This window comes from Sinohyriopsis cumingii, chromosome 6 (assembly GCF_028554795.1).
Source record: "Sinohyriopsis cumingii isolate HCF-2022 chromosome 6, ASM2855479v2, whole genome shotgun sequence".
Classification (NCBI taxonomy): domain Eukaryota; kingdom Metazoa; phylum Mollusca; class Bivalvia; order Unionida; family Unionidae; genus Sinohyriopsis; species Sinohyriopsis cumingii.
Genome location: NC_142966.1, coordinates 147,305,735 through 147,377,823, shown reverse-complemented (window position 1 = coordinate 147,377,823; position 72,089 = coordinate 147,305,735). Strand labels below are relative to the sequence as shown.

At 35.4% G+C, this 72,089-nt stretch overlaps 2 protein-coding genes across 6 annotated transcripts; both read left to right on the top strand.

Annotated features, from left to right (window-relative positions):
* Positions 1 to 6,292: 6,292 nt before the first annotated feature.
* On the top strand, positions 6,293 to 24,564 carry LOC149798222 (ankyrin repeat and SOCS box protein 6-like). 4 transcript variants are annotated; one of them, XM_089963333.1, is made up of 2 exons: positions 6,293 to 6,686; positions 16,273 to 24,564. In XM_089963333.1, the coding sequence occupies exons 1-2, from the start codon at positions 6,667 to 6,669 to the stop codon at positions 17,570 to 17,572; spliced, it is 1,320 nt and encodes a 439-aa protein (XP_089819459.1). In that variant the 5' UTR covers positions 6,293 to 6,666; the 3' UTR covers positions 17,573 to 24,564. The 4 variants fall into 4 exon arrangements, with proteins under 4 accessions (XP_089819459.1, XP_089819458.1, XP_089819460.1 ...); XM_089963332.1 differs by lacking the exon at positions 6,293 to 6,686 and adding an exon at positions 6,747 to 6,885; XM_089963334.1 differs by lacking the exon at positions 6,293 to 6,686 and adding an exon at positions 9,522 to 9,636.
* A 13,122-nt stretch (positions 24,565 to 37,686) lies between these two features.
* Positions 37,687 to 63,727, top strand: LOC149798221 (NEDD4 family-interacting protein 1-like). 2 transcript variants are annotated; one of them, XR_016421986.1, is made up of 8 exons: positions 37,687 to 37,856; positions 41,110 to 41,236; positions 48,162 to 48,283; positions 50,404 to 50,473; positions 53,214 to 53,338; positions 58,389 to 58,455; positions 59,863 to 61,703; positions 61,784 to 63,727. XR_016421986.1 is itself a non-coding variant. In XM_089963328.1 (7 exons), the coding sequence occupies exons 1-7, from the start codon at positions 37,824 to 37,826 to the stop codon at positions 59,958 to 59,960; spliced, it is 642 nt and encodes a 213-aa protein (XP_089819454.1). In that variant the 5' UTR covers positions 37,687 to 37,823; the 3' UTR covers positions 59,961 to 63,727. The 2 variants fall into 2 exon arrangements, 1 of the variants encoding a protein (XP_089819454.1); XM_089963328.1 differs by having other exon boundaries at positions 59,863 to 63,727.
* Positions 63,728 to 72,089: the final 8,362 nt, after the last annotated feature.

Below are 72,089 nucleotides of genomic sequence, written 5' to 3'. Positions count from 1 at the left end.
TTTCGGAGAATAATCCAAGATGTTTTTGCGTTTAACAGCCTTATTAGCGAGCCAGGGTGGACCACAAATAATCGACGATATCACCACAGCAAATCAATTAGTCGAGCTCATGTGGATACCGTCGCACATTGGAATCTCTGGCAACGAAACAGCATACAAAGTTGCACAAACCAAACTAGGAGATCAAAACTCTATCAAGCTTAACTATAGCTCTACAGAAGCACTAAGCTTCGCACAAACATATATAGACCAAACATGGCAAGATTTTTGGAACTCCTCCACAAAAGGTAAAAAGCACCATGAAACCTAAAAACAAAAAACGTACATAGGAACATACAGCTACCTAAGGGTACCTATTTACAACAGAAAACCATAATCAGGATAGTAACTGGAAAAACTAAACTAGCAAGCAGTTTTGGAAGGTTTATAGGACCCAAACCAGCAACCATCAACTGCTTTAACTGCCACACCACTGAAGATCTACACCACTTATTCAATATATGCCCAAACTATCAACCCGCTCGGAAAATATTTATCAAAAACCAAATAGAGATTGGATCACCACACACATACCCAGAGTTACTTATGGACTCTAATAAAAATAAACAATCAGCATATAAAAATATAAATAAATTCATAGACTCAGCAGGACTTAGAAACAAAATATAATTACTATCCCCACAAAACCAAACGACCCAGTAACTAGCTAAATAAATTTAGAAGCCACCACATAAAAACCCATAACATATCATTCAATTTTATAAAAGTATTAATAAATAATTCACTTACGGAGCACCTATAAAAAAAAAATAGGAAACCGCAAAACTGGATGTCCTAGATGTCCTTAACGAACCTAGAAATCAGCTAGGACTCCGGTCCTAGATGTCCTTAACGAACCGTGTAATCGGCTAGGACTCCGGTCTCTTGCTAAATAAAGTATAAATTACATTAAATCTCTAAAAACATTAATAAATAAATAACTTAGAGGCAATATCTAAAAACTTATAAATAACATAACGTAGGAAGCACACCCTAAACACCTCGACTAGTAATACCATAATAACCTTGAAAATCTCTTTTCATACATGATTTCTACTAAGAACCTCTATAAACAGCATAGAACATTCCCCCCTTTTTAGAACATTTTTAAGAAGAAAAAAAATCGAACAAAATCGCAAGAAACACCAGGCAAATGCAACAAGAAACCAGCGATGTAAAGCAAGCAGGACCATTCCCAAGCTCTCCTTCCCACTAATGACAGCCAACCATTCAACTGTAAGGGACCTTTATGGACCCACAAATTGAGGCCAAACTATCAGGGTTCCTTGAATCCATAAAAGCCTGGGGGAGGTGCCACCATTCCCTTTCCCAGGAACAACTAGCAGGCTGCGGTGCAGTCAGAAAAAAGTGGCGCCACTATAATTAAACTAAAAAAAAGAAGAAAAAAAAAGGATCAAATGATGATTTAAGATAGACTACGCAGAACACGGCACTGAGCGTTTATACTGTTGATTCTCAGCAATTTATACTTGATCCTGTAGTAACTACAAACAAAATACTTGTATTTCCAGATTTATGTTGCCAAAGCTGGAAGTTTTTACCCAGCTTTGCCGATGTTTCAGATATATACACTCGATGACCTAGTATAGGTCTGGCTTGCTAGCACGCTGTGATTTAATGTGATTTTAATCTATAATGTTTGTTGATCCTCCATCGATCAGAATCGCAAAAGTTTTATAATTTTATACTAAACCTGAAAACGGAGATCGAAATAGCTGATGTTGATTCGCTAGAGCGAGAACGTATTGAGGAGGCAAAAGCGATAAATATAATTGCTCGATTGAAAAAAATTAACTTTAGAATCACATTGTTTCAATGAAAACAGCGACAACATTAAGTTTCAGGAATGAGAGGCCCTGAACTGAGTTACGCGACCAGAGACTTTGATATAATTAGCAAATACTGTCCTGTAAGTGACTGCGAGGAAAGACGATCTAAAGTTGAAAATTATTTGATAAATACATTGCTCGAGCTAAATAAAGAAAATGTTTTGACGATCGACAGATCTAAACTTGTAAAAACAAAATTTCATGGTGATAAAAAGTCAGAGCAAGAACAAATAAAAAAAGATTCAAGACGAGCTTGACAAAAATAGCTGAAACAAGAAAATACAAGTTTCTTAAAAATCGTCGGCTCAAAGACACATTTGCTGAACGTCGAGTTTTTCGCGCACTCGGCATGGATAATTGATGATAATAATAATAATTAATAAAATGATGCTGTTAGAAATAGTAGATAGTAGTATTGACACTAACCAGCTAACAACAGCATATCTAGTTCACCGGTGATAAAAAAAGGTATTACGTACATCACATTAATGCTGCACTAAACATGGTGTAAGAAATTGAGTCTAGAATAGAGTTTCATGATGATATCGAACGATTTATATTTTATCAAGAGTTTCACGAAACCACAATTGTAAAACCTAGCATTGATAAAGATTATAAAATAATTAATAGTTCTAAAACAATTGCGATGAAAAACTATAAAAAAGAAGGTGGAAAGTTACTTACAGAAGCAAAATCCAAAAATATCAAAGAGCTGATTGCTGGATACCTAAACCTGCTCTCCACAAATACAGAGCAAGCAGATATTCGCGGTCGTTTAAGTTTTGCAACAGCATATGCAATTTTCAGGCAGCATCTAGTACTTGAAAATTTTAAGCTGGGACAGTTATCTTTTTTTATTAGTTATATCGACGAAACAGAAGACATTTATCGTCATAAAGTCAATGATATTACTGAAATACCAACAAACTTTGATCCACCATTTTCTTCCTCAGTTTTAACAGATATCAGATATGATGATATCTCATGTGAAGTGTAGTTTAAGTACTGAGAGTTTCTTGCCGATCCTGTCAATACTAAAGTTGATGCTCTGATCGATAAGGCTGCCGCCGAAAATACTTTAACTACGGCAATTGAAATAATGACTGAAACAGTGTCATAATGACCAAAATAGAAATAATCGACTTCAACTACGTGTCATCTGGTCTCCAATATAACGAAAGAGACGAGCTGATCAAATACTATAAATATTACTATAAATGTTTTTGTTTTTTTTAATGTGTCAGACGTGTCAGGAAATATTACCGTAAAATAATAAGCGCGCTAAACTACATTCCAATAATATTTACGAGTTGAATTATTTCAGTAGGAGGGACATTAAAAACATTATTGTTGATAGTGTAGTGTCTGGGCAGGTATTGTATTATCATCAATAAATAAAAGAATCGAGCCATAACACAAGAACAAAAATATTTATCTGCGTGGTGAGAAGTTAATGTTCGATCTGATACAGGAACTGCGAGTCAAATACGGTTTGCTTGTAGATATGATACCGAACAGAGTTGCGAAATATGAAGATAGATACTCAGTAAATATTTTATGAAATATGAAAAAACGGAAGATTCTACAGTGGAAGATACCACGTTAAAGATGAAAAGAATTCTTTTCCGAGGTAAGCATATGACGATTATGCTTGACAACGAAAAGTACAGCACGTATTTCAAAAACAGAAATAAGATAAAATTGTCTCTGGTTGGCACATAAAATTCACATTATTTTAGTAAGCTTACCTGGGTTATAAACTCACTTTCTAATGCTGTTGATAATCTTCACAATCCAATATCACAGGATAAAATATACAAAGATCACAGTCGTTGACGAATTGAAAAAGTGTTATGTCGATAAATCAATAGTCTCACGTGGAAATTTTATCAAAATGCTAGAACCTGGCTTTCTCATTAGTGGTAAGATTAATCTTTACTTGTTCCGTCAGGATGATGAAAGCTATATAATAGAGAAAGTTGAAATTTAAAAAATATCCCTGCAATGGGCAATCATTAATGAAATCGACGCTGTTGCCTCAACAAAGTTGTTTTCGGATTTTGTTTAGACTAGCATCATGGGGGGGGGGGGCTTGGAGTGGGTAATCGTGTTATCGTCCTAATGCAAGTTAGGGTTTTGGCTGAGATACCCCCTTATTCTCTACTACTTATACCATCCGGCTGACAGTCATTATAACAAATCTCTAACCGGCTCACCACCCAGGCTTACCGGATTGAAGGCGAAACATCCCTAATATATCTACTCTCAGCAAATATGCAAATCCAATCATGTTGGCATTCCCTTCAGGACAGAAGCTCGATTGCTAATGCTAGATAGAAGTGTACATAAACTTGGAAATATTCCTGTAGCGCCAGAATTGTTATACACATAAACACCTTTTCATTTCTTCAATTCGTGCAATATATTATAAATTGCCCATATTCCTCAGTGGAACAAACTCCCATAAAATATCCCTTTCTTGCCTGGACAAGACTTTCAAATGAACAGTTTATGTACTTTATCATAATCGGTGCAGTTTAGTTTAATATTTGTCAACATGTTAACAGATCACTTTATGTCAATCAGATGGATCCAAATAAGCAGCTGAATTTCTAATTACGGATTGACTGCAACCGTGGAAATTTTCCTTGCCTAGTCTTCTTTCAATATTAGTATCAGCAATTTGGCGACCATCTTTCGGCCAGTAAGAAAGTAGCCATTGGAAATTATTAAATTGGTTTTATAAATTCAATATTAAATTCCCTATATATTAAATTATACTATAAAATATACCATAACGAATCGCTAATCGCTCTCTCTCTCTCTCTCTCTCTCTTCTCTACCCGTAATTTGAACACTAACGGTAGCATACGTTTTTCGTCTTTCACTTAATTCCCATTTTACTTCAGCTATTTTGTTACGTGTTTAGGCTTGAATAAACAGTAACACAACAAAGAGTAAAAACAACAAGCTTTGAAAAATTTACCAAATAATATATTTCCCTGAATAAATACTGTAAAAATAAAAAATAAGAACTTACGGGTTTTAAGAATCAAATCAGAAAATAATCCAACAATAATCCACGAACAAAATTTCAGAAGTCCTAATATTGAAATGTTCTAATGAAATCAAGTTCGAGTCCCGACGAAGACTCCAAGATGAAAGGCGATGACCTATGCTGTATCTTGTATTGTGATGTGGTCTACAGTTCCTTGTAGAAACACAAGAAGTAATCAGGTGTTTGTAATCCGAATAAATTTTTTAAGAAATGTCTTTGTTCAAGAATTCTGTATGAGCACTCAAAATATTCCCAGAGAAACGAATTAATCCTTTTGAATCCAAGTAATTTGAATAACATTAAAATGTAATTCCCAAATCGACACAACAAAAGAAGCACCTTTATGCCCCAGTGTTTAGAAGCCCAAAAAGAGATTATTTCTCTTAAACGATGGTTTAAAATTTGAAATTTACGCAAAATAGATGCCCGGATAAGGGTCACGTGATCACTTTTACAAATAAAAAATAACGTAGCCAGTGTATGTCCTTGATAAGAACCAATCATTTTACTTTGAGAATAAAAGCTCTTTACTTCACTAAAACTATTTACAAGTCTAGGGTCACGTATTCAGTACAGTCTCGATCTCAGTTTTATCATTCCCACAATAAAAATAAATAATAATTTTTATAAAAAAAAATTGTTGACGTGACTTTTACCAAATTTGAAATAAGGTCGGGAACCAGGTCAGTCTTATGTATTTACAAAAATGAACAGTCAAGGTCAAACTATTTTGTGCAAAAAGTATGAGTTCGTAGTGAACAGAACTACTTTATTTTGACATAAAATGAAATTAAAAAAAATAGAAAGATTTTAACACATACAATCAAATCAGATTTAAATTAAATCAAATATACGTAATAATTTTTTCGCTATAATACACACGGACCGCGCCAGTGGCCTATTGGTAATAGCGTGTGCGTCGCATGTGGGCGGTCGCGGGTACGAACCCCGACCGAGTCATAAAAGGACTTATAAAATTGGCACTAGCAGCTGCCTTGCTAGGCGCTCAGCATTAAGGCGTTAGTGTTAGGACTGGTCGGCCTGGTGTCAGGATCATGTCACTGGGTGGGACATCATGCTACATGTCCGCGGCATGGTACCCCAGTGCTAGACATCACTATAAACTATAACCCTCCCCCTCTCATGTCCGCCTCAAATTTAAACGCAGGGGCTCGTATCGTTGCTTACAATTTACCTGTCATACATGTACTATATAATAACTATATTGGACATGTATGACAGGTAAATTGTAAGCAACGATACGAGCCCCTGGGAAATTAAATGATTGGTCCCTAACTAGGCCGCAATATTTTATCGTGTAGGCATATATACCTATACTGCTTCATTGACATTATTTACGCGGAACCCTGGCGTCTTCTCGTACAGCAAGCCGATCGCGAATGGACTTTCACATACCGCAAGCAAACTCAGATTAAGTCGAAGACGGAGTTAAACTAGACTGCGTAGTCGAAGTTGGAGAAATCCATTGGTCTAAAACTAGGCAATTATATGTAACTATTGCGTACTGACTGAAAAGGAAAATACGTTGTAGCACGTGTAGAATTCATGACCGACAGCGAGGATATCAACAAGTTTACGTGCTAGCTGCATGTACATCAGTCAGGCAGTGGGTAAGAGTGACATGCGAGCTAGTCGTGCTGCATAGCATTTTACAAGTGCACGGTGCATTCTCTTGCATATGGAAAACATTGGTGGCTCATGTTCAAAGGAAAACCTTGGTAAGTAGAACTAGAAACCGATTTATTTGATCACAGTCATGTGGTGTGCTATGAACTGGGTCGGAAAAGGTCAATGACATGCGGGTTCGCAATCTAAATTTATTACGGCAACCCTAGTAAATAATGCTGCTGTTTGAATGCTTTTGCATGGATCGTTTAGTAGTTATCAGTTGTTATTCTTTAATTCGAGAGATAAAAGGTATGTTATTTTGTTAATCCCGTCGATCGATGTTAAAGCTTTGTGGTTAATCAGGTCTCAAAGTATTATCAGCTGATTATACTAGTATATTTACATTTACAGTGAGCTCTACCAGGTTGCACTTGATTTTGCATAGTATTTGTGAATATGGGGTGTGCAAATAGGTTTAGTCGTGAGACTTTTGAAGAGAAAAAAGCATCTCGTATTGATATTTGCATAATTCTTCGTAGGTATATATCTGGTCCTACATGCAAGACCTGACGCAGATATTTATGTTGTGGGCGTCTAAACAAAATCAACATGTGCTATGTCTTGCATGTATGACTATAGTATATATTAGGCGAATGAATTTTAAGCCCATAAAAATGTATTATCTTTGCACGATTGATGACGATATTTGATGATCAGAATGCTTATCTTGACACTGCATTTTTCTTCTTTCTATGAAATAATAATGTTGTGCGAGGAGTACAGCCAGTGACATGTAAATAATACAAATCTGAACAAAGCATGATTGCGGTTTTGTATTTATTATTTATGTTGTCTGGAAATATTCTTAGAATTACAGTGTTATGGGAGTATACAATAAATTGGGATTAAGAAAATTTAGATTTTACATCTAGAAATATTCATGTGCATACAGGGATGAATATGAATCCTTGCAGTATGGAAAAATACCCTTACGATTCTAACAATGTAAAGTTAATGGAGAAATTAATGAGCATATAAAGGTGTGTGATACGGGAAGATTGAAGATAAATATCTAATGCCAGATGTTCTGTGCAAGATTAAATGTGTATGTAATAAACAGAAGAAGTGATTAAACTTCCAGTATTTTGTTATCAACAACCACAGGAAGCTTGCTTCATAAACAAGTATGTAAACTACACAGAAATCTTTGATGCACCTTTTACCACATTAATAGTATTGTTGTTTATTTCGAACCTAGGCTTCTGGTCACAGTATGTGACCTGAGGCATTTGGGTCCTAATAGGTTTAGAGTTTGAACCCTTTCCTCAGAGATGTTTTGAAAGTCCTTTTGGAAGACGATGTGTGCAAGTAGCAGGCAGGTATGGTCAAGGACTGCATTTCATTAACATGTAAAAATTATCTGTATCATCTACATAGTCTCATTATGAGGCATTTTACATCACGCCATGGAGATCATTATAATGAGGGAGGAATGTTTTTAAAAAAAAACAAATACTCCCAATTTCAGCATATGGCAAATGCAACAGTTCTGTTTACACATAACTGCTTGGTAACATCAGTCAACAATTAAGTGTTAAGTCATATAGACAGCGTTCTTTTGCATACCAGGGTCCAGCACCTTGGAATGAATTGCCCACTGAACTTAGAAACAAACACACAGTGATCCCATTAAAGAGTGTTCTTAAAACTCACTTATTTCGACTGCAAGAACAAACTTAAAGACCTAATAATGTTTCCTACCTTAAATATTCTCAGCATGTTTTTTATGTTTTCTAATTGCATGGTGTTTGTTTTTTGTAATCATATCATTATATATGTTTTTTATCTTATTGGTGTTGTCTAATGTTGTAAATCGCTTCGAGTTTCTAAAGATTAGGCGCTATACAAAGTCCTCATTATTATTATTATTATTAAAATCGTTATAATCCTGTTGAGAAAAAAAATTACAAATGTTATTATCAGGAGATTTCGGTCTCCACTGTTGCACTTCATAAACCATGCTTAAAAAAGATTTCAGTTTTTAAAATACATGGCCACACTAATGCGCATTGAACCCTTGGGTGAGACGTGTGCACCTACAGATTCAGCTAAAAATGCATGGTAAATAAGTGTACAAATGTACCTGTAAAAAAAAAAGGAATTTGAATCGTGTCCTTTGCTACTGATGATTGGCCATCAAAACAGCAGTGACTGAATTGTCCTATGATTCATTGTAGCTATTTTCTTTTTGAATGTGAGTGTCAAATTTTGTTTCAGATCATGCTGCAGAGAGGAAAAAACCTGCTTGAATGCTTTTAAGTCAAGTCAGTTGGCAGACTGCACAAAACGAAATCTGCCTTCACATAATGTACAGTCAGATCTTGGTCCATGCATTTTTTAGGAGCAATCAGTAGAACAAAAAAATGTATACCCTGATCTGCCAGCATGTTAAGGGATGGATGATCAGGGTGTCTCGTGTTTGTTGTTTGCAAATGTGCATGACTTATAAGCATGTATATACTTCCAACCCTTTACTGAAATAATTGGATTGGTGTGGGATAATTTACCAAGAATTTTTTTAAAGGCATGCCTAATTCAGATTTCATTTTTTCACTGGGAGGTAGGGATATGATATTTTATTTGCTAAGCAAATTTGATCAAGTTATTGGTCTTGCGACCTGTCACTACATTTTCCAGTACACTGGAGACAGATTTTACAAAGGATAATCAGCTGATAGTAACAATCTTCTTATATTTCAAGTAGCTGAAGGTAAACGAGGGAAAAAAATAGATATATTGCTGATTTATGCAAAGTATGTTTAACTTTGTATACATTATTTATATTAATGAACTTAATTTGCATGTATTATATCACTTGTTTACCAGAGTACGTGACAGAAAGAATGTCACAGTTTGTTTGGAAGGAATCAGCTGATTTTAGTGACCTTGACATTCAGGTAGTTGTAATCTGCACCAAGCTATGAGCTTTTGGCACATCATATGTTTATAGGTGGTTATAAACAGCTGACAAACAGCTGATAAGAGTTACCTGTAGGACAGGTAGGTGAAAATTTCTCTTTTTAAAGTTGTTCCTATAAAATTTATTATTTTATAGCAAGAATTTTTAAATATTTATATGCTGTAATTTAAACACAGTATTTTATTCACTGGACTGGCATAGTTTTACTTTTAATTCATGTAGGACACTATTTCATTTATCTTTTTCTTATTTTTTTCTTTAAGAATTTGATACAGATCATTTAATCTTTGCAGTTGTAAAGGTTCTTCTCCAAATGAACTTAGTTTCTGCTTTCTTAAGATCGTTTAAATTTAATTTCGTATTCCTGCAAATGTAAAAAAAACCATAAAAAAATTACTTTTAAAACAAGTTTTTAATAAACTAACTTGTGATGAGCTGCAGTAACTTTGACATTTGTCTGCATATTGGACTATACAAAGGAATATGATTTGTGAGTAACACATATACTCGCTTACATGACTAGTAACTGCAAACAGCAAAGATCCTGATCTGCGATAGAATAATGTGCCTGCAGATCAGGATCTGTATTGTTTGTTCTACTGATTACTCCTAGGAAACTGGACAGACCCAGATCTATCAGCACATTATGCAGTGGGAGATCTGGGGCTGTGCAGTTCACAGTTGGACCCAACTTACAAGCAAGTATATATGTAGACTGTAATTGTTTTATTTTTTTGTGCAACAGTTCAGGAGTAAATCTGGAATAGACTTCTTGTCAGCTGTTGATGCAACTTGACCTGGTTTCTTAATTCCTAATGGAGACATGTTGTCATTTACTTTAGTGGTTTCCCATTTGGGGACAAATAAAAATGTATGATAGCAGTATAATTTACTAGTACAAAAGATTTAAAATATTTGTTGATAAAGTTTGGTGTTCGGTTTTTTTGTGACATAGTAAGCAAGTAGGTTATTTAGTGTCAACAAATTGGAAGAAAGGGCATTGTCCAAAGACATTTCACTGTGCATGACCCAGTGTTAGGATTCAAGCCCATGCCTTTTCAGTCACAAGCCTGGCATGCTGACCACTGAACCACCATGGCTTTTGTTTCCAGTAATGGTGTGGGATGGTGCATCAAACTACAACAAGCATGCATAGCCAGATATCATAGGTTTAATTTACCTGGGGGCCACAAGTGGCTCAGCGCTCTAAAGTGCTCACCGTTACGGATCACTGCCATCTCATCTCTGTCTGCATGGGTTTGAGTCTCAGGCACAGCCAATGTGAGTATGTGAGAAAGCTTGCAGGTAGGTTCTCATGGGTCGGTGGTTCTTTTGGGGGTTTTCCCGGGTTCTTCCTCCACCATTTATACTGGTCTCCATGTATAGCCTATCTTGTGCTGAAAAATGGCATTAAAACCTCTAATAACAACAACCAACAACTTAACTTACCTTTGGATAGGCTGAGGCTATAAAGCAACCCTACAGTTGCTTAGGGAGCAACAAAATTATTCCAAGTTACCAAGCAGTTTGTGTCTCTAAATACAGAACATGAGCATCTGTATGACATAGAACTTTTATTCTGTGTGTCAAGCTCATCCAGTCAGATGCCATATTCAAAACAGTGGTTTATTCTTTAAGAGGCCACATGTGTAAGATACCTTTTATCGGAGTAAGTAATCACAGTCAGTACTGCCAGCTCTTTAAAATGAACCCTTCAGGAAACAAAACTTTCAGATATTTGTCTTTTGTCAACACATCTTGTGGTAGCAATTTCTTCAGTTCGATGCAGTGAATGCTATAATCTAGTGTTGCACTTTCCCATTGGTCTGTCAAAGAAATGGACACCTGATGTAAATCATGTGACGGTTGTCTAACTCTACATCAAGATACAGCATACGACAGGTTTAATTAAAATATAAATCAATTGTATTTTAGTGATTTAGATTGATAGATTCATAAACTGACCACTTCCTGTTCAAGGGATTTTCTTTCAAATCAGGATAATTTTTTTATTTTATTTCAAGACAGTGTATTTTCTTTAAATAATATAACAGAAAATTTAGTTCAGTTTTCTACAAATAAGAGCAGAGCCCCAAGTGGTCTAAAGCGCTCTCCGTTACAGATCACTGCCATCTCACCTCTGTCTGCATGGGTTCAAGTCTAGGATTTGACTAATGTGGGTATGTGAGAAAGCTTGCCAGTAGCTTCTCGTGGGTCGGTGGTTTTTCCCGCGGTTTTCCTGGGTTATTCCTCCACCATTAATACTGGCTGCCATACATAGCCTATCATGTGCTGAAAAATGGCATTAAACCCTACAACAACAACAACAACAAATAACAGCAAGAATATTTCTCCACTATCTTTCTGAAGGCCAGATACTTTGTTCATAAAAAGCCCAGCCTGCCACTTCAAAGATTATATGGTGTGTCCCTTAACATTGTCAATATCATCAACAAACAAAACATGTATTCACACACTCACATTCCTACATCCTCAGAGACATTTCATTAACAGAAAGCATCAAGTTTTTAAAATCCATTGACCGGTGGAATACTGTCTTGACTAGAGGCAGTCTTTGTTGCTCTCACTAGTTAATTGGTGGGTAGAGGCTGGAATATACTGTTTAATTTTGCACGGAGTAGGAACTGCATTGTACTGTTGTTCAAACTTGAGATGATCTTGTTCATATTCTTTATCGTAATAGAAAATAATCTTTTTGCTTGTGAGGGAGTGTCAAACATGCAATGGTCTTGCAAGTTAGAATGTTTAAATATGCTATTTACTTTTGGGATTGAGTTCTGCATTTGTGCATTAGGTGATGTTACCTCAATATAGTGTTTGCTGTATGTGCAAAGAATAAAATGCTTCCCCTTGCAGCTTTGCTGCTTAAAACCAAACCAATCAACTAGGCGTTTTGAAATTTAATCTGGCTTTGCTTTGCTTTGCACACTTCACTGATGGTTGATCCTTCCATGGCTCATAAGTGTGTTTTTACATTTTTTGCCTTAAAAAATGAATGACACTTCCACACTGGTTCATCTGCCATAAAAATCCAACTTTAAAGAAACATTACATCTGATCACAAACTGCCCAATAATCTAAAGGATGGCTTTAGCGTTACCTTTAATGGCAATGAAGAATTTTTGTTTCTCTTAACCAAATTGGGTCATTCCACTCTGTGTATTTTACATTTGCAAATTAGGTTAAGAACTCATAGCAGGACATCACCCCTGCTGTTGTTAGAGAGTTAAGTAATATGTGCACCTGTTGTTTATCACTGACTGACTTAATTTTAATGACCTCTATGACACTGAATGGCTGCTGTGTACTTCATTATAAGGCAGTCTCTCTAATAGGTTGTATACTTTGTGGCTGCCATGGATAGTGTAATGGATAATTGACTAATTATAAGGCAGTCTCTCTATAAGGTGGCATACTCTATGGCTTCCATATATAGTGTAATGTATAATGTACTCCACTGTTAGACAGTCTCACTAATAAGGTGGCTGCCATGGACAGTGTTATAACATACTTCATTATAAGGCAGACTTACTATAAGGTGGTATACTCCATGGCTGCCATGGACAGTGTTATGATGTATAATGTACTTCATTGTAAGGCAGACTTTCTATAAGGTGGTATAGTCCATGGCTGCCATGGACAGTGTTATAATGTATAATGTACTTCATTGTAAGGCAGACTTGCTATAAGGTGGTATACTCCATGGCTGTCATGGACAGTATTATAAAGTATAATGTACTTCATTGTAAGGCAGACTTGCTATAAGGTGGTATACTCCATGGCTGCCATGGACAGTGTTATAATGTATAATGTACTTCATTATAAGGCAGTGTCATAATGTATGATGTACTTAATTATAAGGCAGTCTTGATATAAGGTGATACACTACATGGCTGCCATGACAGTGTTATAATGTATAATGTACTTCATTATAAGGCAGTCTCACTATAAGGTGATACACTCCATGGCTGCCATGACAGTGTTATAATGTATCATGTACTTCATTATAAGGCAGTCTTACTATAAGGTGGTATACTCCATGGCTGCCATGGACAGTGTTATAATATATAATGTACCAGTATTTGAGTTTGTAAGCATGCCAATCTTGAGACTAAAAGGTTGCAGGTTCAAATCATATCATAAGATCAACCAAGGTCAGCTACTGTGGTGTGTATTAGGGCAAGTCTTGTGTCACTTGTTTAGGCTCGAATAAACAGCAACACAAGAAAGAGTGAAAACAAAAAGCTTTGAAAAATATACAATAATTTACTTCCCTGAAAAAATTCTGTAAAATTGAAAAAAATATGAACTTACGGTTTTTATTTTATAGAATCAGATCCAAAAATAATACAAAAATAAAATTGTAGTAGTCCTAATAACAAAAACTGATTTCACGTTCAAATCCCGACAAAGACTCCAAGATGGAAGACGATGACGTATGGTGCAATCCATAGTGTTGAAGTCTACAGTTCCTTGTAGAAACAAGAATTAGCACTCCGGTTTCTGATAGCTGAATACATTTTTATAAATTAAAAAAACTGTCCTTGTTCCACAATATTACATAAACACATGTATTTTCCAGAAAAATAACAGAACTAATCCTTTTGAATCCAAGTAATTTGAAATAACTCCAATCCAAGTAATTTGAAATAACTCCAAACAGCACTTAATACAACTAACAGTTTAACAGCGCAGCTTCTACTGAGATTAATTCTAAAAAACATGGGTTATATGGTCTTTCTGAAACGTAAAGAAGGGGTCACATGATCATCTTCTGGAATGTTATGGAAGAAGCAAGTACTTGTTACAGATCACGTTTACCCATTGTGAGACCCTGACAAAAAGCAACCATTTTAAATAAAAAATAAATAAAAAATGTTTACATCTTAAAGACAAAGTCCCATAAAGACCTTGAAAACAACCAATCATTTATAAAAAAAGAACTTATTTATGAAGGTTTCTACAAATTCTGAAACAAGGTCAGGATTTAGATCAACACCTGGTGTTTATATACTAACAGTCAAGGTCAAACTATTTTCTGAAAAAAGTATCATCTTTAGTGAATAAATTTACATTACAATATCATGTAATGAAAAATAAAAAAATTAAAACTGAAAAACAATGAAATTGAAATAAATGTATATTAAATCAGATATAATTAAGTCACATATACATAACACAAGGTACTTTACTCCATTTACTCTGACATGTATTAAATAGCCCTCTGTATAAACTCACAGCTGTCATTGCATAATGGACATGTAGATCAAGGTCTGTGGTCTACTGATTATTTTTAACAATTTTATATTTTCTTCTTAAAAGTGCATTAATGGAGGAGGGTAGTCTTTCTTAAGAATGCCTTGGTGGAGGATAGATAGTCTTTGATAAATGAGTCAGCCTTTATAAATTATTATTATTATTATTATTATTATTATTATTATTATTATTCTGCAAACATATCTAATCTTTTTAAATTGGTCAGGACCCTGGGTGGCCAATTGGTGCAAACTGATGGCCTGTACTGACAAGTGCTTTCAAATCTAGTACTTTCATTTGAGACTATATCATAGGTATGCTCAGAAAAAATATATTGGTATTTTGACATGTTTATAGCACATCAGTATTTTTAATAAGCTATTTGAAGCATGTACTTCTCTTCTCAATTATAGTAAAATAGCATAAAATCATCAGTGGTTAAAAAATTAATAAATGAAAAGATAAGTGACCTTTCTGCATGATCACAAATGGTGATTCTTTTATTTCTCAGTCACTTCTTTCATTATTCTATGCCTCACTTAAGAACTTGCCCAAGTTAATCTCTATTTATATCATACTAATAGCAAAACAATATACATGAGCCATTGGACTTATTAAAATCATACCTCATCAATTTTTCGAAGCCATTGCAAATGGGAACCTTCCAGATTGTAACATATAAAAATAATATAAAAACAATAAAACAACCATAAAACCCACCTTAATTGTATATGATCATAATTATATTCTCATTAATTTTTGTAAAACCAAAATGGCAATATGGTATTTTTTTATATTTTTTGCAAACATAGATCTATTAACAGAACTTTTATATACAATAATATAAGGATTTTCTGACAAGTACAAAGTGATATGTATGAAAAAATAAGATACATTCAGATGACTATTATTTTATAGCTGGATTGTGTACAAAAAATTAAAGGGTACAAACAAATTTGACCACTGTGGCCACACATTACAAAAATAAACAATAATTGGTTACAATTGTCTTGGTTTTAATTTCAATACCTTGTCACCAGTTGCTATCAAACTTGCACAGAGAGTTTGTCTTTGAATTAAGTATCTTTTCCAGGATTCTGATCATTACATATAGCTGTTGTATGTGTTCTGATTTTAACAACTTTTTTGCCACCAAATGTGTCATGCATGTCATCCAAGGATTGAGATGTGTCACAGACAAAAACAAGATTGCTGTGACCTATTGGTGCATCTTCAGATCATCTGCTTACAAATAAATCTAGTTTGTGCTTCTACTTTTGTAGTAGTATTCTGGCTAAATCATAATATTTATTGGTTAAGACATTTCATTTTATGTTGATGACTGTTAGTCTGTTAAATGAACAGTATTTTTATGTAAATTTTCTTTTACACTTTTGTTGGGGTTTTTTCTCACAAATTCTGTTTTTTTGCTTTTACAGTATGGAATCCCCAGGCAAAGAGTTGTCAGAAGTCTCTGATCAGATATCTTGTCAGTTTGCCATTGCCATCCAAGATAATGACCAGGATGAAGTTAGACGACTGCTGGACTCTGGAATTGATTGCAACAAACCAATAGAATATGAGCAGGGTGGAGTGTCCATTTTGCCTGTCAGTCTTGCCTGTCTGAAAGGTCATGTGGATATGGTGCGTCTGCTCCTTAATTCAGGGGCAGAGGTCAACATCCCCAGCCAAGATGGCCGCATGCCAATCCACTGTATTTATGATAGAGATGAGAAACGAGAGGGACAAGCCAATGAAATTGTAGAAATTTTGAATCTAATTCTGCAGCATGGAGTGGATGTGAATGTGAGAGACAATATGGGACAGACAGCTTTGTTTCTCGCATGTGAAGCAGATGATGTCAATTCTGTCAAAGCTTTGGTTCAGGCAGGTTGTGATGTTAATCTTCAGACAGTTACAGGAGATTCACCACTAAAAGTTGCATGTCGTAATGCAAAATTTTGGTCATATTTTCATGGCCGTGACAGCAGAGCAGAACCAATAAATTTCCCACCAATAGCAATTACAAAGCTTTTGTTACAGCATAATGCAGACATAGCTGAAGCCACACTTTTGCCCACAGCTGTTCAGATGGGAGATGCTACGCTAGTCAAAGTATTACTTGATCTTGGAATGGACATCAACATGTTGGATCAGAATATGTGTACACCTCTAGGGGAGGCCTGCACTTCCAACAGTGTCAGTCCAGCATTGGTCAACATGTTGCTTGAACATGGCGCAGATGTCAATAAGGGAGGAGGCTGGAAAAAGCAGAAGCCACTGATATTTGCATATGTACATAATGCGTATGAAAAAATCAGAATTCTTTTGTCGTATGGTGCATCTTTATCTCCTGAAGAGGTGACAGAACTTGTGTCACTGAGCATGTCCAAATCAATTTTAGAAAATCCAGAGGTTGTAAGTTTGAGTAGTCGTGAGCTTTGGTCATGGAGACTTCTTCTGTCTGCAGGATTCAACCCCATTGTTCAAGGGACACAGCTTGCATATAAACTACAGCAACTGAGCATGTGCAGTAGTTATGACAAAATATCTCCTTGGATAACAACTCTCTTGTTTCCACAGCGGTCTCTGAAAGAATGCTGTCGAATTGCCATTCGGAAGAATCTAAAACCCAGTATTGATGATAACATCAAACAGTTGCCACTACCAAGACGGCTGAAGTCATTTCTGATGTTCAAGGAGTTCAGTAGTGACAATAAAGAAATGTCATTCAACTAAAATGACTGTAGCTTGTGTGTGAGTTTCTGATTTTGTCTGCAAAACAAGAGACCCAGCTTTAAAAAACCCAGCAATATCTTTCAATTTTCCTCATGCATTGGCATTATACTGTATCTTATTGATCAAAATTGGTCTTTTGTTTTCTAGATAGAACTGTGCATGTATTTTCTTGTTTGTTAATGAACTGACACTGATGAAGTGTACATGAGCCTATCAAAGATTTAACTGTTTTTAGCCTCTTTCTGTTAATTACCATCCATAATGTTTCTGAAACGATTCGATGGTTTTAGAGATAAGTGCTGAAACTTTCTTTTCTTTACAAGAAAATTTTGTTTGAAATTCCCAAAATCTTGTAAAATTTATAATATTTAAGAATCTTTGCCTCCTACTTGCAAAATTTGTCAATTTTGTTAAAGTAAATAAACAAGTATTCCTTGTCTCTTTAAGATATGTTATAAATTCTCAGCAAAAAAACCTGCAATCATGTTCAGTTGCACATGTTGCAGTGTACCCTGCTGAAATGCACTGCATGCTGTGTTTGCTTGGAGTTCTTCACTTTCAATAAGCCCAGTGGGAAGCTGGTTCATAATTAAACAAATCTTTGTTAAAAACACAAGTAAAAAATGTTATAAAAGTTGGGGATGGGCTCTTATTCTGTCATGTGTGTTTGTGTTATGGTCCTGCATCAAACTTGGAATGTGGGTTGATGTCAGACTGGTTTGATATTGAGTGAGACCCATGTGTACTAATGAGATGAACTTGCCAAGTTTTTTACCATTATTGTGATCCATTTTTGATCAGACTTGTACTATATGCATTTTTTATTCAGATTTCAGATGTGTTCAGTAATTAGTAAGAGCTTTGGATACTGAGGAGGTGATTTTGCATGTGAATGGCTGACCTTGATACCACTTAGGAGCATGTACTTCTGATTTTAGTCAAACAAGGGATATATACTTATATCATAAGATCTTGGATGAGTGTGATAATGAATGAGATCAGGTGTGTGATGTGCGACATGATGTGATTTGGATTTTTAACGTAACTTTAACAATTTTTCAGTCATATCGCTACGATGTCTGCAATGTGGCAGTTTATAGTGAGGTCTAGCACTGGGGAATCATGCCGCAGATATGTACCATCACGTCCCACCCAGTCACATTATCCAGACACCAGGCCGACCAGTCCTAACACTAACCTCTTAATTCTGAGCGCCTAGTGAGGCAGCTGTTAGTACCATTTTTGTAAGTCTTTGGTATGACTCAATCAGGGATCAAACCCTCAACCTCCCGCATCCAAGGCAGATGCTCTAACCACTAGGCCACTGGGGCGGTATGAGGTTATCATATATTTGATTGGCTGAGTGTATTCTTGAAGCCATATCTGTGATATGATTTTGATAAAACCTGAAATAAATGGCTTGTATCATCAAGATCTTGAAGGGTTCGACAAAGAGCAAGATTGGCACATATTGATGAGGTAATCTTGCATCAGAATGGCTGTCCATGAGGCCATATTTTTTATTCAGGTTTGAATAAAATTGGATATGTTTGTGTGTGATTTGAATTTTTAACATAGCTTTAACAATTTTTCAGTCATATTGCTTTATGTCTACAATGTGGCGGTTTATAGTGATGTCTTGCACCGGGGCATCATGCCACAGTCATGTAGTATCATGTCACACCCAGTCATTTAGATTTTTTATGTAGCTTTCACAATATTTCAGTCACATCTATACAATGTCTGCAGTATGGCAGTTTATACTGATGTCTAGCACTGGGGCATCATGCTGCAGACATGTATCATGATGTCACACCCAGTCACATTATCCTGACAACAGGCCAACCAGTCCTAACACAAATCTCTTAATGCTGAGCACCAAGTGAGGCAGCAGCTAGTACCATTTTTACAAGTCTTTGATATGACTTGATTGGGGGGGGGTCGAACCTGCAACCTCACACATCTGAGGCTGACACTCTAACCACTTAGGTCACTGGAACTGTTCTAATTATACAGCATAAACGTGCTTAGTGAAATGATGAAGTGTTAGTTATGCAGGCAGGTGAGCTATATTAGGCCCACTTGGGAATCTTGTATTCAGGTGAGATCTAATGTAGAAATATGGTATATGAAATAGCATCTTGTAAAGCTAATAAAAAATGGTACTGTAATAATGCATTCACCTTGATTAATAGTCACTTTTTATCTAAAGAGAATATGGAAAATGTCTTTCATGTTGATCAACACTTCAACTAAAAAACTTAAACACTGTCAAAGTTTATGTTATTTAAAAAGACTGACACAAAAATTAATTCCTGTGTACGTTGTTGTGTCAGATAATTTGTAAAATAGTAGAAGTGTATATTGGAATATTATATTGTAGTACATGTATGTTGAATTAGGTGTTTATATAAATTTTATAAGGTGATATTTATAATATGTTGTATATGGTGATATTTATAATATGGTATTATACATATGTGCCTCAGAGATTACCTACATTCAGCATTTGAAATAATCACACAGTTGTATTTATAATCACAGTTATGTTTGATCACAGTTATATGTGTGGTTACAGTAATAGGTGTGATCACAGCTATACATGTGATCACAGTTACACGTGTACAGAGTTATATGTGTGATCACAGTTACACATGGTCACAGTTATGTGTGATCACAGCTATACATGTGATCACAGTTACACGTGGTCACAGTTATATGTGTGATCACAGTTATGTGTTCAGATCCAAATCTTCAGGAATCTTTCAAGTCTATACTAAGCTTGAAGCTTATAGCCTTTTTTTCTTGGATCTACATTTGAACTATGTTGTCATAGGATTTATTTGCTAACCAGTCTGGAAGGTCATTTTTCCATTGTACATACTCATTTCACAGTTGTTATTTCAAAAACTGCTTTACCAGTTTGTACATGATTTGATACAGTTACTAAAAGTGAAGAAAAGAAAAAAACTTTAAAAAAAATCTTCTAAAAAATCACAAGATAGAGAGATAGACCAAATTTGATAGAAACCATCCTAACATGAAGAGTTTTAAAATTGTTCAAATGATGCTTCCAGATATTATCGCCAAATATTTTTTTTAAAAACTTCTTTTCAAAAGAATTTTACCAAATGTGACAGAAAGCATCCTGACATAACGATCTTTCAGAATTGTTCAGATTATATCAATCCACCTTCAAATATGACCTCATTGGGTTCGAACCCCAGCTAAATCATACCAAAGACTTATACAGTTGTTATAACAGCAGCCTTGCTAGGCACTCACCATTAAGAGGTTAGTGTTAGGACTGGTAGGCCTGGTGTCGGGATAATGTGACTATCATGCTAGATGTCTGCGGCATGATGCCCCAGTGCTAGACATCACTATAAACTACTGCAGATCAGGTCTATGTTCATTCTGCTGATTAGTTTTAACAAAAGGCATAAACCCGATGAGTCAATGCATTACCATATATTCTCACTTGTAAGTTGAATCAAACTGCCAACAACTGAAAATCCTGATCTGCACATCATAATGCACCTGTAGATTAGGGTCTGTGCAGTTTGCAGTTGTACTCAGCTTATAAGTGATTACATGCACTATACATTGGTAGAGCTGGGTCTGTGCAGTTTGCAGTTGTACTCCGCTTATAAGTGATTATATGCGCTATGCAACGGTAGATCTGGGTCTGTGCAGTTTGCAGTTGGTTCCAACATTTAGGTGAATATGTACTATAGATAATTAATATAGTCATTGGTACAATAGTGTACAGTTTCAGTATTACGGTTCCTGTTTTAAAATGTTGTTGTAGGGTTTAACTTCTTTTTCAGCACAAGATATGCTTTACACAGCAGCCAGTATAAATGGTGGATGAAGATCCGGGGAAACCCCCAGAAAGAACCACCAACCCACAAGAAGCTACTGGCAAGCTTTCACACACACCTACATTGGCCGTGCCTGAGACTCGAACTCACTCACTCAGAGATGAGATGGCAGTGATCCGTAATGTTGAGCGCTTTCAGCCACTCAGGGCCCCATTTTAAAATGTAATAATGTAGATTATAAACTTTAGTAGAGTATGTATTATTTCATCATTGATCACTGCTTTAAGCATTGCATCATTCATCTTCCAACTTTTGCATTAGCTTTACAAGTCCTGGACTTCTGAACATAGTCCTTAAATAACTGTGAAGTATTGTTATTGTAGTTGCTATTTTTTTCGAGGGGCATCTTTGTGTCACATATTTTTGCTGATGTATTTTACTGACTGTATGGCAGATAAAGGCTTTAAAAAGTGCAAAAATCAAAGTATATACTTTGTGTAGATCACTCCAGGAAGTCGTAATTTTTTTATATTGATTCAGATTTATATGTACTCATTTGTAAGTCAAATCCAGCTGCAAACAGTGTAGTCTCTGATCTGCTCTTCATAATGTGTCAACAAATCAGGGTCTTTTTTGTTTGTTATAGTGATTGCTTCTAAGATACTGAATAGACCTAGATCTGCCAGCACATTATGTGATGGCAGACCGTGATCTGTGAAAATTGCACTTGAATTCTACTTGTGAGTAATTAATGTAATTAGTGTAATTAATTATTAGACTAATTGCTGACTCAATCCTAACTATGTCATTATCTCATGGCCAGTATATTATTTGCATGTCCATGTTAATAATGCTTAATAATGAATGGCGGGTACTGTTAACTGGTGACTGAGTAAGGACTATCATGTAGACAAAAGAATGTCTTCGTTGTGAACTCTTGCTTTTTATATTCAAGTAATATATATTGTTGTATGAATAAATGTTACCTGGTGTAGTTGATTGCTTTGTACAGGTGCTCACTGTGTACAAGTGTTTATTTTTTTTACATATTATTGTGAATGTTCACCTTAAAAATAGGTTGAATATAGTACTTAAGTAGAGGTTGATGATGTGACAGGCAAAAACTTTTAAGTTTTGAATGTTCTTAGTTTCAAATATGATATAATATCTGCACATGCCTTAATTAGTTTGAATATCATGGTTTGCATTATGGGATAGAAGTGCCTGCTAAAAAGCTTGCCCAAAATTTTCTTCAAACCTACTATGTTTTATGCACCTTCAAAGCGAAGACCTAACAACATAGGTGAAGGGACCTAACTCGTCTATTATGGACATGCATTTAAAGAGGAACATTTTTACATTCTCAGTGTGCACTTATTTGATGCACTTCAACCTCACAAATATACCCCATTTATATTTTTTTTATTATGTACAAGACATATATTATGTTTATTATAGACATTATTGAGAACAGTAACTGCCTTCTGAAAAAGGAACAACAAATTTTGTTAATGCTTTTGAAATACCATATACTGTACTGGCAAATCCAATTATCAGATCTTTGGGCATTATTTCAGCACAGTTTAAAATGGCAAATTCAAGGCTTTCAAGTAAAATACACTGGGGCATTATACATATATTGTAGTTAATGAAAATCTGAATTATATTCATGAAGCATGATGTCATCAGTTTGATTAAAATAATGCCTCATACATTTATGTTTAAAGGACCTCTTGCACTTATATAGGCAGTCATGTTTGATTAATCTTTCTGTCAGCCGATAAGAAGTCAAAATTTCCAATTACAGTTAGTGGATTTGCTTGATTATGTAGTGTATGAAATGAGAGATCTGAAATAGTCTATTAAATGGGGATCTTTATTGGTTTAAAAATCTCTGAATAATAATATACATTTTTATGGGACATGACCTTCCTGGAAGTGCTTTAATTCTTTAAGTCATACATGTATCAATGTAGTGTTGTTAATAAGATTGTTGATGTTGTACTCATTCAGAATTCCCCCGCCCACTTCCCTGCCATTTTTGTTTGCCATGTTATTGTCATCAGACCTTACAGGTCAAGCTTAAATCAGTAATTGGTATTCTGAAAACTAAATAATCCCTATAACTGTGTAAGCAGATGTATGGCTATGATACGAGTTGCTTATATTTGTCAAGTTTACAACTTACAGTTCAGTGTTGCCTTCAACCATAATATGGAAATCATCCAAAAGATAGACTCTTCAGGAGAGAAAAGTCCTTTTGTTAAAAGCACAATAAATTGTAGAAAAAGCTGTTAAATGTGCATGATATATATGGAAATGTGTACTTGCTCATGACCAGTTATATGGTCTGGTCATTGTAAGATATAATACACAGATATAATTCATAAAGATTGGAATGATATGCTTTGCTTGTAGGGTAATTTCATGTGTGTACAAGTTGCATCGAACTACATGCTGCATTTACTTGGATCTGCCATCCCAAAATGCACTGACAGATCTAGATCTCTGTAGTTTGTTTGGAGTAATCAATAGAAGAAACAACATGAACATTAAAATGTATTACGCGATGGTAGGTCAGCTTTTTGATATTTGCAGCTAACCTAACCTATCAATGAGTATATATGTGATTATTTTTAATGAACCTTTAATTTTTCATGCATCTTCAGTTAATGCATATAAAAAATATCATTTATACATTTATTTTTCCTACAGATAACTTGGTATTGTTTAAATGTGCAGATATTTGTACTTCCAATATAGCTGAAAATTGTAATTATTTATTTTACATTATTTAGACATGCAAATAAGGTAAATAAAAGTGTACTGAAAATTACATACTTTTTAAAAGTTTTACTATACATAAAATATAAATAAAACTTTGGTGATTATATATTCATGTTTTGTTGTTGCATTGATATAAGCTTTATTTAATTAGAGATGAAATTGCGGAAAAATCAGACATTTGTACAAGATGACATTGTAAGGAATCATTATAAGATAAATGAATGCACATGTACATGTACATTGCACAGTAATGTTTGACAGTATTCAAATTGCCTGTAAAGCAGACCCTTTGCAACCTGACAACCTTTTATAAAATGCTGAAGCCTGTGCTGTCAATGTCTATATTCAACTTGTACTGCTATATTAAAGATCACATATGCAGGTTTCTGTTTATTTCTTTATCATCTTAAAATCCCAAAATTCACCATTCTTATAAAATACGGTTGCATAGTTTATGAACTAATGCATTGTTTATGAACTAATGCATTTAAATGTTATCATCACAAAAGTTGGAGCATGCATTACCTGACCTGTTGGGTCCCTTGGTGACCAAGTGGTCTAAGGCACACAACTCTACAGATTACCAACATGTCACATATGTCCAGATTAGTATAAGCCCCAGATTCTGCAGATGTGGATATGTGAGAAAGCTTACCGTTAGCGTCCAATTAGTAGATGGTTCTTCCTCTACCAGATTTACATGTACAGAGCCTATCATGGTGTTAAGTCCACAACAACTACAATAACCTCCCCTGATAAATATGTAGAAGTGATGCATCATGGGAGCACATAATTCTCTGGTAGAGATTATTTTATGAGGGACTGATCATAGGCTTATTGAATAATAATGATCTCACGAAACTATGAGATACTGAAACAACTTCCAGTCACTGTAGTTATCATATTATTAGTGATGAAATTTGTTAGGTTTGTTAAGGATGTACATCAACATATATTTCTGACTTCATATCACATAAGCCACAAAGACAAAACAAGCACATTTGTCAAAGTTGTTAGCTTTGAGACTACACTGTAGTTGATGGAGAGAGGTAAATTATAGAAATCCCTTTAAATGTTTTCTGTTATTTTCAAACATAATCTTTTAGTATGCTTTATTTAATATTTGCTGCATTTATTTCTCCATTAAACAGTAGTAAAGAAGATATTAGAATAAGCATGTGATTGAATGTTAATTCATTTACTGTATGATTTATCAATAACCTGTCTGTTTTTGTACAAGTAGGAATTGGGTGGGCGATGAATGGTCGCAAGTTTGTCAGAGGTGGATGGAGAGAAAACAAGATGTACCTGGATAAATCAACCAATAAATCTTAATTTAAAAAAACGATGAATTCACATTGTGTGGCCAATGGCCATGTAGGCATTCCTTTTGGAAAATATGCATTTTAATTAATGTGCATAATTAGTAATAAGGAGCTGTTCTTGCCTGTGCAACCAGTGACTTTAAGCATTTTATCTGCTTTGGCCCACAGCAAAAGAGGTTGGACACCCCTGGTCTAATGGGTGGTCAGCCAAGATGGTGACCAGAAGTATTCAGTGTCATACTTATCACTTACTTGGTTGATAATTGAATTCACTAACTGAATCGTCCTACATGTCAAACATATTTGAGATGTATGCCAGTTATTTACATGTCATTTGTACATCGACTATGCATGGTGGATGTGGATAGTTAGGGCAATGAGAGTCCAGCATGTTGAAAATTTATTGATAATTTTGAAAACTGCTAGTACAGGATAATAAACCAAAGAGTACTGGCAAGTACTAACATTACTGTTCATCCCTACTGGTAATACTAAGGTATCATTTGTTAATTTACCAGTATTTCTTAACTGGAAAACACTTGATTTGTTTCTCAAATGAAAATTTGTTATGAGAGTGTCAATGGATAACAACTTTCTAAAACCGCATGGTTGTTCTCAGCTTGCTAACAGAATCAATAAATGACGAGATCCAGGGTAACTATAGACATTCTCCATGTTTGAGTTGTATTAAAAAAATCCAGATTTTCTGGATGGTAAGAAGGACAGTGAAATGTAAAATAGCTCAGACAGCAAGGTTACCACGAAAATAAGAGAAATGGTTTCCTCATTGTCACTTTTATTTCTGGATCATGTACCATGGTCTAGAAGATAAAGGTCAGGGTCACCTTGACTCACAGGAGGAAAAAGGCTTTCATCTAATTGCATTTCTTGGCCACATTCTGTGGCCAAACTTTGTGGATGTCTTGCGCTTGGAATAAGAAGAGCATGTGTCCAGCATTATGATAGAATCTTGTGAACACAACTAGTCTCAGAGGTTTTGATCGATTACGGTGGTCATCATGGTCTAGGTCTTAAACTATGCAACAGAACGAAGTCAAACCAACAAGTTTAGTAAAATCAACAAGCAATTTATTTCTCTAAGGTACCAAAAGGAAAATTTAATAGACACTTTTACTATCTTCTTGCTATTATTATTGCTATCTTCATATAATGCGCATTGTTATACTCTCCTTGATAGGGCCTCAAGGGAGAATAGTGCTCGACTAATAAGTCACCCTCTATAAATAAAGCATTATTATTATTATTATTATTATTATTATTATTATTATTACTACTACTACTACTACTACTGAGAATTAAATTCCTGAATAATTATAAATGTCCTATCACAAGTTAAAAGTATAGGATGTTTCAAATGAATTCCAGTCATCTTGAATGTCCTGATATACTACAATGATGTAATCCATAATGCCTTTGAATGGGTTCACAATAATTCCAAAATCGATGAGCACTTAGTAATTCCATTGATTAATTGATGTAAGGAATTTCTCTCAAATTAATTCTGAACACACCTGTAAACTTGGATAATAAATCAATTCCACAGACAGATCTTAAAAACAGGAATTATTGATGAATTCCCTATTAATCACATTCCCATGATGCAATAGAACCTTCTGGAAAACCAATGGAAGTTCCACTAACACATAAACAAAGTTAGGCATTGAACTCAAAATTCTAGTAAACATCTAGTTTACAACTTACAATCATGGACAAAAGTTTGGTACACAAAATCCCATCTAGTCTTCTATCAAGGACAAAAGTCAATAACACAATATAAATATAACCTCCCCTCTTAAAAAAAAGATTTATACAATAAATCTTACATGTTAGTTAAATATGTTGTTGTTGTTGTTCAAGGATTTAATGCCATTTTTTAGCACAAGATAGGCTATACATGGTGGCCAGTATAACTGGTGGAGGAAGAACCCTGGAAAACCCAGGGAAGAACCACCGACCCACGAGAAGCTACTGGCAGGCTTTCCCACGTACCCATGCTAGCTGAGCCTTGGACTCAAACCCACGCAGACAGAGTTGAGACCACAGTGATCCGGAACAGTGAGCACTTTAGACCACTTGGCCACTCGGGGCCCCAGTTAAATATGACCCTATTATAAAGAAAATTAAATAGGAAGATGTATTATGAATGACAAAATTTACACAAAACAGCAATATAATACTGATATATGTATGAGTGTATCTGTAATCGTATTATCTTTTCCCCTGATGTGTTGACATTAATATTGCATTCTTGCAGTATCAAACTCGTCTCAACAATCTCTGATTTTTGTTTATCATTTTGTTAATGAATGTAAGAGTATTGTGATCCCGAAATACAATAATTGGAGTAGCTGAACTAATACTGACACCAAAATGTTGCAAAGCCAAACATTCCTTCTTAATTGTGGAATAATTCTCTGGTGCTTGTTGAGTTTTTTTTTAAAGAAAAATAGCACACTGGATGAGCCATACCATGTTTATCTTCTTAAATTAATACTCTACCAACCCCTACATCACTTGCATGAACAGTTGGCAACCCAGGAGGATGTCCCAATTGATGACCAAGCGACTCAGTCAGCAACCCAGTCAGTGAGCAAATCAAAGATCCATTTGATGACAAGAAGCCAGGAATAGGACGGTATCCCACTGGGGTAGAAATTTGTCACACTCTGGAGCACCAGTCCAAATACAAAGACCTATCCTAAAGAACCTAAGATAGCAAGACCTGGGGTAGTGTAGCAGAGGGAGTGTGTGAGGTTTCCAACACAATAGGTTTAATTTTACCTTGTCTTACAATATGTCCTAAAAATGTGACAAAAATGGCAAAATTCACTTTTACCTAAATTGTCAGATTTGCATCACCGAGTTGAACAAAAAATATCAGATAGGTTCCCAAATGATCTTTTTGCAATTATCTGGACCAGAAATTGTCATGTTCATTAAAAGCTTCAATGTTGATTGAGAATTTATCATATCAAATTGCATCACTTTAAACTTTGAAAGTCCATCTGCCAACATTTCTTTTGAATTTTCAGTGAGTGAAATTTAACCTTTCAAAAGAGAAAACTTTGTGACATATTTTTGTATTTCCAATTTTCAATCAAATATTCTTGTCATTGGAAAATAATCTGTTTTGGTGACGCTGTTCGCATTTCTATGGCCGTCAGAATGCATTATCTGGTTTCAGCACAAGACTTATTTAGTTCTATTAATTATTCCCTAGTAAATACTGTATTTCTTTTTTCAAATATTCCAGTCTGAAGATTCATCCTGTAAGGAGGCTGATTCACAGGTGTATAATCTACAATCTCAATGTCATTATAGATTTTATTTGTTCATACTGGAACATACACAGTCCAATTGCATTCCATTATTTACACCCTCAGTTTGTGGGACAGGTACAGTTAACTTTATTGAATAATTATCTTTGCCAGAATACTCCTTTAACATATTTATATGACAAAGGGTTTATGTTTCTGCTTCCCAGGAGTGTTAACGATATAATTTAATTCATTTACATTCTTTTCAGTTGTATAAGGACCACAAAATTTAGCCCCAAGATGATTTTGAGGAATGAGCAAGATAGCCAGAACATTATTACCAGGCTGAGAAATCCTTTCCTTTGTATTTCTGTCATATCTTAATTTCATTTTTGACTGAGTAGAGTGAATATTAGTTCTCGCTACTTCACAAGCGTTTGACAACTTATATTTGAAATCAGAGACACAGTCTAGAAGATTAATCTTGGAATCTTCATTTGAAAGCAGTTTCTCCAGTATTTCCAAAATCAGTTCAAAAGGATTAAAACCCAATGATTCTTGAACTAATTCATTTACAGAGAACAGTAAAATGAACACGCTCATCCCAGTCCATTCCAAAATCAAATCATGCTCTTCAAAGTTTGATGAAGTCTTTTCAAAGCCCATTGACTTTCAGAGTGTTAGGTAGAAGATTCTTAACTCTTAGATGTCTACTTCATGCATAAGTTGTTGGAAAATTCCAGACAAAAAATATGACCCTTGATCGGACTGGACAGATTTGGGAAGGCCAACAAGTGTAAAAATAAAAAATCATGGAAGTTTCAATGACTAGACATAATTTCTTGTCTATTTGACATTAGAACAACTAACTTGGTAGTTCATTTACCACTCATCGCCAATGCACACCTCAAGTTGTGTCTATGTTCTCATAAAGACCCCATTTTTCACAAGGTAACAAACTGGGACTTTAATGACTTCAGTTTCACTAATAGCCTTCTCAAAGAAACAGGAGATCTCAGGATATTGTTCTTGTTTCATTTGTCACCTTAATTAGAACAATAAAGAGGGCTTTTAAAGAAAGGAACACTGATCAATACTAGGAGCAAAGGTGACCCCATCAAAGACTGACCAATAAATGTGTCTGCTAAAGGAATAATTTCCTGATCAACATCATTCTTATTGAGGTCTTTTATCATAGCTCTGGTAACTGCATGAACTGGATTTCAGTCAAGGATTTCACTGTCAATATAATCAACTGTTTGATCCAAACAAGGTTTGTCAGTTACATGTAGATTAATCACAACCCTGTCTCCAGCTATGTCATTACACAGTAATAAATGAATACCTTCTATAGGTAAACAAATCACTGTCCCAACAGTCACAGGTCCTGAGACCAAGTCTGATGTCAAATTGACAGAGTGGAGAGGAGTATTAACAAAGTCACATTCTGCTCCTTTAAGAAGAACACTTTCACTAGAAAAAAGATTTCTCAGACAAAGCCAAAGTACCTAAAATCAAAAGATTCTGAAAAGCTCCTGTGCACCTTAATATTTTAATAGCACACCAATAATTTATATAGCACCTTCTCACATGAATATTCACAAGTCTCCTAAATAGAATCAGACTGGGGTTTGCATTTTATTTAATACAAGACCATGACCTTGACTTCTTTGAATAAGAGCATTTAGAACAGTTGCCTTTACTCAGTTGCTTATTTAGCAATCAGAAATGATGTGGCCTTTCTTTCAACAATAAGCGCACATAGGAAGAGATAATGATTTTTGATCAGTCTTATCAGTCAGAAGTTTTATTTCTAAAAGTTGCAGTGGACTGACTATTGGAAGCACTTGTATGAGATAGAGATGACTTTTTTTATTACCAAAGGACTGCTGAGAGTTAGACCTGCTAACAAATGAAACTTTGTGAGTCAAGAAATAATCATGAGCTGTGGGAACAGTATTTTCTGCAGTTTCCACTTTTCTAGATTTTTACATCTCTGTGGATACACCTCTGAAACTCTTCAACTGATATGAACTGCATGAGAGTATTGTAATCATGATCAACCTTCTTGACTGAGCATCACCTATCAAATAGTTGGGGTATTTTACCACGCAAATTCAACATCAGTTTGTCCAGTTTCTATTCTACAATTGCTAAACCTTTGTTTATATTCCTCAAGTATGAACTAAACACCCTTTAAGATAATTTCTTAACCACATCAAAATCAGCACTTTGTTGTACCGATGGTAAAGTATAGACGTCACTCTCTCTGTGACTGCATCTGCATTATTTCCTTCTAAAGCTAAAGCTATCTTCACCCATCTGGTTTTTAATTGGAATTCTTTTAATTTCCTATCAAAACCAGATACAAACTTACTAATGAAACCCAAAGCACTATCATCTAAAATTTAATTTCCCACCAAAAACTGAACCATAATATTTTCTTTATCTCTTGCTTTGTTAAAGATGCTTTCACTTCACTGAGATTATAATGTCAGCTAGCTATAGTAATTCACCCTTTTTCAAAGACTCTAACTCATCCTTGGTAGGATTTAAAACAGTTGTCCACTTTAGATGACATTGTGTATGCTTGCTGGTTTCATTAAAGATTTCTCAAATATATGAAATTAAAATTCTCAAATTGTACCTGAACAAAACTGAAACTTATTCTACAGACTGAACATAAAATGGGGATGAAATGATGTTGTTTGCCTCAGTCTTACATAAAATCCTAAGACAATAAAATGACAGGTTGTGGGTTATAGTTTCCTTCCAGGTAGTAAATAAGGCTAGACCTTTAACTCAAATGTCAGTAAACAACTTTTAAAGATATGATGAAAGTCAGGTAGGCCATAATTACTCTACCCTCAGATGAAGATCAAACACACAAAATAAAATAAATATACAAAGCAACATCACAGAGTTATTGCACTTTTTGACTTATGGATGTACTAACTACTTTCATAGTTTTCATTGGATTGTTATGAAATCTATTACATGTTTTGGTCATCGCCATATATTCACACTATTTACATAAATGTCATGTACTTCTTTTACTGTAGTCTCATCTCCTCTCATCTGGGTAGTGGTGGGATGCAGGAGAGGTGAGGGTACCATATGTACTCGCTTATAAGACAAATCCAACTACAAACTACATAGACCCAGATCTGCCATCGCATTATGCACTGGCAGATCTGGGTCTGTGCAGTTTGTTAAGAGTAATCAGTACACAAATAACAGAGATCCTGATTTTCAGGCACATTATGTTATGGTAGATCAAGATTTTTGTTTGCAGTTTGACTTAACTTATAACTAAAATTTGCAGGGCATTAAGACGCTTTTATTGGCAGTCATTGGATTGTGATGTTAATTTGAATATGACAATTGAAGTTTCCTATTTCCACTTTTAATCAACTTTCATGGACAGACTCAAGATGGGTAGAGGCAACATTCTACAATTTCAAATTCTGGACAAACATTAAAATTTTGACTTCCACATGAAAATGAAGTCCAGTTTCCTGCAGTTATTTTTCAGCAATCCTTCTAAATTGGTATGCAATTACAAATTTGTAGTACCCCATTGATTTGGGGTTCAAAATGTCATGGCCCTTTGAACCCAATTTTTGAGGTGCATTCAGTAATGATGGCATTATGCGCTATGGTGCTTCTAAATGGCTATGCACTTATTTTGTAAATTTTTTAACTACTTTTCAAAAGTCTATAAATACTACCTGTCTTTAGGAGATGTATATTTAATTAATCAATCATTTCAAGCAAATAGCTAACAACTTTCAAGGTAAATAACAATGTATCTAATGTTCCTTTAGCCTGTCTTTACAACTTTATGATATAAAGCTTTTTTGGAGAGGGAAATAAAATTTGCATTTATTACTCATGCTGAGTTCTTTTTCTTGACTGGTTGTTTTTTGCAAATCATTCATTGTCTGCCAGTATAGTAGTAGTTTTAGTTCACTTAGTACCGGCCTTGGTTCATGAAATAATAGCCCTTTTGAATGCAGCCCCAAATTTGGTTTCCATATGGTGAGTCAAGTTTCCTGTTTATAATTTCAGATGGGGGCTTATTTTCTTTCGAACTAGATTCTTTTAAATCTCAAGACAATTTTGTCTCAACTAATCTGATGGACTGAATCATTTATTTTTTCTAAAAATCAGAACAAGAGTATTTTTTCTTACAACAAATCTTTTTAAGGGCAGGAATTATTTTTTTTCTCAAAATAATCACATGTGCTCCTCCTTTGAGAATTAAATAGCCAGTCTCTTATATTCTTTACAAAAATCATAGGTGGACTATGTTCAAATAGAAGCAGATCCTTATTAATCTGAAGGTCAAATTATCAAGGTCTCTCTGTAATCAAACTTCTAAAATATAAAATAGACTATGCTTACATATAGATAGCACCTACTGATTTAAAACATAAGGGTCAAGGTCATTATAGCCCAAAATGTGATGATTTTTTTCTGGGTGAAAAGTCCCTGATAATCAGTTATCATCAAACATCAATGGTAATTGACTAGACCACACCAATTTGCTTTGAAGGTATATAGGTTAAAGGTCAAGGTCACTGTTACTCAGATTGTTGGTTTTGTTTCCACATTCTAAGAGACCAACCATTTAATTTTAAAAAGGGGGGTTGGTGGTGCAGCATGGGAATTTAAACCAGTATTTTCTGTCCCTCCGGTTATAATGGACTAATGTAAAGAAAGAAAAGAAACTGCTATTTTATTAGTTGAAGAAAAGAGATACATTTTCTTAGCTAAAATAAAACAATAACACAATTCAAAAAGCTTCATCCCCATCCCCCCAAACAATTAATTCATCCCTTAATAGAGTTTCTTTAAGCATTTTATCAAACTACTTAGATGGGCTGCACATAGGTACCTGGTTGTGGGGCATCAAAACTTCCAAGATCAAGGTCTCTGTATTCTTCTGGCTTTCTTTATTTGATGCTGCTTGAAGTAGAAAATGTTCACGAAATGTAGGGGTAAAAATGCTGATCAAGTGGCATCTTTGCAACTGTCTTTTGCCACAGATATAAAATAATTTTAAAGATATTTTTTAATTATCAAGAACGAAATGTTAATAATAATACATGCTTGTAAGTTGAGTCCAATATGCAAACTGCACAGATCCGGATCTACCATTGCATAATGCTCCTGCAGATCTGGGTCCAATCGGCTTGTTAATAGTAATCAATAGAACAAATAGCATAGACCCTGCTCTGTTAAGGTGATGGCACATCAGGGTTTGCATTGTTTGCAGATGGACTTGATTTATAATTAAATATTTATTAGAGCTGGACATTTAGCCATTAACGCAGTTACCATGTATACTCAGTTCAAATACAAGTCTAAATACAAACTACAGAGACCCAGATCTGCCATTGCATGATGTGCAAACAGATCGGGATCTATTTCTGTTTATTATAAATAATCAGTAGAGCAATCAGCATAGACCCTGATCTGCTGGCACATTTATGCCATGGCAGACCAGGATCTTTGTTGTTTATAGTTTGACTCGATTTATAAGCGAGTATATAGGGTACATGTCGGTTCAGTGGTAAAATAAATGCTAATCTCGCAGTGTTGCAAGAACACATCCAGTGTTTACAATTTGATGAATGGGTGTCAATAAACCTATTTGTAGACATTGTTAGGTTTTGTTTAGCTTGACTGTTAGAAGAACAAATGCAGCAGCAACCTTGCAATATCATTTGCATTGGTACAAGCCACTGTACTAGATTTATCTGCTGTTATAATTCCTTAATAAGTGTTCATTCAGTAATGTACTTAACTAACTTGCTATCATCTTCATTAATCAGTTTACTCTGACCTATAAGTTCATGCTTCACTTACTGCTGCTACTACATTTTTAATTTATTTATCAGACACTGCTCATGTAGGACCGTGAAGGATTGCATGTCAAGGATTACTATGCATGTACCATCATTGTGTTATAGGTCACAGTGGCTTATATTTACACTTCATAGGACTTGGTTTACTAGTTGCTGTAGTTATGGAAGTTTCTCAGACAGCCTTTATGGTAGGGTAATAAGTAGGGGCTGGCATGTATTTTCTGTGAAATGCGCCATCAATTAAAATTAGGCAATTATGACCTAAATTTCATAATTTAACTGGCTTCACTTATTTATTTTGTATATAAGTTACATTTGTTTGACTCTATGGTTTTAAACTATATAACAGAAAAGAGCAAAGCAAAAAGCAACAAATTTAGTAAAATTCAACAAATTATTTATTTTCTTATCATAAACTCAAATAACCCATAAAGTTCTGTCACATGTCCAAAAGTATAAAGTGTTTCAAATGAATTACAGTGGTGTTCCTAATGAATTCCAATTTCAGTATGCTGATGCACCAATAGTCTGGAATGTGTTGATGTACTTACAGTCTTGATGTATCACAATAATATAATCCAGAATGTCTTCCAATGAATTCACAATAATCCCAAAATAATGATTTAGTCAGGAAAGTCAATGAGGACTTTGTAATCCAATTAATTAAATATATTCTCTGAAATTATGACTAAATACAACTAAACATCCTATCAAATTATAACTGAACTCAACTGAAAGATGATTCCACTACAGATTTTAAAATAGGAATAACTGCTTATGTTGATCATTACCTTTCTATAAAAACCTAAGACACAATAAGAGGACCAGAATGGTCAAGTCTTTTACTTACATTTTAGTAAAGAACATGACAATTACCAGTTAGACCAGAAAATTACAAGGGAAAACCAAAATTCCTGAACTCAGATCCAAGTATACATGTTTACAAATATCGTAAGATTCAGTTTTCACTCATGGACAAAAGTTAGCTATCTAACATGTTGTTTACAAAATGACCCTTACAATTTACAACCGTGGGTAAAAATTTAAAACACAATATAGATGTATGTTTATAGTTATTCTAGGTACATGTATCATTATGATACTTGGCAAGTTTTTGTTAATAATTTGAATAGAATTTCCATTTGCCTTTACAGACCACTCACATCTCACCACTGATTGTGTGGATTTGTGTCAGCCAATATGTCTGTGTGAGAAAGCTTGCCAGTAGCTTCTCATGGGCATGTGTTTTTTCAAGAGATCTTCCCCCATCAAATATACTACATGTAATATGATTCAATCTTTACCTCTGTATCACCATAGTACCACTTTTCATAACTTCTAAGATAGCATCTCTGTGAAATACAATTGCTCTTGTTTTTTCCATATTCACTTTTAATTTCCATTTTAGGCAATATGTATGCATCCTATTCAGCATATTTTGGAACTGGTGTTAAATCATTTGCATAAAACAGTAAAACTAGTTCTAAGGTTTCTACAGAAAATCCTATTTCCTTCAAATAAAAAGGGTTTCAGATCATTATAAAAAGGAAAAGAGTAAAGGTGATAAAACGTAACCTTGGCATATGCCCAAAGGACAATTAAACACATTAGTAATAAGACTGTTGGACTTAACACATCCTTTTACATCGTTATAAATTGCCCTAATGATTCTTAACATTTTCCAACTAATATTTTCACTAGCTAGGTTTTGGTACAGTAAACACCTCTATCCTATCAAAGGCTTTTTCATTCTCTATAAATACTGCATAGAATCTACCCCTACGTGTTCTTACATATTTACAAATTAATGTATATAAATATATTATCTGCTGAAGAATAACCCTCTCGAAATCTGGCTTGCTCTTCACCCACCCATTCATTTATCCTGTTATTTTAAATTGATGTAAACACTTTGCCTAATACAGGTAGTTGACTAATGCCTCTGTAATTGGAGGGGTTCATTTGCATCCCTTTCTTCAAAGTTGGTATAATGATAAACATTGACAAATATTCTGGATAATATTCAACATCAAATAGTTTATTAAATAATATTGTTAATATTGGTGGAATTGTGTTGCCTGTACATTTACATAAATTGCTGGACAAAGCATCTATTCCCCCAGCTTTGTCATGTTTCAGTTTACTCAGTGCCAAATGAACCTCAGTGACTGTTCTATCTAAAGTCTCATGAAAAAGTTGAATGTTTTCATTTTCTTATATCAGGTCAACAGAACTGGAAAAATTAAATAATTCTGATAAAATATTCATACCAAGTTGCAGACATGATACTGCTTGCATACCAGTGCTTGGGTTCCTTACACAGTGCCAGAAATGGTATGTTTCGAATATAGTACAGACCAAAGGCTATTTTTGTCTTAATTCATTTTGTTTTTGCTTGCTTCTTGTGAAAGATTTATACATATTTCTATAGCATATAGTCTTTTAGTGATCTCAATCTAAGATATTTTAAGGATGTGCTTTGGGCAGTTATGTAATCTGTGTTAAACCAAGGCTGATAGTTAGCAAGTTTTCTAGATGTCAACGTAGCTTTTGCTTTCTGTTAATCGTCGTCATTCTGTTTGCTGCATCATGATAAATATCAGTAATTGTTCTGACACATTCATTGAGTTTGTTATTTTGTTACAGTCAGTTAAAACATTTTGCTCTAGTTTACCGATATAGTCCGGGGAAAATATGTATAGATTCAGATATGTCATTTATGTCAAACGATATATTTTTAAAACACATACGTCAGCTGAAACATGTCTTGAACATTATTTCCATGCGCTTCTAATGCAGAGTAATCTACTAATACTTACACGTTTTACACAGTGTAAATAAGAACATTTCTGTCATATTCTATTATTAGTATTAGTATTATTATTAAGGAAGAAAATTAACAATTTCCACATAAACCACAATGAATAACTTGATTTCTGATAATATGCGTGAGATGTGAATTGAAAAATAAATCAACGTTGATGCACGAGAGCCGAAATGCATTTATCTGTTGTTCGAGTTACCTCCCTTTGTTTGTCACTTGACAGGTGCCCGTCGCCATTTTAGATTAGAAAGGAGGAAAAACAACAAACCGCAACAGCAAACAACACTTTATACAATAAGAAGAAAAGTCGCATATAAGCTTGACGTGTCAGACCATCTGAATGATGGAAGAAAGAAGTATACGATACGAAGTGGTATTGAACGCTTGTTTTTAACAACCAGATGGAAGTAGTCAATACTCCAGTCTCCAGTAACAGTAGTTATTGTAATGTGGGGGAGGGGTATTAAGGATTGAATTATTAACGATTATGATAATGATTATGTGAATATTAAAGGTACAGTCAGAGCTTGTAACATGAATTTATTTACCCTAGGTTGAAAACTCCGTCAGCTGAAATTTGTTTCATATCAAGTGTGTGTGTGTGTTTAATTGTGCCTCCGATATCACGCGTAGTCCTACAAAACTGTATAGGACATCGACCCTGCTATTTATGTTTTAGGGTCGACCATAAATATCAGGATCAATGTCATACATTGTGGGACTAATATCACACGAAACTATTTGTAACACAATAGTAAACCTTATGGTATCCTGAACCAATAGTTGTTTTTAATTTTTTATTTTTTTATTTTTGTTAATTCAAGATATCTGGAGCAAAATCTGCACATATGTTTTGCTAAAACCCAAAAAATGCTTATTTTATTAAAAGGACATAAATTGTACTTTTAAGATTTTTTTCTAATGACATATGCATAATACTGTTATTTGCAATTATTTTTGTGTTGGAATAGCCATATTTTTTTTAATATGTAGTGATATCTGAACCAAAATTGGCTTATTGATAAAGTTAATTTAGCTGCATATTTTGTTTACTGTCGTTGTTAAAATTTGGAAATCAAAGATTTTCTGTATTTTATTTTTAATATTAAAATTATGACAACTTTAACTTTTTGGGGGGTTAGTTTGGTCTGATGAGCTTAAGAAACAAGCTTAATTATGATACAGAGAGAATTTTGCTTTAAATTAACTTTATTGAGACAAAATATAATTTTACAGGCAGCATTAGTCAGATAATGTCAGAGTTATGACAGAAATATTCTTTCACTGTTTAAAATGTTTCAGTTTTATTAGTGAACACTGCATTAGAAAAACAAGGAAATAATGTTCAGGAGATGGACATGTTTCTCTTTTACACTGCTTTTTCCCAGTTATCATTCGATTTCGATCATGTAATTGCAAAATAAATGTACTTACTTGACCTTCACTGTTTTAACAATCATTTTGATGGCTGTGACCATGTAACTTTATATTATACACGGAAACAAAAATAAATAAATGGGTATCACCCATGCCCATTGTTCACATTCAGACTGGTGACTATTTGATTGGAAACTATGAAATGAACTAACACAAATTTAAAAATAAAAAGTATAAAAAATAAAAAGTAGTACTAACCTTCTTTGTTTTTTTTTCTTCCCCATACTGTTACTGTAACCAGACATTTTTATGAATGCTCTAGTGGCCTATGTGGTTAGAGCATCAGCTTCGGATGCAGAAAGTCAAAGGTTTGAACCCCAATCAAGTCATACCAAAGACTTATACTCGCAGCGTCCTTGCTTGGTGCTCAGCATAAGAGGTTAGTGTTAGGAGTGGTTGGCCTGATGTTAGGATAATGCGACTGGGTGTGGCATGAAACCAACTGCCAAACCGGAGACATTGTAGCAATATGGCTCAGATTATTCAAGCTACATTAAAAATCCAAAACATACACAATTTTGTTGTTGTTGTTGTCCTTATTGAAATGTGCTGTATCACATATTTCACTCATAAAAACCAGTAAATTTGCTCAGATATGAAGTGGAAACAGATTCTGCATTACATGCACAAGAAATTTATTGAAGATGAGATCCATTTCCTAAATAATAATGAGAAATACTGTATATACACATTTATGAGTCAATACCTACTGCAAACTACATAAACCCTGATCTGATATTGCATCATCTATGTTTGTTCTACTGATTATTCCTAACAGCATAGACCCAGATCGGGGCCCCGAGTGGCCGAGTGGTCTAAAGCGTTCTTCGTTACGGATCACTGCCATCTCACCGCTGTCTGCGTGGGTTCGAGTCTCGGATTCGGCTAATGTGGGTATGTGAGAAAGCTTGCCAGTAGCTTCTCGTGGGTCGGTGGTTCTTTCCCGGGTTTTCCCGGGTTCTTCCTCCGCCATTAATACTGGCCGCCATGTATAGCCAATCGCGTGCTGAAAAATGGCGTTAAACACAACAACAACAACAACAACAACAATAGACCCAGATCTGCATTATGGGACATCTGATCTTGGTCTTTGCAGTTGGACTTGTAAGCTATTAAATGTGTTTATACATTTGATTGACAAAAATTATTGATGCTGGAAATAAGAAAGTTTGTTTTAAACATTATGTCCAGATGATAATTGTAAATTTTGTACTCAATTTCTTAACATACTTGAATATCAAAATAGAATTGTTTCTCATCTAGATAAAACAAAATAACCAAGGTAAAGTCTCCTTCATTATTCATACATTTAAATGACATTTTCTGTTTTACTCTCCTTGCATTGACCCTTAGTGTGTTAAAATGGGTATTGATCATGAAGAGACAGTTACATGCAAGTAAAATTTTTTTATAATGTCTTACAGGATTATTAGGATGCATACCATATATACTTTTTTATAAGCCAAATCAAACTGCAAACAACAAAGATCCTGATATGCTGTAACATATTGCCTCTGTAGGTCTATGTTGTTTGTTTTACTCATTACTCTGAGCAAACAGCACTGACCCAGATCTGCAAATGCATTATGCAGAGGCAGATCTGGGTCTTTGCAGACTTATAAGCTAGTATATATAGTACCTTTTTAGCCAGAAATATCCTGGGTTCTTTTTACCTTACTTAAATTGCATACTTTTGTTGAGATCTTGAGTTACGCTTGTTACAAAACATCAATGCAAACAACAGACACTACAATAGGAAAGTGTTTTCTTTCCCTCATGGCCACAACAGAAGTGGATATGAATATAGAATTCAGGTTGAAGTGACCAACAGTTATTCCTAAGACCACAGCACAGGGCAAATATTTTATTTTTAAATTTTTGACTCCACAGACATTGTAATTCTCAGTGGATTATTATATTACTTCTTTGCTAATATACTTAGGTTGACTTTTCATTTTTTGCTAATTTATTTATAGATGTCTTTATAAAGTGTCGCTTTGCTTGTTTACTTTTTGATAACTATAAACTGTTAGTTATTTGCTTGTTTATTTTTTGATGACTATAAACTTTTACTTCTTTGCTTGTAAACTTTTTGATGACTTACATACTGTTACTTCTCGTTTGATTTTTGATGACTTTACAAACTGTTAAAGTTCTTGTATTTTGAGAGCCATGTTTTACATTTTCAGTTACGAGGGGAAGAGGAGCATGTGCCAGCACATCCAGTTGTTCTAGCAATGGTTGTCCCTCCCCCATCCTATGAAGAGCCAGAAGAGAACTCACAGTTACATGGATGTAATGTAAATGAGCAAGCAGGTAGGAGATTGATTGAACTATCATTTGATTGCAGATTCTTTGTTCTAATTCATATCTAATACAGAACCAGTCTGTAGGTGTTTGACACTAAAAGTCGTCAGATTTATTATAATCAGTGCATGTGTTAGAGCAAAAATGTTTTTCAGATAATTTCACAGATGGATTAGAAAAAGACGAAAAACTGATGCAGAATGAATACATGAATTAATAATACAGCCTTCCATTCTAGGGCAGCTGCATGCCCATTGCAGGTGTAGTAGTAAATTTGGACTGTGTTATATCAAATGACACCGACTTGAGAATGAGAGTGGCATAGCTTCAAAGGTGTTTTTGAAGGACTGAATTTAGCAGTCACTTTCTACCTCAGTAATGATTTTGATGTGATCACAGCCTTTGGAAAATGACCAGACCAGGTCAAAATTCAACAAGGGTCAAAATTTAATACAAAACAAATATTTCACAGATGGATTAGAAAAAGACAAAAACCAATTCAAAGATGAATACATGAATTACACAATACAGCGTTCCATTCTAGGGCAGCTTCACACCCACTGCAGGCTGTGTTGAAAGGATTTTAATATTGGTCATGGTGGTAAAACAAAGAAACCTTGAATTAGCTCGTTTTGCTCATTCCAGTACGAAGGTAACTTCTTTTTTATAGCAGAACTCAATTGTGGACATGAATTTTATAAATGCAGAGGCATTATTTACAGAGTTTTTAATAGAATGCAGATTATGCTGGTCCTTTGTTCAGAAGGCTGTTTTCTTGGAGAAAATATGCATGTACAAGAACAAAACCATCTAATATTGTTTGGTGTTAAGCAGAAGATACTTCACTTAAAATTGCAGAAGGTATAAAAATTGAGCCATTTAGTATTGCCACAGACAGGAGCACTGATTATGATGACAAAAAGTTGTACCCAGTCTGTGTAAGAGACTTTGACAACAAAAAGGGCAAGGTCAGAGTGCTATTCTTTCATTGCCAGGATGAACAGTAGATTCCACTGGAGAAAACATTTTTGATTTGCTTGATAATACTTTGAATAAACATAAGTTGGCAGAACTGTATGGGATTTTCAGCTAATAATGCATCATTGATGGCTGGAATTCATAAAGGAGTTGCATTCTATATTTTGAAAAACGTCTCCATCAGTGTACAGGTTGTCCCTGTCATTTGATGCACCTTGCTGCAGGAAAGGTTGCTGATAAATTAGAATAACTCCTGAAGTATCAAGTTGGTATTCTACCTGACAGCATACTAGAGTTGACATGCAAGTTATTTCCAAGTTAAAAGACCCAATAACTGAAGATATAAATTTCCTCTTCTTTGTCAGGTTATGAAAGGAATATTGGTTTTTTACCATTCTAATGCTGTGAAAGATTGTTCAGTATTGCTAACAAAAATAAAACTGAATTTAGATCCAGGCTCAGTAACCTGGAACTGAGTGTTCTGCCAGTGTGCAAATCATTCATAGTCACAGCTGGTACAAAGTGTTTTGAAATGCAATATGAGAGTCTGCTGCTTTTTAAAGCTAAAAGTGCTACATACAAAAACCTGAAGCATTAATTGATGTTAAAAGACCAGAGGGGTAAATAAATCATTTTGTACATATGCTCATTGAATTTTATCATGTTATATGTGGATTACTCTTTTTCTGCTCAGATTACTCTTTTTGTCCACTTAGATTACACTTTTTCCTTGCCAGGGGTTGGCATCTATGATGACTGACAAATCGCTTCTGTGATAATGGGTTCGAGTCTCAGGTGTAGCCATTTGTGAGGAAGATTGCCAGTAGCTTCTGGTGGATTGGTGGTTTTTCCTGGGTTATTCCTCCAGCAGCTATATTGGTCACCATTTACAGCCAGTCATGTGCTGAAAAAATGGGATTAATCTCAAGACAAGAAGAAGTCATATTAATGATGGGTTTTCACCAATAGACTTCTAATGATGCCTGTTTGCTCACTAGAGCAACTAATTTGAAAATCTATTTATCATCAAAGTATATTGGAGATGGTTTCAACACTCCGCGGTTAAAAGAAGAAATGTCTTACCTTGAATTCCTGGTCATTCATTTTGTTCAGTAGAGCGTCTGTTCCATTTAGGGGATCTTGTCATTGATGGTATGTCGGAGTTTCTGAAGAAAACCAAGATGGTTTTTATATTTGGTACTTACAAGGAACATGGACAGAACAAAGAGACTTGTCATGGAGTCATGAAAATTCCTTTCAACCTTAGAGGACTCTTATTTCTCTTAGAAGAGTTGATGTGAATTGTTTCAATTTTCAGCACTCTTGATTTAAAAAATGGTAATATTTGTTCATGGTACGTAAAGCAACAAAAGTTTTTTAGGCTGCCTGAGGAAAAAATATTCAAGTTTAAATGTAAACTGAGCAATTTCTTTTCCATACTGAAAAACGTGGAATAAAATATATGAACATCAGACTTTGCAAACTACATCAATTACCGAAGTTAAAACCAGGGATACTTTGCTCCTTCCATCTTTCTCAATCATTGTACTGGCAGTGAAACTTTTGTTACCCAATTTATAGCTGGAGTTCTTATGGTCCTCCCAGCTTTCTTAATTTTTATACTGGCAAAGAGAGTCAGAGACCACCAGGCAACCAAATATAAAACTTCTTATTTTCTCAAGGAATTGCTGTATTCTCACTACCCTGTTGCTTGATCCAAACAATTTCTAGTTGTTAACTTGTATGCAGAGAGGACCAAAGCGATTTTACTTTCAGTATGTTATGTAATAAGATCAGCTATAATTCCTTTCCTATGTAGAGGTCGACCGCTCCAGTGGCCTAGTGGTTAGAGTGCCCACCTCAGATGCAGAAGGTTGTGTGTTCGATCCCCAGCTGAGTCATACCAAAGACTTACAAAAATGGTACTAACAGCTGCCTCACTTGGTGCTCAGCATGAAGAGGTTAGTGTTAGGACTGGTCGGCCTGGTGTCAGGATAATGTGACTGGGTGGGACATCATGCTATATGCCTGCAACATGATGCCCCAGTGCTAGACATCATTATAAACTGCCGCACTGCAGACATCGTAGCAATATGACTGGAAAATTGTTAAAGCTGCGTTAAAAAATCAGCCACACTATGTAGAGGTCATCATGTTTTGACTCCAAGGATGTATGTGTTGTTAAAGATAACTTGCCATATATACTCACTTATAAGACAAGCCCACCTGCACAAACCCAGATCTGCTGTTGCATAATATGCCAGCAGATGTGGGCCTGTGCAGTGTGTTAGGAGTAATCAGCAGAACAAACAGCATCGACCCAGACCTGCAGGTGCATTATGCTGCAGCTGATCTTGGTATTTGTTGTTTGTAGTTTGACTCAACTTACAAGCTAGTATATATGGTAGTTAAACTTGCCTGTCTGACACAACTACACCTTTTAGCACACTTATCTTCAGTAGCAGTGCCTAAACAGTTACAAAAAGAAAGAAAAGCATCAGAAGTTTTCTTTATTTGCAAGCAAGGATATAACACAGTACTGTTTAATTAACCCACTTCTAACTTATATTAAAATACATCAGTACATAGTATATTTGGAAAAAATGAAACTATTCATTTGCTTAAAAAGTATCCAGGTGGAAAGAAAAGGAATTACTCTTAATTGTCAGAAACATAGGATAAATAATGGTTGTTCAAAAATCCTGTGGCATTTTCATATCCACTTAGCATTGCAAATTTTATCCTATCTGTAGTTTGGTAAATTATGAGACTTTTAGCTACATTTAATGACACTGACCTGTAAATTTGCTGAGTTACAGATGAGATGAAATTTGCAATGCTTTGTGGAACAAACTATAGTGTAATCCCATTCCAATATTGTCACTGTCAGTCACCAACATAATCCCATTCCAATATTGTCACTGTTAGTCACCAACTTAATCCCATTCCAATATTGTCACTGTCAGTCACCAACATAATCACATTCCAATATTGTCACTGTTAGTCACCAACTTAATCCCAGTCTAATACTGTCACTGTCAGTCACCAGCTTAATCCTGTTCCAATATGTCAGTCACCAACTTAATCCCATTCCAATATTGTCACTGTCAGTCGCCAACTTAATCCCATTCCTATATTGTCACCGTCAGTCACCAGCTTAATCCCATTCCAGTATTGTCACTATCAGTCACCAACTTAATCCACCCACAATTAACAAATTTAGTTCAGAGTTCACTTATAGAATTAAAATCTTAAAATGTTTCCATGCACTGCATAAAATGTTATAGTGGCTAAGTGCAAGTGAAAGCCTTCAACATCAGCAATGATTAGATAGCATGAATTAGTTACCTATAAATAGAAACAGCAAAATCCAGACCAAGCCAGATCCCCTGCAAACAAACATGTGGCCATTAATTTGTTTTGAACAAGAGTAAATAAAAGCACCAATGACAATGGTATACCAAAAAAACCTCCATAACAAAGAATCAACTCTATATTTGAGCATTTGTTTCAGAACTCTTGGATGGTTTTCTAGTCCCAGTGCAACTGACTTTGTGTTGACACTGACACAACGAATATTGAGATAAGTAATTGTATTGTTCAGTACCTGGGCTTCTTCAAGCTTGAGAGCAACTGCTGGCCATGTTTCTTTCAGAAATTCAAAAGCTTTTCAAAGAAACAGCCAGCTCATCGAACAGGGCTGCTTAAGACAAACAAAATCTTAATAGCTCAAATGATTATGCAGTTCCTTCTTTTGGTTTCTTGTTGCTGAATACTGATAAAACTTGTTGACTTGGTTAGCTGTGTTCTTGTAATCAGCAATTATTTTGTACAGCTTTAGATGCATCATGATATGCAGGTACTACACAATGGGCCACACAAGAAGTGTATATGAGGAAAGGATTGTCTTCATGCAGACATACCCTCACACCTGCATGTCTCTCAGTCATCACACTTGCTACATCAGATGAGAGTCCAGTAACATTTTCCAGTGGGATATGTTTGTCTGCCAATACTTTATGAATTTCATGTATAATTGTTTCAGCTTTTCCATCAAGTACTGTAACATTTCCTGTAAACATCAGTTTTAGGTTTTCCATTGTGAATCCTGTGTAGATATACGTGAATTTTTTTTCTGTGGCCACATTCACTGTTTCGTCTGTTTCATCAGTGATTATACCTGCAAAGGGACTTTGCAGTAGTTGCTTATCAATATCTTCCATGGTAACTTTGGTGAGGGCAATTTCCATTTCCATACACCTTAGTTCTCAAGTTCTTTCAGTAGCTCTTGATTTCTCTACACTTGATTTTGAAATATGTGCCATCAAAGGTGAAAAATCCTTTGACGAGTAATCATTTGAAATGTGATTGTGTTTATCTTCATCTACAGCACTTTTACATGGAACTGGCATACTGATAGATTTATCATTAGTAAAAGAAAATTTATAAATAAAATGAACTTATTGATCACTGGTTCAGATTCTTCGGTGCAAATACATGTCTATGAAATAGGAGGTGACTGCTTGGATTAACATCTATGAAACAGAAAGAGGAGTGCTTTAATTTGTATTGTTTCATCTTGAATCAAATATCAAACCATTACAACACTTCAGAGAGATAAGCCGACATTCCTTCTGGTGCTATGTTGTTGCTGACAGTCACTGATCAAAGTTGGCTGAGACATTGGACTACAACTGTATGAAAAGACTAAGTCAGCTTCTTACCGACTTTGATGCTGAGACAGTTAACTTTCAAGACTTAAAACATAATTTTAAAGCTTCTCAATTTTGTCCAGTACAGAGGCAAATTATGTTGGCAAAAACTGGCATGTACCACTGTAATGGAACCCCTGTGTATGCCCTTTGGGCTAATTTGTTTCTTGCCACCACTGTAATGGAACCCCTGTGTATGCCCTTTGGGCTAATTTGTTTCTTGCCACCACTGTAATGGAACCCCTGTGTATGCCCTTTGGGCTAATTTGTTTCTTGCCACCACTGACAGATGTACATCACCAGCTTCCCATCCACTATTGGTAAATTTCATCACTATAGCCCTTAGGGTTCCCATCCCAGAGGAAAAAAAGCTCGGAATTTTCAATTTTCAGGAAATACAGGGAATTTTTATGAGAAGTCATAGAAGATTTTAGTCAGAAGTTCCAGAAATTAGTTCCCTAGGTCAAGAAAGTTTTAATACTGATGATCCCATGGGGAAATATATTGGGTAATGTCAGTGGCTAAGACCATTTTGTGTGATTTCCTATTTCTTTGTGCATTTTGAAAAATGTTTGGAGTAAACCACTAAATTTAGTTACTGATAGTATGGCTCTTTTTCCAGTTTTGTCGACTTGGGGCTGTGTTGCATACCAGTGCTGCACAGTAACTAGTTAAAACAAAAATGAATCCTTTTCATATCTGTGTGATCTGTAGCATTTTTGTAACAAAATCATAAGTATTGTAATGTGCATAAATTTATTTTTTTATTTGGATTCAGACTTGCACCTATTAAACCATTTTAAATAAGTTTTTTCTTGCTCAATTTTGAAAATGCAAGTTTAGTTGGGGTTTATGGTTGGTTTTGAGGTGGGCAGAGGCCAGTTTTAACAAAAGTATTACTCTTGTGAAGGCCCAAAGTGTCTGTCACATAAATTTATTGAAAAATTGAGAATGGTTTTATCATAGCTTGTTGCTTTTCTAACATAAAACTTGGCTAAATTCTTAAAAATGTAGTTGGGGTTGGGTGGGTATCTTATCAGGAAGCATAGGATTGGAAAAATGTGGTAAATTGCCTTGTTTTTATATGTTAACAATCACAGTATGGATAAATTGCCTTTGGTCTCAGAAATTTAATTCCAGTAACTTCTGCAAATGCTGGCCCATAATTATATTGTGTTAAACCTCAGCAGGAATATTCTTACAGATGTCAGTTTAGTAAATGGTACATGCTTGTTCAATTTAAGGTTACTTTGGAAGCAAGCTTCCCAGTTACACAGATGCTGTCAATTTGCCATCCTATGAGGAAGCAGAGAGGTTAAAGGAGGAGGAAGCCAAACATCTTCATTGTGATGTGGAAAGTCAGGTGGTAAGTAAAATGCATGTGATTTGACATAATGGCCATCCAACTAATTTCATTGTTACAATACATGCATTTTGGAAAGTCCACATTCTCACTGGAAATTAATTCATCCATGGTCTTTCCATTATGGATGGGTCATAATGATTGTCATGGATTTCACATCCTGGCTCCTAGTAGATTGATTGTTTCATTTTGTCCCCAATTAGAAAGTTGCCACAATATAATTATGCAGCAGAGTATGTCCACTACATCATGTGGAACTTATGTGTATGCTCTTTTTAATTTGTACAAAATGCTGTTAAACATTCAAAGACTCTCCCACTAAAATGCATTAACTTACATGTATTATGGGAGTTGAAAAATACATTTTGAGGCAAAGAATTCAGAGAATATTTAGGTACTTGCAAAATATAAACATGTAATTATTGTAATTTTAATGAGACATGGGGGATGCTGCTTTTAAACTAATGAAAGGAAGAAGAAATCATATGTTAAATATTAAATTTAAAAATGCAGGCAGTTCTGCATTTTTCTTTTTCATCCCATAATAACTTTTAAATTGTTTCATAAGATGTTCCCATATAGTCAAATATACATGGCATTATCCAAAATACATCCTCTGTTTAGTTCTTGTGACCCAAATAAATATATGCATATTCTGGTGTTTATGATCTCCAATCCTTCATCACTCTTGTAATTTTGAGTGCAATTTGTTCCCTCGATAGCCCCCCAAAAATATTATTTGGGTTTGTGTACAGTGTAAATCAAATTATTGTATAAGTTTTGTACAGTGTAAATCAAAATGTTAGGGTTTATGCACTGTGTAAATCAAATGTTGTTAGGGTTTATGTACTGTGTAAATCAAAATGTTGTTGTTGTTGTTGTAGGGTTTAATGCCATTTTTCAGCACACGATAGGCTATACATGGCAGCCAGTATTAATGGTGGAGGAAGAACCCGGGAAAACCCCGGAAAGAACCACGGACCCTCGAGAAGCTACTGGCAAGCTTTCTCACATATCGACATCGAATCAGAATGTTATTAGGGTTTATGTACTGTGTAAATCAAAATGTTGTTAGGGTTTATGTACTGTGTAAATCAAAATGTTGTTAGGGTTTATGTACTGTGTAAGTCAAAATGTTGTTAGGGTTTATGTACTGTGTAAATCAAAATGTGATTAGGGTTTATGTAATGTGTAAATCAAGTTAAATAATCTTGTTTTGTAGAGGAGATGCATTTTTATAGAAGTGGCTGTACAGTATATACCTGATTATAAGACAAGCACAACTGTAAATTGCGCAGACCCAGATCTGCCTTTTCGTACTGCAGATCAGGATCTTTGTTGTTTGCAGTTTAGCTCAACTTAAAAGCGGGTTTTCTCAATCCTAACTTGTCATCCTGGCAGCCCCCATACCCCTGGTCTTTTTCTGTGTTTTTCATTCTTCCTGTCTTAAATGTTTGATTAGAAATTAAGTGGTTATATATTTCATTGAAAACTCTTCCAACCACACTTTGGCTATATAAATTAACACAGTTTTTTTGTTTGTTTTTTATTTATAGTTTGTACCATATATGCTTGTATATAAGTTGGATCCAACTGCAAACTGCATAGACCCATATCTGGCATCCCATAATGCTCCAGCTGATATATTGGCCTATGCAGTTTGTTTGGAGCAATCAGTAGAACAACATAGATCCCAATCTGATAGCACATTATGTGACAGCAGATCAGGGTCTAAGTTTTTTTGTTATTGGACATTTTTTATGAGCATTTATATAGTTATTTTTTAATACCAGATTCCTGTCCTCCAGAACCCATACTTGATATGGAATATTTTACTCAGAAGCATTTTATTAGATTTTTTTAGTTGTCTAAATAGATTTACTGAAAATTTATTATCCCATCACTATGTAATATCAGTATGTAGATGCCCATCTTCTGTCTATCCCTAAATAACAGCTCAGGTGTAATTATACAGTAGTCTATGTGGTAATTGAAGCCAGATAATCCATGGAAGAAAAAAAACTTGTCTTTGATTGCTGGTCGCATGCATTATTACTGAGAATCAAATCTGAGATCCTGTAAGAGCAAAGCAAGTGTGTAAAATGAATTTCAATATATTTCAGGATGAGGGTCATGAAAAGTTCACGGGGATGACAATTGGCACAGATTTCACATTTCTCTGTACCTTCATATGTGAGTATATATTTGTCCTTAAAATTCCAGTTTAACATTCTGCATAGTAAAATGTGTCATTAAATCATATGAAAAAAATGTGATCACAACTGCAACAGAACTTGTGTCAAAAATGATATATTTCAAGAAAGATGATTGAAATTGTTTTGGGGGAAATGCAATTTTAGAATCATTGGTTTAGTTAGGAATTAAGTTTTATATTATTCAGGTTTTAGGATTTTTAGAAATTACATTTAAAAGAAAGTGCAGAAATTTGGTGGTTTTTTTTATCTGACGTAATACTTTAAAAAATAAAATACAAGTGTATAAACACATGCAGTCAGTTCTTGTTAAGGTATACTTGTTTGTTTGCCATTGCAAGGTTGAGTGCATATTATGGTCCCATCTGACTGTCAGTCTTGACCTTTGTCCGATGTGGAGGCTTTCAGCATGTTGAGTTCGGACCTAACATTTTGATTGGCTTGAACATAAGAGAATAAGATATGTATGGAGTTGGGGTCAGAGGCTATTTCGTAAAGGTCAGTTTTAGCTAGAGTAGAAAAATGGTTTTCACATGATAACTTCTGTTCTACACCATCTTGCATCAAACTTCATAAATGGTTTATCCTTTGGATTAAAACTATTAGTTTTTGGGTTAAAAAATCAGTGTTACTCCTTTACTATACCCATCAATTGATGCCGTTTGGAGCTAGGATTCTTTGTTAGTGCCCATATACAGAACTTCTCAATACAGGGCATGCATGCAGGACTCCCAGTCATATTGTTAAAAAATTAAAGAGAATTTATATGGCATTGGGTCAGAAAAATGTAATGACCATTCTGGTGGCTGAAATGGTTAGAGCATCCACCTGAGATGCTGGAGGTCATGGGTTCGAACCCTGGCCAAGTCATATCAAGTCTCATAAAAAAAAGGTACTAGCAGCTGCCTCACTTGATGCTCAGTATTACGTGGTTAATGTTAGGACTGGTCATTCTGGTATCAAAATAATGTGTCTGGGTAGGACATGATGCTACATGTCTTTGGCATGACGATCCAATGCTAGACATCGCTATAAACTGCCACACTGCAGACATCATAGTGATATGACTAACATTGCTAAAGCTATGTTAAAAAATCCAAATCACAAACACACATACAGGAAAAATATAAGGAAATGATAAAAAAAAAATATAGGGTAATAATAATAGTTGCTTGAAGTTGTCAGCATCTGCTAACACTTCATGTAGTGGCATATCAAATGACATAGACCTGTATTTGCTTACACTTTATGTAGTGGCATATCAAATGACATAGACCTGTATCTGCTAACACTTTATGTAGTGGCATATCAAATGACATAGACCTGTATCTGCTAACACTTTATGTAGTGGCATATCAAATGATATAGACCTGTATCTGCTAACACTTTTTGTAGTGGCATATCAAATGACATAGACCTGTATCTGCTAACACTTTATGTAGTGGCATATCAAATGACATAGACCTGTATTTGCTTACACTTTATGTAGTGGCATATCAAATGACATAGACCTGTATCTGCTAACACTTTATGTAGTGGCATATCAAATGACATAGACCTGTATCTGCTAACACTTTATGTAGTGGCATATCAAATGATATAGACCTGTATCCGCTAACACTTTTTGTAGTGGCATATCAAATGACATAGACCTGTATCTGCTAACACTTTATGTAGTGGCATATCAAATGACATAGACCTGTATCTGCTAACACTTTATGTAGTGGCATATCAGGTGTTTGCCATTGGACCAGACTAATAAGTATATATGGTTTGTCATGAGGAACTCGCATCAGTGCCTGTATTAAGAACATCTATTGTAATAAAACATCCTTTTTAATTTTTTCTAAAGAAAATGACTTGTAAGAAAAAGTTTTGACTGCTTCCTCCACAGAAATGTAGGGATTATATAGATTTGGTGAAAATAATAGGGATAACAAATATAGGGATTGATATAAAATATAGGATGGCATGGATATACCTTATGGGATACAATGCTTACACATGTCTTAATTTGCATTATCCCTCTGTTTGTTCAAAACTAAAACTAAAAATTTCTTACCAAATGCACATTCCTTGATTTTATCTTGCCTCATGGAATGGAAGCCAATGCTAAAATCTGCCTGGAATTTTTTTTGTTTATTTTCAGAAAGCATACTACAGTACACGTAAATGTCTCATTGAAACTTAAGTGATTAAATCATTCTCATTGCCAATTAGTACAGATGCTGTATTTGGTAAAACCATATTTGGAGAGTTAGTTTCCTGTTGTGCAGCATAGACAAAGGGAGATAACTTTTTCAGCATGTACATTCACCAAATGGGAGCATTGTTTACAGTATCGGTTAGTGTGTGCTCATTGTTATGATCTTAAACCTTGCTAGAAATTCTCAATTGAACTGTTAGGGTATTACATAGATTAAGTCAAAGTATATAGATGGTGCCCTTGTGTGAGAAAATATTTGCATTCAACTCTGGCTTGTGTTTTTATGAGTAGCATTGAAATATACATAATTATTGAATTATTCCAAGGTATGCCAATTTTAATTTAGTCATATGAGTATACAAGATTTCAAGCTGGGTCTGGATTGATATTACCAAGTGATGAATCTGTTTTTTAGTCTGCTCTAAGAATTTTGAAAAACAAGACTGTTGCATTCTGTACTGTTAATAGATTTATGTACATTTCTTTGATATAATTTTTCTCAATATTATTACAGTGTCCTTTGTGTTCAACTGGGTTGGCTTCCTGCTGTCACTATGCATTTCCAACACAGTGGCTGGGTATTGTGGGGCTTTGTCTGGACTGGGGATTTCCATTGTCAAATGGGTGGCCATTGTCAAGGTACTGTATAGACTTCCTTATAAGTCAAGTGCAGCTGCAGACTGCAATGACTCCAATCTGCCATCTCATAATGCACCAGCAGATCTGAGTCCGTACAGTTAGGAGCTGTCAGTACAAAAAAAGACACAATTTAAACTGGTCTGGTGGCATATTATGTGACGTCAGATGAGTGTCTCTGTTGTTTGCATCTAAACTCAGCTTGTGAGTACATATGGTATACATTCTTTTTTCATTAGCTCATTAACCAGTTTTCCATTTTATACTTTTTTTATGCTTTAAGATGGGTGAAATTAATGTTGCTTTATAATTTGACTTGATGTACTTTAACAGCATTTATCAACTTAGTCTGACATAGCTGAGATCTTATTAAAGTTTTAGACAAACTTAGTTCTTGCCTTCTTTTATTTTTTTTGTACAGAAAGTTCAATTCATACAGAATAGTTATATTGGACCCTATGTTGATGTGATGTGCATGGTCTTAGAAATGGAAGAAAACAGAACTCCAAGGAAACCATTAAACTTGGATGAGCAACTGCCTCATTTTGGGAGTGCTAGAACTGGTAATTGAACCCAGGATCACTCAGATGAAAAGCACTGATGCTGCTGCTTCAGGAAGATTTTAGGTACATAGAGGCATTAGCAATGGTGCATTGCAAAAGGCCATACTAACTGCAGTTTACTCCATGGTGTCTTAAAGAGGAACTTTTTGGGGGAAAACTAAAGTTGGGAATCATTAAGGGGAAGCATCCCATGTAAAAGATATTAAGTTGGTCAGAGGGGACTTGACTCAGTCCAAAACCCATAGAAGATGTGTAGCTCTAGGTAACATTGTTCACAACAGATTACATTCAAATATATTGAAAGGTTTTGGAGCTATAATGAGTACAACATTTATTTTGTAATTATTTGTCACATGCGACTGCCATAAGACCTTTTACTGTCTATCTTTGAAAAATGCTTTCTTCAGAATGTGACGGGACCCCGAGTGGTCTAAAGCGCTCTCCGTTACGGATCACTGCCATCTCACCTCTGTCTGCGTGGGTTCAGGTCTCGGATTTGGCTAATGTGGGTATGTGAGAAAACTTGCCAGTAGCTTCTCGTGGGTCGGTGGTTCTTTCCGGGATTTTCTTGGGGTTCTTCCTCCACCATTAATACTGGCAGCCATATATAGCCTATCGTGTGCTGAAAAATAGCGTTAAACCCTACAACAACAACTGAATGTGACAGTTATATTGAAAGTATCAGGACATCAAGGACTTTTCAGGTTTGCATGGCTGCCAAATTTAAACATTTTCATCGCAATAGAATTTGACCAATTTTGACAAAAAGCATCTAGGCATTGAGGCCTGTCAATTTTGGAAACAATGATGTTCATGCAACATCAAGTACCTTGAAACATTTACCACAATATAACAAAATAAGTAACCAACAGTAGTGGAGAACAATTCAGAAAGCATCTTGCTAACCCAGGTTTTTTGGCCAACCATCTCCTTGCATTTGACTGTTAGTCAGACATCACCCAGTTGAGTGTCAGTCCCACTTGTGCCTCTTGTGTTTATAATCACAATAGTCATTTTTACAAAGTCAGCAGTCACATGGTATGAAAGGAAAATATGAGTCCTAAAGCACCCATATTAGGTTTTTGTTTCATGTTGCTCAGATTGTCTCTCCACCAGTCAAAGATGGAACCACTGTAGCTTGAAAAAATAGATAAGTGGAACTCCAATATTTTTGGGCAATGTTTCACAGAGCTATTTGCATACAACTCTTATGCAGAGATTCAGGATTGTACAATTGCAGATCAAAATAGTGTCATTTTGTCCTTAAATTTGTTCTGCATAAAATTATTTTTCCCAAGAAAAATAACCAGCTTCATGTAGATATTCAGCAACACTCATTTTTATACACCCACCACAACATATTGTGTTATTACGTTCATATTTCAGTTCTGCATAATAAATCTAGTTTATGACCGTCTGCTGTTACCAAACTGTGGATGACTGGCACTTCAGGGTAAGATAGAACCCTTTACATTTATTGATCAAAGGACATGGTCATTCTGACTAAAAGAAAAAAATGGTTTCTGCACAATAACACAAGTTCTTCACCACCTAAAGTCAAGAGTCTGCAGAAGGTTTGTACATGGGATAGGGAAGAACCCTATCAAGGTCAAAGTCACTGATTTAGAATAAGAAACATGATTCTGCATAATGATACAAGTTCTCCAAACTTCATGGATGACTTGCACTTTGAGCACTGAAGAACCCTGTTAGTTTAATGGAAAAAAGTTCAGGGTCACTGGGACAAGAAAAAAGAATAAAAATGGTTTCCTCACAGTAATGTTCTAGACCATATACCTGGACCAAACGTTCTAGTTAGTTTGCACTTTGGGTAAGGAAGAAGGCACTATGTATATGAGGTCAAAGACTGACAGTATTATCTGAATCCTACCTTGTGGTAATTTTGTTGCTGTTATAGGTTTTATTGCCATTTTTCAGCACATGATTAACTATAAATGGGGTAAGGAAAAGTCTTTAAATTTTGGGATCAAATTCACTGCTAGAAAAAATAAGAGCAGTTTCTGCATGGAAGACTGTTAAAGATGGGGTAGTTACATATGTGCCAACTCTGATTTGATTGGAGCAACTCAAATATTTAGGCCATCCTCCTCAGAACACTCAAGAGTTCCAGTCAGAACATGAAAAATTACATTTCTGCCAATTTAAAAATGCATAGAATTGTTTGCTTTTTTAAGATGTCTTTTTTTAAAATGCATTTGTTTAGGAAAATTGTAGAGTCATGGAGCAAACAGGAAGCCCTCGATTCTAATCATCAACTCCTACATTTTCATTGGTCTGAACTACACAATAAAACATAAAAGCTCAAAGCTTTACACTGTCTCAAGAAAGTTATTGTTCTATTCGAAAGCTCAAAAGCTTGTTAGATCCATAAAGGGGCCCCAAGTGGCCGAGTGGTCTAAAGCGCTCTTCGTTACAGATCACTGCCATCTCACCTCTGTTTGCGTGGGTTCAAGTCTCGGATTCGGCTAATGTGGGTATGTAAGAAAGCTTGCCAGTAGCTTCTCGTGGGTCGGTGGTTCTTCCCGGGGTTTTCCCGAATTCTTCCTCCACCATTAATACTGGCCACCATGTATAGCCTATCTTGTGCTGAAAAATGGCGTTAAACCCTACAACAGCAACAACAGATCCATAAAATTTACATAGACACCATACTGGCTGCCTCCCACTTCCAATGCTAAAGAAAGAAAAAAGTACTTCTTACCAAGCACTAAGTGCATAGCTCAGATTTACTTAGAAGAGAAATATAATGTGTGAAGGACAAAGTAGTTGATAGGACTTTTCTGAATGTGTGTTTTATTAGCATAATGGTGGACAATGGATTTATTTTATTCTTTATCAAGGTGTTTTGAAAATACAATAATGGCAAATATTTCCTTGCATTTAAAGAGATGCATAATTTCTTTGCATTTTACATTAATCAGTTAATCATATAATTTAAGAAACAAAGAAGAAACATTTCCTGGTGCTGGTATGTCGTGTGCCAGTGTCACTACCGTTGGATTTTTATTGTTCTGTTTTTAAACTTCAGGTGGCAAACAAATGGGTATGAGGGTAAATAAAAAATCAAAAACAGTCTGAAACATGCATTTCCATTAGGTTTTTGTATCCCCAAGATATAAACAAATGCACAAGATTTTGCCATTTTTTGACACACTGGCTTGATCTGCCTTATACACATTTGTGGATCTGCCTCATGGGAATGTACAGATTTTATTTTCTCAAGGGCTGGCCTCTCTGGGGGTGTATAATAACCCATTCGTTGTGGTTATGTTTAATATGTTTAGAAATAAAAACAGCTGTTTAGCCCTGCTGGTCAGCGACAGATTTGTCTTATCCAGGCAAAACATTATTATGTGGGAGTCTTAAGGCAGCAATGTTTACCAGTGTAAATTTATAAAATTTAGTTCAGTATAAAGACTGTAAATGTGTTTTTTAAGCTAGTATTGGCAGATGCACATGTCCAGCTGCATTATCAGCTTTTCCGTCTTGTATATAACAGCATGAAACTATCACACTGATCCAAAGAATGTTTTACCAAAATTTAATCATGACCTTCATTTAAATATGACTCATCTTGGAAATTGAATCCCGTCATTATAAGAGTTAGTATACATACCACTAATTGCACAAAAATCTTGTGTAGTGAGGAATGGTATGCAGACGAGGACAAAGTTTTTACTTGGTTTGATTAAATAGCATCGTTTCAGTTCCTGTACACACTGAGAATTTCTTTTAAATTTTCCATGTTTTCTTTTCCAAAATAAATAATAGATATATTTCATCATGTGGTTTTAAAAAAAACATATATTTTAACAAAGGGCAAAGTAACAAGTTAGAATGTAATTAGAGTTTTTTTGGTACCTGATGATGAAATATATCATGGATTTATGCTGGAAAAGAAAATGTTCTTTTATTATATACCGAACTTCTCTGAAATTGAAACTTAGACAATTAAACTATTTACTGTACCAAATTCGTATCACTTTCATCGAAATATCTGCAGTTTAAGAGAGTGTTAGGATTAAGATGTCCTAATTGCTTGTACATTTTTGACATTTTTTTCACTCTATCTGACCACAGAGAAAGTCTGATTTTGCAGTGCATCACAGCTTGCTTATCATTGTTTTCAAGGTAGTAAGGGAAAATAACTTTATAGACATGAATGGCATGGAGTCAGATTTCTTCAGCAACAAATGATTTTGATGCCTGAAAGATAATGCATTATCTCTTTATTTGTTCTAGCTCACAAGGTACACATTTTTCTTGCAGCAGGAATAACATGTAAGCAATCATCAAATGGCACAATGGGAAATCTTGTAATTTCACATAAAAATGTATGGATATATTTTTCACATTTGAAAATAAATGAATGAAAGAAAAAGACTGCAACATTTTTCCATCATTGAAAAGTTTGAGAATAGTATTGCAGAGTATAAAAAAAAGTCCTGTTTTTATTCTTTTTATTACAGCATAATCAATGGGCTGATGGATTTGCCGATGGAGATTCCTGGATATGGTGGTTGCTTATTCTGTGTGGTGAGTTTTTGTCTTGCTTGTGAATGGTAAGATGCACAAGCTTTAATTTGCATATTAGCTGCTCAGCTGAAACTTTGTGCATTATTATGTACAATCAGAGAAACTTGCTTCATCATTATGTCTTTGTCTTGTGCTTTGAAGTTTTAGGATTTCATTCTAAATTCCTTTGTCCATGCCTCTAAAATATGATTCAGTCAGTTTCTAGAATAATTGTTTCGAGGACTTTTGAAGTTTATTGTTTTCAGTATCTTCCAGGAGCATTTTTCCTTATGAAAATTGAACTTTCTTCATATGATTTCTGTTTTCACTGCACAAATTGGCAGAAAAGTTAAATTGTAAAAGTTTATTAAGGTCAGATTATTGTAGCATCTACATCAGTGGCTGCATTCACAACTTAAGATAATATTACTATGAGACTAAAGTTTACCTACTGACATGCTGAGAGTTCCTGTCTTACTAGATAGAGTATAAAGCTTAATTAATCATTTAAGGTTTCAAAAAATAGTGTATCTTTTGTTTGTTGCTGTATTTAGCCAAAACTTGGCAGCATATTACAGGAGCGCTAAAGCTGATGTGCTGGAAATTACCTTATTGCCCGTCTCTGCTGCTTATGCAGAAAGCTTGTTCTGTTGTTGTAAACAATAAAAAAATGTGGGAAGCCACATATCTTCAACTGAATATTAAGGACAATATTACTTAAGGTCTGGGGACCCCAAGTGGCCGAGTGGTCTAAAATGCTATCCGTTACGGATCACTGCCATCTCACGTCTGTCTGCGTGGGTTCAAGTCTAGGATTCAGCCAATGTGGATATGTGAGAAAGCTTGCCAGTAGCTTATGGGACGGTGGTTCTTCCCGGGGTTTTTCCCGGTTCTTCCTCCATCATTAATACTGGCCGCCATGCATAGCCTATTGTGTGCTGAAAGATGGCGTTAAACCCCACGACAACAACAACTTTAGGTCTGAAGTTGATATGAAGCTGAGGATTGGATCAGCTTTACTATGTCCCAACCAATTCATTGTTGACTAGCCATATAGCCTTTTCAGCACTGATAATACGACCAGTTTTTGGTTTTCATAATTGGTTAATCAGATAGTTTTAATTTAGTAACAGCATGGCATTTTAGAGATCAATAGGTGGTTTCTCTTATATATATATATATAGATCAAGTTGTAAATGCAAGCATCATGTGCCTGCAGATCAGAACCTATGCTGTTTGTTCTACTGGTTACTATTAACAACTGCACAAACCCAGGTCTGCCAGTGCATTATGTAATGGCATTTCTTTGTCTGTGTAGTCCGCAATTGGACTCATAAGTTAGTATGTACAGTAGTTTTAAAGTTCTAAGATAAGGCAGGTACTGAGAATTTGCATTTTGGGTAACATTTAAATGTTATTAAATTTCAGGTTTCTTAATATTCATACGTGGTGCAATACAGTACATCAGAGTCAAGTACGACTGGCACAGATTCACCGGTCAATTGCGACGATATTATTTCTTTTAACCAGAGGACTCAAGAGGTTTCAATTTCGACTACAAATGGACTATTAAAGTTGTTGTAAAGAACAAAATTCAAATGTTCTTTCGTTTGTTATTGTGGTTTCTGTATGATGACTAAGCAAGCCTTTAGCTTTATTATAGTACAAGGAGATGACAGTTTTTTTATTTACACCAGCTGTTACAATGTATATACTTGGGATTCGTGGTTTATTACAGCACAGTATGTGGAGTTCTCTACCATTACAAACCTTAGTAAATCTTGCATTTTGGATAAGGAACACTGTTACAAAAGTCAGGGTCATGGACTGAAATTGGAGAAAAGGTTTCAACACAATAACTATAGCTCTACTTCACTGATTTGCACCAAACTTTGTTAATATCTTGCACTTAAGGAAGTTACATATTGATTTTGTTGCCAGGTCACTATGACTTAATGGGTTCCGTGCAAGACTTAATGGGTTCCTTGCAAGACTTAATGGGTTCCTTGCAAGAACACCCAAGACCTAGACCAAATTTGATATATCTTGCGCTAGAGTTAGGAAAAAATAAACTATTGATGTTAGGGTCAGTTTCACTGTGGCTGAAAGAAGGAAAATGGTTTTTTTAAAATAACTTTCATTTTACATCATAGACTTGGACTAGACTTTGTTTGATAGCTATTTGACTTGTTGAGTTTGGTGTCACTTGGCTAAAAAATGCATGAAGATTTAATGTAACTTCACCAGAGTATGTGGATGGTTTACAGTTAGGCCTATTCATTTTGTGGTCATTGGTCTTAATTACTGTAACTGAAAGAACGAAAACGAATTTTTGCATAATAACTTTTGACCATGTAACGTTAAAAAAGTTTGTCGACATCTTGCACTTAATTTACAAAAAGGTCTATAGGGATCCTGACCAGTGTACCCCTAAGAGAAAAAAAAAATTTTGCAAAAAAATATTTAAGATTAACATTTTGACCAGATTTTGTGCTTAGCTTGCACTTAGATATAATAAGGAAACATACTGATTTGCCTAAGTGTGCAGTGAAGAAACCTGTTGATTTACCCAGTGTATAATAAAGAAAGCTACTGATTTGTCCTGTGTATAATAAAGAAATCTATTGATTTGCCAAAGTGTATATAATGAAATCTATTGCTTTGACCTATATATAATAAAGAAACCTATTGATTTGCCCAGGTTTATAATAAAGAAACCTATTGTTTTGCCCAAGTGTATACTCATGAAACCTATTGATTTGCCCAACTAGTGCCTACATATAGGGCTACTATACACAAGAAGGGGTGGGGTGTTCATGGTATTCATCAATTTACTGAATGTTGATCATTGCTTGATACAATATTGACAGTTTGAATATTTTCACAACCTCAGACAAATATGCATTAGAAATATCTAATGGAATCTGGTAACCATTTTTATTTTATTTTTTTAAAAAATGCAGACTTTTCCAACTTCACTTAGTTCTCTGGCGTGATAAAAACACATCATAAAAAATGGAAACAGCATAATAATGATGAAATCTGAAACTTTTTAATAAAACACTTAGAGCTTTGGACTCACTTCATTAAAATATTATTCTGGTCATAAGGATATGTTGGTATTGAACTTCATCATTATTCCCATGACAGGGCCAAGTAGCTCGATTTGTCATGTTTCAGGTGTGCTTATCAGAATTTCTTTTGCTACTATCTTTTCAATGTTGGGATGTGCTTGTTAGAGAATTACAATATTTTTTATTAATGTTGATGTGCTTATCACAGAATGATGATATTGTTATCAATCTTGAGGATGTGATTATCACAGAATGATGATATTATCAATCTTGAGGATGTGATTATCACAGAATGATGATATTGTTATCAATCTTGAGGATGTGATTATCAGAGAATGATGATATTGTTATCAATGTTAAGGATGTGATTATCACAGAATGATGATATTGTTATCAATGTTAAGGATGTGCTTATCACAGATTTACAATATTGTTGTCAATGTTGGGATAGCTTATCAGAGAGTTACAGTATTGTTATCATTGTGTGTATTTGTAATTATGGTTATTATTGTTATTATTATTATTTTAAGTTATTGCTCTTTGGTACTGAGAAACTGTTTATGGTCTTAGATAAAGAAATTCAGGTGTCTACTTTTTCTTTTAATATCCCTTTGTGAATGAAATCAATGTTTTACATCAATTCCACTGTCAACAGGTCTATATTTATTCATTTGGAACATTATGATAATATTGTGATAATTTGAAGAATTAATAAACCTTTATTATTAAATTAAAGAAAGTTGTAATTATGAATTCTCTTTATCACTGTATTTCATGGTAGCGTTTAGAGGGGAAAAATATTTATTTTTAACTCTGCTGGTCATAGACCAGGAGAGCTGGTGTGATGGTTTGTTTCTGTGCAAATTTTTTTCATTTTTACTGCTTCTAAACTACTTGAAGAATTACCATGAAACTTTACACCTATGATCATCTCAAGATCTAGTTGGTACTTAATGAAAATTGATCTGCTGAGACGTCCAAAATAGCTGACCATCCTGAAAATCTGTTATTGCTACTTTTGAATAGGTGGACATGTGTCAGTTTGATCCCCAAACATGCCCCCCATATCATCCGTCTTGAAAATCTTGTCACTTCTGAGCAGAAAATGGTATTGTCATGAGGCTTTCACCAGAAGGACTTTGTGATATGTTTCAGGTTCTAGATGAAATGGTGTTGCCTGGTCACCACATGGCCAGCTTGAAAATATTATTGCTATTACACCTTAATGAATGGTCATATCAGCATGGGGTTTTCACTAAAAGGCTTCTGTTTAATAGGCCCTGATGAAAACTGTTTTACTGTGACACCCAATATGGCCACCACAGCAGTCATCTTGAAAATTATTGTTCTCCCGATGAACAGAAAGTCACATAAGTGGGGGGGTTGATTAGAAGACTTCTTACGGTGTCAGATTGGTCTTCAGTAACAATTGCGCCAATATGATATATCCAATGTGGCTACCAAAGTGGCCATCATGAAAATCTTACCACTACTACTGTATGAAAAAAAGTAACGTATCAAAATTTGGTTTTCACGAAGACTTATGGTCATACTAAAGAAAATTATGCTAGTATAACATTCAGTATAGATATAGATACCATGACAGACAGCTTGAAAATCTGATGTTGCTAAATCCTCCTAAATCAAAATACTAATTAGCATGAGGTTTACAATAGAAGGTTAATTATGAAACCTAACTGGTTCTAAAATGAAAATGTTGAAGATCTTGTCACATATGGCTGCCACAATGAATATTTCAAAATTCTTGTCACCACAATGGATGCTCATAACAACATGGGGTTTTTATCAAGAGTTTTTGTATTTGTACCAAGTTTCCTATATGAAAATGATGCCATTCTTTCATCCAATATGGCTGCCTCAGTGGCCAATTTTTATCTTGCCATACAAGAAGTTCTGAATGGTTTCAACACTCGGCAGTTCAGAAGAAGAAATGGTTGTGAATTCTTGTAAATTCATTTCAGCCAGTAGTGTCAGTTCCTTCAAGGGACTTGTATTTACAGTTATTTAGAGTTAAAGGATTTCACTCTTCAAGCTGTTCTTGTATTTTGATGAACTATAGGTTAATGTCGTAATAGGTTATTGTGGCATTTATATTGAATGAATCAATGAATATATTTTCAGTTAATGTAATCATAATGGATTGTAAATTTTGGTAAACTGTAAACTCTAATGTAATAAACGGTATATAATGAATGAAATAGTTTGTGTCCATATGTAATGTTTTTATTAGTACTTTGTTCTGAATGATGAGTGACCAAATTTAAAAGAAACTACAAAAAGGTTTAATTTGATGGAAGAGGAACTCAGGATGACCCCAGGAAAAATCACTGACTCACTGAAAGCTCTTGGTAAGCTTTCTCACCTACTCATGTTGATCAGTCGGAGGCTCAACCATGTGTAAACAGAGGTGAGATGTGTGACTTTTCTATAAAGGCCATGTATCACTTTGCCACCCATGGACCTACAATATAAGGAATTGTAATAAAGTGAAAATAAATAGGAGGAAAGGTGTTCACCCCCTACCCCATGATGAGTCTATAGTATAAAGAAAACAAAGAAAAAAGTACACAATTTTAATGAAAATAGTGCAAGTACAATGACTGTTGATTACCGTAACAATATATAGTTTCGAAGAGATCTGTCAAAACTAGGGTAGATAATCTGCCTTTAACTGAAAGCCACTAACTGGGAACAAATGGAAGGACGGTTCTGGTCAGTATGCACATCTTCAAATGACATTAATGTGAACAGAGCTTACATGGCCATTCATTGAAATTTGTGCAACCAGTTCCATTCAGAATTCATCTCTGTCAGCCTGAGTTCGAGTCTCAGGCTCAGCTAAAGTTAGTACGTCAGAAACCCTGCCAGTAGCTTCTCGTGGGTTGGTGGTTCTTCTCAGGATTTTTCCATAGTTCTTCCTCCATCAGTTATACTGGCTGTCATGTATAGCCTATCTTGTGCTGAAAAATGGCATTAAAAATCCCTACAACAACAACAATCCATTCAGAAGATAGTCGTATGCTGGATTCAGTTTGAAGTGAAAGAAGGGTAATAACTCGTATAAAATTGGGGGGAGCAAAGTGATTTGTCTTTTGTTGGTGATGACCATAATATTTACCAAGTTTCATGGTACTTTTTCAAATACTGTAACACTAGCTGCACCAATGTGTTACATGGCATTTCTGTTATTGCTGCTTGAAAACTAGTGGGAGGACTGCCATGAAACATAAAACACATCCATAGAAACATTAGTTGACCCTAAATGAAAATGTTGCTGCTCAGACATCCAATGTGGCCACCTTGAGAGCCATCTTGAAATTTTTGTTTCTCCTTCAGATATGTTCCCCAATCACATTACAGTAGGAATATTGCCCCCACCCCACCCCACCCCCACCCCAGAAAATTCATCATTTGCAAACATTATTCACAGTAACGTCAGTGGAAAGGGTACAGCTGTCCACCTTTGAACAGACGTGTCATCTGGTCCAGGAGACAACAAAATTTTTGACATCAGAACAAATTTTATACACATTTCCCTCACTTCGTAATATTTTCGACTCCTTAGGGAAGTATTTCCCCAATTTTAGGCAGCCCAGTGGGAGCAAGCCCTTTCCTGCATGTCCGAGCATGGTCTTCAGGTCTGTAAGTTGGGGTGCATGGGGTTTGAACAAGAACCATTGGAACCAATTCATAATACCACTGCACTGTTACTAGCCATCCAAATGTCATTAGCCATCCCAGCATGGGGACCTTTCCATTGAAACAGTCCAGCCAGCTAGGATTTATGGGGATCTTGGTGATGGATTCATCCATCTAACCGTACCATTAGCAACTTGCCATTACTAAACTGGAGATTTCAGTGAGACATCTGTCCAATCAGCCAGGCCTTTGGAGCAGCCAGTACCTGTGATAGCTAGACCATATACGCTGGACAAACCAGCAGGCAGTTCCAGCAGTACCAGACTTCAGAATGTTCACTGCTATTCCACAAGAGAGATCTATTGCTAGTGACTTCTTCGAAGATGACTGGTCAGGGTCATCGATGCCACATGTACAGAGCTGCAAGTGGACCCAGAATGGGACTTGACACCCACTGAGTGTGGCATATCTCTGTCAAATCAAACCATATTCAGATCTCACCAAGGAACAGACTGAATTCATCTTTAAAGCTACTTGAAGGAAATTTATATGACGTTGGCCACTTAGAGTAGAATCCACCCCATACTGCTACTCAAGACTATGTTAAAGCACAAGTAGATTTCAGCAAGGAGGAAGAGATGGAACTTTGTCATGATGTCCTCACTGTTAGATTTGGTCTCATTTGCAATCATCTAACAGAGAAATCCAACAGTGGCCATGCTTGGGAGGTGACGACCATGATTGCTGTGGTCATCAAATGGCTGGATGGCTCCTGCCAACTTAGACCTGATACAGTGTGATGCATATCTGCGGTTCACATCACTCAAACCTCATCAAACCCTCACATTATGAATGACCTCATTTGGGTCACCATTGCTTTTTGAAGGAGAAGGGTGGCAGGCAGCCCAGGATCTGCCCCGCCTACTCACTGCTCAACCCACACAGGCATTTTGAAACATTCATTCCCTGCCAGTGTGAAGGGACGTTAAGCTGCCTCAGGACAAGTGATATTTTCAGTCAGATGTGCACCAATATCGATCTCAACTCAATACTAGGAGACCACAGTCTAACCAACCTAGGAGGCAATCGTACAAAGGCAGTAAGAAACCAAATTTCTCTACCTTCTAATCTAACTGTAAACATTGACCTACCCACCCCCACCACCTGCAGGCAGCCTACCTGCAATTTTGGGCTAACTGTATCTCCTTATTCCCTTTGAATAATTGGGTGTGTTAAGCTTTTAGGCTCAAATAAACAGTAACATGAGAGTGAAAACAACAAGCTTTGAAAAATATAACAAATAATTTATTTTCATGGAAAAATACTGTAAAAATCAAATCCAAAAATAATACATGAATAATCCACAAATAAAGTTTTTTGAAGTCCTAATATTGAAATGAAAACTTCACATCAAGTGTTTAAAAGCCCGGACTCTCAGATCTCCCTCTCTAAACATCACTATTAACACTAAGTATTTCGGATATTGCCTAATTGCAAAATATATTGCAAAATAGAGGATGACGTGATCATGTTTACATGTAAAAGTCACATAGCTCCTGTATGTCCTTGATAAGAACCAGTCATTTTACTCCTAGAAAAAAGTTGTTTCCTTGACCCTCAATCAAGGTCAGGAACTAAGTCAAAAATAGAAACAAGTGTTTCTGTTATTAGGTATCTAAGGAAAACTGAGGTAAAACTGAATTTTCTTGAAAATATCAAACGCCTAGTAAACAAAATTACATTATATTGACATGTAAAGAAAATAAAAAGACTCCAAAACCCACAAACAATCAAATCAAGTCAAACACAACTTAAATATAAATTAAATCAAATATATGTAACAGGTGATCCAGCTCATTTCAGAGGTGCTGCCGGTGTCCTTTATCCAACCCTTTCCTCTCCTCTCTTCACTTATATACTGTCAGATCAGGAGAAGCATGCCTTTCTACAACAGGACATACAGTCACTCATCAGAAAGCCAGCGATGGAGATTGTGCAAAGATCACAATCTCATTTTTTTAAATTCAAGGCGGTTTCTTATTCAGAAAGTGAATGGTAAGTTGAGGCCCATCATCAGCTTGAGTCACCTCAACCAGTTTATTGCACATCTGAAATTCAAGCTTGAGACAGCAAGATAAATCTGTCTCTCCATCTCAGGGAATGAGTATGCTGTCAGTCTCAATCTGACCAATACATATTTTCAGGTCCCAATCCATCACGCATTATAGCAATTTCTCCAGTTTGCCTTCCATGATACGATTGATCAGTTCAAAGTCCTTCCCTTTGTCCTCAACATCAGACCTTGGGCTTTTTCCAAGGTTATGGATTGCATTGTCACCCTGTTCTGATCAATGTCATCTACAACAGTGTCCTCATACCTGGATAACATCCTCTAGAAACTCCAAGGCAGGAATGATCTCCTCACTTTATTAGATCATCTAGGCTTTCTAATGAACTGGGAAAAGTCTGACCTTTATCCATCCAAGAATTTTCTCCATCTGTGTATGGAGTTTTCCATCAACCTGATTCTGGTGTGGCTTCCTTGTGTTCATGTAATCAGGATCATCAAACTCATCGAGTCAGTTTCCAACAGGACTTAGATTTCAGCAAGAGAGTTCTTGCAACTCCATGGATTATTCAGTAATGGCAGTGGACTTGATCTCACTTGGCTGTCTCTTTATGCGCCCCTTACAAATGGCATTATTAGCACAACGGTTCCCTGTTTCAAATACCCACGATCAAACAGTCATGATCACGCCTGACATACAACCATTCTTGCATCAGTAGCACAACCTTTCATACTGATTCTTTTACACTTTCCAAATATTTTTTTATATAGAGTATGAATGAATTTAACACAGATTGGTATTTTAAAAAGATAACTGCATCTAAGAATATCCTTGCATGGATGTCTATGAAAACACTTGCTCATTTTTAGTGTGTGATATGGAAATACAGTTGAATATCCATATTGAATGCCACAACATCTGTGTGAAATCAGATGGCTATGTAATAAACAGGAAATTCCAACACACTTGCTTTGTATGTGTAGACTGGTATTCAGTCCCATCAGTTCAAAACAGGCAAAGTCTGTGGTCGCCTAACGCAAAGCTAGATGTTTCTCTTTGGCCTAGACGTCAACTGAATCCCAATTTGCTACCTAGATTTGTGTTTGTAAAACATGCATGCATCACTGCAGATATAAAAAGATTCAAAGTAAAAAATAAAAATTAAAAATGTGTAAAAGAAATGAAGAATTTGTCTTAATGACATAAATAATAATCAGGTCATCTATATATAAACACATATGCAAACAATATTTGATTTGTCTCCAATATGTGACTTGTACCAAATAGTGCTAACAAGGTTTTTGTGAAGGGAAAAAAAAACTCCATAAGGTTTTGTCCACCAAAAAAAAAAAACACCCAAGCAACAGGAAAAGTTCAAAAGTTCACAAATGTTAAACAAAATAATTTGACAAATTACTGTCATGGCCTGGTGTTTTCTTTTGTTTTTGTTCAGTTTTAACACGGGGTTTTCAGCACCTGATAAACTATACATGGCAACCAGTATATTTGGTGGAGTAAGACCCTGGGAAGAACCACTGCTCACTGGAAGCTACTGGCAAACGTTCTCACATACCCACATTGATTGAGCTGAGACTCAAACACACATAGACAAAAGTGAGATGCGTGAGTGATTGTAAAATCAAGTGCCTTAGACTACTCGGCCCCATGTAATTGCCTGAAAATCTAAACAGGTCATTACGTGCAAGTACAAATACCAAATTTCATTTTTAAACTTTAGTACGTATCTGCTTACTCATACCAAAAACTTCTGACAATCAAAGCCCAGAAAGCAATGTGTAATTTTTAAAAAAAATTAAAAATTACTATATTGGCCAGAAAGTCTAACCAGGTCATCCACTTACGACCATAATGAAGGGTGTAAACATTGATAGCTCTCAAGTTGAATAGATTTTCTGCTGTAATGTTAAACAAGTTTGGGGTTTGACATACAGATACACTGATGTATGGAAGTACAGCAGCAAACAGTATGCCCACTTCTGTTAGGGAACCATAAACATCTGATTGAACTTGAAGAGGAGACTGCTTAACACTTGCATCAAAGCAGTCAAGAGTACTTTAAACTTTTTAGAACTTGAACAATTGAGAGGTAAATAAGTCGATTTAAAAAGGAAAATAAAGATTGTGCAAGCCCTGATAGGATCCTGTCTACATACAGTTGCAGTTTACCTTTTTCCCACTGGTACACACAAACTATTATTAGGTGTGTACAAGTCTTTGACAATTTCCAGTTAAAAAATTATGTTTTATAGAAAATTTAGGTATATATATTATTTTTCATCCCTACAGTAAATGTTTCCTGTGATGGTAAATTGCCACATAACTCGCTTTCAAATTGGATCTAGCAAAGAACAACAGGCCCAGATCAGCTGTTGAATAATGTACTGCCAGATCAAGATTCATGTTGTTTGTTCTACTGATTAGTCCTTACAAGCTCCATAGAAAATATCTGCCAGAGCATTACGTCACAATAGATTTGGGTTCATGGTGTAGTTGGACCCAACATGAAAATGAGCATTGAGGACATTGAATTTAGCCTCTCCAAGATTGATATATTCAAATTAATTTTAAAAAATTAAATTTCTTACTTTTTATCCATCCTGCATGTAAATAAAATCTATTTTCAACTGATTACAATTATGCCATTTAATGGGGTTCCGTTATCACAAGGATCTTGTTCCCTTCAGTAAGTCTGATCTCCCTACTCACATTCTATATTGAGTTACCTCCCTTAGTCCATACTCCTCGTTCCTTCTTAATTATAATAGTAGGTATTTAAAGAACTGTTTAGAAAACTGATTAATTAAAACTTTCACTTGATAAATCCCACTTTGTTAACAAAGATTTTAATTTGTATGGCTGAATACTGCATCATATTGAAAACCATGAAATAGTAATATAGAAAAGAAGGAACACCCTATTGTGACACCAGCAATTAAGTAATTAAATGCAATTAGCCACACATACACACCCACCCACACACATATATATATGTATAGTATGTATGCTGTATCAATGATATACCATGAGATGTATAAATTTATACGAGTGGTATATCACTGATATAACATACATACTATACATATATTTTATTCATATCACATACAAATACATATATTTGTCATTTGAACGGAGTTAATTGAGGAGAGGCAAGTGTGTACAAAGTATAACATCAGCCTGTTGAAGGATGCAAAAACTAAAGAAAAATTACAGACTGATGCTTAACAATAAGTACCAAGTGCTACAAGAGTTTCTTGAAGATGAGGAACACAGTGCGAACAACAGATGGCAGAAAGTTAAGGAGGCAGTAAAATCAACATGCCAAGAAGTACTAAGCCCCATGAAGTACCAGCAGAAAGAATGGATTTCAGCTGAAACATTGCACAAAATCCAGGAGTGTAAACAGGAGAAAGCAGCAGTAAATAGCAGTAGGAATAAAACTAAAAAAGTAAAGGTACAAAAAGAGTACACTGATGCCCACAGAGAAGTGAAAAGAAGAATCAAGATAGACAAGAGAAACCATGTTGAAGGACTGGCAGCAAAGGCAGAAGAAGCAGCTGAAAGTGGAAACTTGAAGAAGCTGTACGACATCACCAAGAAGCTGTCTGGCAAGTACAGCAAAACAGAAAGACTTGTAAAGGACAAGCAGGGAAAGATCATAGCAAGTACAGAACACCAAAATGAATAGATGGGCAGAACATTTTGAAGAACTGTTGAACAGGCCAGCGCCACTAAATCCCCCAGAAATCCACCCAGCCAATGCAGATCTCCCCATAAACTGTGACAATCCCACCAGAGACAAGATCAGGAAAGCCATCAACCAGCTGAAGGACAGCAAGGCAGCCGGACCTGATGACATCCCAGCAGAAGCCCACAGAGAAGACCTAGAGGCTTCATTAGAAATGCTATACCCCCTATTTGAGGAGATCTGTGAGGAAGAAGAAATACCCACTGACTGGAAAGAGGGACACCTCATCAAGATCCCAAAGAAAGTGACCTCAGCAACTGCTCCGACTACAGAAGCACACAGACAGCTTCCTAGTGCAGACTGGCATGAGGCAAGGCTGCTTGCTGTCACCATTTCTCTTCCTTCTCGCCATCGACTGGATTATGAAGACCTCCACCAAGGGGCAGAGAAATGGGATCCAGTAGACATTGTGGAGTCAACTTGAGGACCTGGACTTTGCCGATGACCTAGCACTCTTGTCCCACAGTCAGCAGCAAATGCAGGACAAGACTGATGTACTGGCAGCCACATCAGCACAGGTTGGCCTCAACATCCACAAAGACAAAACCAAGATCCTCAAGATCAGTTATGTCAGTAATAACCAGTCACACTGCAGGGAAGTCCCCTGGAAGAGGTGGAGTCCTTCACGTACCTGAGCAGCATTATCAACCGGCAGGGTGGCACAGATGCAGACATCAAGGCAAGGATTTGAAAGGTGAGAACAGCTTTCATACAGCTCAATAACATCTGGAGCTCAAAAGAAATTTTCTTGAATACCTAGATCAGACTGTTCAACTCCAATGTGAAGTTAGTCCTACTGTATGGAGCAGAGACCTGGAGAACCACCAAGTTGACCGTAAAGAGAGCTCAGACCTTCATCAACAGCTGCCTAAGAAGAATTCTCCAGATCCGCTGGCCAGACACCATCAGCAACACCAGCCTGTGGCAGAGAACCTTCCTGCTTCTGATAAAGGCTGAGATCAAGAAGAGAAAGTGAGGTTGGATTGAACACACCCTGTGTAAGCCACCAACCAACATTATCAGACAGGTATTGAAGTGGAACCATCAAGGCAAGCGGAGAAGGGGCCAACCAAGAAACACCTGGCG

Excerpts from the sequence above, each read along its gene's own strand:
- LOC149798222 (XM_089963332.1), top strand. The coding sequence starts at position 6,824 with ATGCTTTTGCATGGATCGTTTAGTAGTTATCAGTTGTTATTCTTTAAT. Across the intron at positions 6,886-16,272 it reads TTTAATTCGAGAGATAAAAG|TATGGAATCCCCAGGCAAAG; the intron begins GTATGTTATTTT and ends TTGCTTTTACAG.
- LOC149798221 (XM_089963328.1), top strand. The coding sequence starts at position 37,824 with ATGATGGAAGAAAGAAGTATACGATACGAAGTG. Across the intron at positions 48,284-50,403 it reads GTGATGTGGAAAGTCAGGTG|GATGAGGGTCATGAAAAGTT; the intron begins GTAAGTAAAATG and ends AATATATTTCAG. Across the intron at positions 50,474-53,213 it reads ATTTCTCTGTACCTTCATAT|TGTCCTTTGTGTTCAACTGG; the intron begins GTGAGTATATAT and ends ATATTATTACAG.